The 72,089-nt window shown below is 42.8% G+C and overlaps 2 protein-coding genes across 4 annotated transcripts; both read left to right on the top strand.

Annotated features, from left to right (window-relative positions):
* The first annotated feature begins 42,982 nt into the window (after nt 1–42,982).
* LOC147869057 (uncharacterized) lies at nt 42,983–48,189 on the top strand. Its single transcript, XM_087326186.1, has 2 exons — nt 42,983–47,039; nt 47,134–48,189. The coding sequence occupies exons 1-2, from the start codon at nt 43,491–43,493 to the stop codon at nt 47,860–47,862; spliced, it is 4,278 nt and encodes a 1,425-aa protein (XP_087182312.1). The 5' UTR covers nt 42,983–43,490; the 3' UTR covers nt 47,863–48,189.
* A 1,621-nt stretch (nt 48,190–49,810) lies between these two features.
* Nucleotides 49,811–52,232, top strand: LOC147869056 (ATP-dependent DNA helicase pfh1-like). Of its 3 annotated transcripts, none has more exons than XR_015530385.1 (2): nt 49,811–51,753; nt 51,865–52,232. XR_015530385.1 is itself a non-coding variant. In XM_087326175.1 (2 exons), the coding sequence occupies exons 1-2, from the start codon at nt 49,817–49,819 to the stop codon at nt 51,662–51,664; spliced, it is 1,749 nt and encodes a 582-aa protein (XP_087182301.1). In that variant the 5' UTR covers nt 49,811–49,816; the 3' UTR covers nt 51,665–51,918. The 3 variants fall into 3 exon arrangements, 2 of the variants coding, with proteins under 2 accessions (XP_087182301.1, XP_087182292.1); XM_087326175.1 differs by having other exon boundaries at nt 49,811–50,125; nt 50,225–51,918; XM_087326166.1 differs by having other exon boundaries at nt 49,811–50,125; nt 50,222–51,918.
* The last annotated feature ends 19,857 nt before the right edge of the window (nt 52,233–72,089 follow it).

Below are 72,089 nucleotides of genomic sequence, written 5' to 3'. Positions count from 1 at the left end.
GATATGTAGACTATGTCACATAGAGATAGAGGATGAGTACCACTTTACATGCAAGTGTCCAACATACGCCGAGGTAAGGGAAAAATATTTAGACATACTCGGACCCTCTTGTACCCTCTCTAAAGTATTAGATATTCTAGATATAAAGAAATTAGGCAGATATATCTTAGAGCTAAAACAATATAGACAGTATAAGATACAAAATGTTGACAATAACGTTTCTAATATTCACCAACATGTAACAAATGAGGTTTTTCAAGGACAGGGGGAGACAATGAGTGTGAACACACCTACACCACTTGGCCTCTTCCTTGATGAAGAAAAAAACCAAAGAAGAACCAAACGCCCTCAGATATTGGGTTTCAAAGCAACTTGACGTGGTGTAGAAGTATTTTAAAAAATAAGGGAATGTGAGCTACTTTGCCTAGAAGCCATGGGTTGGGTACCTTCTACACCAGGACCACGGGTCACACCCACACCAAAACCCTTTGACCTCCCACTTCTTTTCGAGAGGTTTGGATGGAAATAATTAGGCCTAACACAAAGTCCTTTCCTTTATCGAATATGTTACACTATAAAATGTTTTGTACAATATTAGAACTGTTTTAGCTTAAGTTTTATTTTTAATTTAATTTATTTTGATGATTAGGTAAATAACCTATTTTGTTGTACACCGATTATCTCATGGGCCAATATTTAGCCTTAGAAGACGTTAATCGCTCTCTCTCTCTCTCTCTACAACGGTCGTGCCTCTCTCTGCAACGGTTGTGCGCCACGCTGTCGTCGCTGCCGTTTGCTACCGAGCTGCACTCCCCCCCCCATCGTGCTGCTGTCGTCTGTTGCCGCGCTGCCGCCTCTGACGTCCGTCGCCGTCTGCTGATGTCCACGTGCTGGACGACCTGCTGCAGTTCGTCATCATCCGTTGTAGTCGCCATTGCCGTTGCCGTGCTCTTCTCCTTGTTTCTTGAGGTTGCCGAGTGTCACGTTTCTTCTCTTGGCGGCGCATCCTTGTTCTTTTAGCATGCTCATCGTGTGCAAAATGCCGATGTGACTACGACATAACACAAACTCGGCTAAGTCTCGAACCCATTTATTTTATCCTTTTTTTTTCTTTTCTTATTGACACTACAATGTCTAAACAAAAGGAACACAAGGATACACAAGACGAGGCTATAAGTAAGGAGGACTTTTTGGATATGTTTAACCGTTTAACAAAAATAGAGACGAATATGAAAAAATGGGTGAAAGACGCCGAAACCCACAAGAAAAAAGATAGAGAAGAAAAAGACACCCTCAAGGCTGAAATAGAAAAACTTAAAGAGGAAAACACAAACCTCAAACAACAACTTAATGACATCAAGGTATCCCGAGAGGACAGTGAAATATCCTCCATAGAGGATATAAAAGATGAGATCAAAAAAGTTAAAGAGGAGGTTAAAAATAACATAGAGTTAGCAAAAACGGGTTGGGTAGATGTGGTTAAAAGAAACATTAAAAAAGAAATAAAGGATGAAAATATTGTTAATACCACCCTCGAAGAGGAGAAAATGCGTCAGGCTCGACACCTAAATGTGCGTGTCACTGGGCTCAAGGAAGGTGCATCCCCGGACGAGGATGCACAAACACTCGGGAAAATGTTAGGGTACACAACAACCCTACCTATCACCAAAGCTTGGAGGGCCGGACACGACACAACTAGGAAGAGAGCCTTAGTTCTTCAATTTAAAGACTTAGACTCTAGAATCACTTTCTTTAAGAAGAGACCAATTCTTCGAGGATTGGGTGGGGACCCTATCTATCTCGATGAAGACCTCACCAAGATGCAAATTGAGCATCGCAAGAGTTGTATGCCAAAGGTTATGCAAGCTCGCAAAGACAGGCATCACGCCTTTTATCGAGATGGGCGAGTGATCATAAATGATCGCACTACTAATTGACGGCGTGTGGCCCATATGACAGAAAACACACTTAGGATGACCTTATGGAATTGTAACGGCGCACTCTGGACACACCCCGGCCGCCTAGAGGGGATATTAAAGGAATCAGATATAGTTTGCCTAGTAGAAACACACCAAAGCCCAAATAGGGGACTCCCACGAGTCGAAGGATTTCGTTGGGAGTCGGCTTTTAGACAAACCTCACGTCGATGCACTACTAGGGGATCTGGAGGTGTTGCAATATTGTTTCGGAGGGAGCAACATAATAGGATAGAAATACTGAGCACAGACCCAGAAGCTCGTTTTATGTGGGTGAAAGTCTCCACAAGCAAGGACAAGGCAGTAATTTTCGCCATTTGTTACTTCCCCCCGAAAGGCTCTCGTTATAATCTGGCTGGCGAGGCGAGATTAGTTGATGACGGAGTGCCACATGGGTCTTCCCCATATGAACCTCTATTGGATGACATAATCCGATATTCTTCCCAAGGCGAAGTATTCCTTGTAGGAGACTTTAATGCGAGAACCCAATCCCGACAATGCACAATATTTCAAATGAATAGAAACCTAGAAATGGTAAATGTCGATCCTTCAGACATAGACACCACACGTAGATCAAAGGATCAAGGTGCAGACGCCACGAGATTTGGCCATCATTTGCTCGAACTCGGTAGTCGGCACCAGATGGTCATATATAATGGTTTAGCCAAGTGGCCAGGTTCGGAAGAGCTCACATGTTTCCCACATGGAGGAGGGGAAAGCACAGTCGATTATCTAATAGGACGCCCTAAAGCTACCCACATGATTAACTCCTTCCGAGTGGCCCCATGTCCTATTGGCGCGGACCATAGTTTCTTATACTTCGAGATAAAATGCGATATCTCTAATGTCACCAACTCTAGTCAACCACGCCATGACATCACAATACATTTCACACATGAGCTCTCTGACATATATGCTCGACATGTTCAAGCCCATCTCTCCTCCCTTGATCCCTCCCTACCTTTAGAGAGCCTTAGTACGAAACTCACACACATCCTTCATTCTGCAGCAGTTAGCAGTTTCCCATACACGAAACACTCCAATCAAGGTAAAGTAGGATCTATGCCACAAAATAGATGGTATGATGAGGATTGTAGGTGCTTACATCGACAACTTACAATATCGCAACTCAGTGGTAGTATTACCTCAGTACAAGCTCGTAAAGAAATGCGCAAGATGACACGTCGTAAGAGACGAGCATGGGAGGCATCCCAATATTGGGAACTCTACCACATGCTCATGAGTAGCGATTGTGCCACTGCATGGAAGAGATTACGGAAACCAAGACCACAAACACCCATCGAAGATCCCGAAACTTGGCACACTTATACAGAGAGACTTTACCACATCCCAAACCAACCACCCATTCCAATGCCTTCTACACCCCGACCTACTGTGGGGACACTCTTCACGACCTCTAGGGTCACGAAGGTCATAAAGAAATTACAACATAGGAAGTCCATGGACCACACAGGATTGCGAGCAGAACACATCATATACGCGAGAGAGTGCCTAGCTCCCTTGCTAACTCTAATCTTCAATCGTGCCCTCACAGAGGGTTTTCCATCACAATGGACCATGAACACAGTGGCCCCAATACATAAAGGGGGGGACCCCATGGACCCAAATACTTATAGGACCATTATGATAGGTCATACCCTTGCTAAATTATATGGTGCAGTAATGGAGGCAGAGCTTAGCGAGTATATGGAGACCTTAAATCTTTGTGCAGCTGAACAGACTGGCTTTAGACGAGCCTTCTCCACTATTGACCATATCTTCACACTTAGATGCTTAATTGACCAGACTACGACTCGCAAGAAGAAACTATATTGTTGTTTTGTGGACTTCCGCAAAGCCTTTGACACGGTCCCTAGAGAGCGGTTGTTTGATAGGCTTAAGAGCTTGAGGATACCAGATGACATGGTTTGGGCCATCTACACACTATATGAACAAGTGTCTGGGTGTGTTCGATGCCCAGGCGGCATATCCGATAGTTTCACTAGCATTATTGGTGTAAAACAAGGTTGCCCCTTATCTCCGACTCTTTTTGGGATCTACATTGATGAGATCACAGATTTTATTGCTCGTAAGGGAGGCAATGGAGTAGTCCTTGGGGATACGCAGGTGCGTATCTTGCTCTATGCAGACGACATAGTTTTGCTCTCTGAATCCGAACACGACCTACAAAGGCACCTTAATGCCTTAGATGACTTTTGCACACAACGAGGATTGGTAGTGAATCTAGGGAAAACTAAAGTCCTTATCTTCCACACGTCGGCCCAAGTTAGAGCTAAGTGTCACCTAACTATCTCCCATAGCCCAGTTGAGGTGGTTGGATCATATGTCTATCTCGGAGTCACTTTCAGTGCCCGCTCAGGTAAATTTTCGATGACACAAGCAACGAAGGATAGACTTACAAGAGGACATGCATCCCTCTCACTCCTCGAGAGACAATGCCACCAAGCATACTTCCAAGAGCCACGAACTAAAGGGTGGCTCTTTAACTCATTAGTGAATCCCTCTCTCATGTATGCATCAGCGGTTTGGGCCCCAGGACTACCATCTTTCATGTGGACGCAATTAGAGAGACCATTGGTGATGATGTTATCACGCCAACTCCGAAGCAAATCGTCGGTCCCACATGTTGGGGACTTGACGTTCCTTATGTCCGATGCTCGGCCACAACCGAGCTTCTTTTCATACACAGAAAAACAGGTAATAAAACGCGACACAAAAGAGGAGAAATGGTGCACAGGAGGTATACGTGGAAAACCCCAAAGTAGGGGAAAAACCACGGCAGCCCACAAGCTGCAAACTGTCACTATGCAGAAATATACAACAGTGAGATCACTGAGGCAACGACCTCGTGCTCTCAGATCTTCGCCACAGGCGGCGGTTACAACAGAGGCTACGACCTCGTCTCTCTCTCTCTCTCTCTATCTCTGTACAGTTACGCGCTCTGATTTCTACTTGCACAAACAAGGAAGAAGAACTACAACTAGAATGACAACAACACATCTAAAAGTTTGCCCTAAGTCATATTTATACTAATATGACTTTTCGGCTATTTACAAATGTAGCCTCGATGGAGCCTACACCATCCGACTCTCCGAAGTCGGGTTCTCCTCATCCGGTTCATACCGGGCCTACACCATCCGACTCTCCGAAGTCGGGTTCTCCCCATCCGGTTCATACCGGGCCTACACCATCCGACTCTCCGAAGTCGGGTTCTCCCCATTCGGTTCATACCGTTTCGGCCTCGGCCGAGTTTGTTCGTCGGCACTGTTCTTCTCCCTTTCCATCCGGAGGGACCTGTTTACCAACACCACATGACATTATTAGAGCTGAGTTCACTCTACCCCCTATGTTAATAGAAGCACTTTTTCAACTAGTAGTCTTTATACACAGGATACATAACCAACCACTTGATAGAATATCCCACCAAGACTTTAAGGCTTCTCGAGCACTGTATGAGTCCGGCTATACTAGCTCATGGTATGGCATGATGGTGAGTTGGCTTCTTGCCAACGGTCTAGACATTACTAACCTCCCCCCCCTTAAGTACGACCACACGACTGATAACACTTTAATCTATCATGAGGACCATAATAAAGTAATACGCCAAGAAATATGGCAAATTTATACTCGGTATAAATGGATCACCCCACTAGAGCCACTCCCATCTAAAATGTCGTACTATAAGGAACACTTTATGCACTTCTCTGAGTTAGGTTTTATCACGCGCCCAAAATATCTAGATGTATTCTTACCACATGCACTAAGGGTTGCCATTGGTCAACTTAGAATATCATCTCACCAACTTGAGATTGAGAATGGACGTACTAATGGAGTCCCTATGGAGGAAAGGATATGTAGGTTATGCCACATAGAGATAGAGGATGAGTACCATTTTACATGCAAATGCCCCACCTATGCCGAGATAAGGGCAAAATACCAAGACATACTTGGTTCCTCTCCCACCCTCCCTAAACTATTAGATACACTAGATATAAAGAAATTAGGTAGATACATCTTAGAATTGAAACAACACAGAGAGAATAAATTACAAAACGTTGATAATAATGTTGCTAATGTTTACCAACATATAACAAATGAAGTTTTTCAGGAATAGGGGGAGACAATGAATGTCGACATACCTGCACCACTCGGACTTCTCCTTGATGAAGCAGAAAATCAAAGAAGAACCAAACGCCCTCGGATGCCAGGTTTCAAAGCAACTCGACGAGATGTAGAAGCAATAAAGAAAATAAGGGAACGTGAACTACACCGCCTAGAAGCCATGGCTAGGGCACTCTATGCATCGGGACCATGGGTCACACCCACACCAAAAACTTTTGACCTCCCACTTCTTTTTGAGAGACTTGGGTGGAAATGAGATTAGGCTTACTGCAAAGTTTTGTACACTACTAGAACTTTCTTAGCTTAAGCTATTTTCTTTTATTTTTAGTTTTGATGATTGGATAAACACTCATTTTTGTTGTAACCTATTTGTCTCATGGGCCAAATTTGGCCTTAGAAGACGTTAATATATCTCTCTTTCTTTCTTTCTTTCTCTCTCTCTCTCTCTCTCTCTCTCTCTCCTTGAGATAGGATTTCTTCCCATTGAGATCGTGGCCATGGAAAGGGCTCAATTAAGTTCCGCACAACAACTTCTTAGAATAGCATGGGAAGCAAGAAAAAAGATCCAAAAGATGAATAAAAGCAAAATTTTGTGTTTTAGTTAGATGCAAGATATGGAAAAATGGTTTGCTAAATGGGATGCAAGACACTTGATTTATGATGTGTGAAAGTGTTTTTAGAATTGAAGCCGTTGAACGTTAGAAGAATATAAGGTATGGAGCATTCACATTTTGAGCCAAAGAACACAAACCAATATCTTAAGAAAAAGTCAAAAGTAAAAGTAAGAGACAAAGAATAAAGTAAAGAGAGAAAAAGCGAGCCACCTAAAAAACAGTCTAAAACGAATGGTCATAACTCTCTCGTTTGGAAACCAAATATCATATGCAAATATGGGTTAGAAAGCTCGCAACAAGAGCTATTTGTAGCTTTTTAAATCTCTAAATTGGGAGCTCGGATGAGGGAGATATGACAATTAGAGGGTCATTGGGTCTTAACTAAAAATTGGAGATAAAAAGCTTCTAAAAATAGTGTGAACAAGGACGAAGAAAAAATTTATAAAAGAGGAAGTGATAATCCTGGAAGGGGGGTCCTAATAGAGGAGGAGGAGGCTTGGGAAGAGGTGTATTAGTGGAAGAGAAAGGGTTTAGTAGTGGGTTTGAGTGATTGTGTCATGACGACATACATTTTGGCCTTACAAGGATTCGAGCCCAAGACATCTTGGACTATACGTTAGACCTTTAACCATTATACTAACATATATGATGTATGGTTATAATAAATGTATTATTAGTTATTACAAGACATTTAGAGTATTCTAGAACATTCTAGAGTATTCCAGAACAATCTAGAGTATCCTAGAACATTCTAGGATATTCCATGATTATATTAAATATCATAAATATCTAAAATATTCTAGAACATTCTAGAATACTCCATAAGGACCTATAAATAGGTGTCTATTCATTCATCACAACTCATTCGGTTCAACACCAGTTTGTAGCCCCTTAGCCTACTCTTTGTAATCCTTGCTCTCTTATAATATAAACTCTCTTTACATTTCTAGTGTTCTTTCTCTCTCTCTCTCTCTCCCTCTACCTTTTACTGTCATCTTATTTTTCTCTCTCCTATTCTCAAGTCATGACAGTTTGAACCAAATCTATCTCTTTTCTTCTTCTCCAACTTCTTCTTCTTATCTTAACCTTATTCAACCAAATCTAGCAAATTTCTATCGTAACTATGGAGTTCGTCAGCAAGCAAGAATATATGCGTGTCCTCTCCGAGCTCAAAATGCTAACAACCAAATTCGTGGCACTAGAGCATGAAAATCAAAGATTGCTGGGAGACCTACAACAAGTAAGTGCTGAGAAAGTACAACAATATGAAGAATTATCTCAACAAGTGCATCAATTGGAGACTACTCTATTGCAACGACAAGCGGCGGAAGTTCAAACCTCGCCGAAGGAACCCAAGATTAGTCTGCCGGCCAAGTTTGATGGTACAAGGTCTCAATTTCGTGGATTTTTAAATCAGGTACAGCTTGTGATTAAATTGCATCCTAGCCGTTACCCAACTGATGTTGCTCGTGTGGGTCTAGTTGGTACCTTGTTAACGGGTACCGCATTAGCGTGGTTTGCACCACTCCTAGAGAAGCACTCACCATTATTAGAAGATTTTGAAGGGTTTATTAATGAGTTCCAAGCCAACTTTGGACACACTGATAGTATGAGGACTGCAGTAAACAAAATTCGGCGATTACGACAAGGAGATCGTCCTGCTTCCGCTTATGCTGCAGATTTTCGCCTTCTAGCATGTGATATTCCATGGGACGAGGCGGCATTAATGGACCAATTTCGTCAAGGTTTGCGCAATGATGTGAAGGATTTACTTCTTACCTTCCATGATGATCCAAAATCTCTTACTGAAGCAGTAAGCCGGGCCGTGCGATGTGACAATCGCTTATTTGAGCGGCGTTCTGAGCGCCAACAAATGTTACGCTTTCGATCAACAGAAACATATGCTTCGGTGGTTGCAACTCCACCCCATGTATCAAAGTCAAGTGTGGTGGAAGGCCCTACTTCAATGGAAATCGAGACAACACGACGTCGAGGACCATTATCGGATGCTGAAAAGCAACGACGGCGAGCGAATCGTCTATGCCTCTATTGTGGTGGTCCAGGGCATATTGCTGTGAATTGTCCACATAAACCACGATGACAAGTTAACCAAGTAAGTGCTCATGACAATCCCATCTCAATTTCTGCCCCGCCTTCTCGTAACCCAGGTAGGCCTAGTAGTCCTTGTCATAAAAATACATTTGATGTCTTGAGCCAATTAGATGATGTGTTAAACGAGTAAGTCCGGCCAAAATCGGAGCCATTTGGTTGGACAACCCTAGGCATGTAACGTCCGTCCCTAGTTGTGGTTCCATTTCATCCGGTCAAGTTAGTCGAGTTTTCTCTGCACAAGTTGAGCTTAAGACATCTAGGTGCCATCGAGTCCCAGCTTTTGCCCTCTTAGACTCTGGAGCCAACTCTTGTTTCATGGATCGTGAGTTTGCTGTAATGCATAATATTCAGTTGCATAAGCTACCAAGCCCAGTGTCAGTTGGAGTCATTGATGGACGCCCCATAGCATCAGGTGATATAGTTGAAGAGTCTAAACCAATTCATGTAGTCCTAGGCAATTTGGCTAGTGTCATCTCATTCAACATCATTAGTAGTCCAGAGCACTCCCTAGTTCTTGGTCTTCCATGGTTTGAGCTACATAACCCAACTATTGATTGGAGAAAAAGAACCATCGAAGAAGTCACAATACAGTCTGAGCCTCTTAAAACTCCAACAAAGGATATGACATTCCAAAAGATTTCGACAATCTCTATACATCAATTACGTGAGGAAGGACGGAAGGAAGACATGTTGGTGTTCGCGGTTTTAGCAACTCCCACATCGAGCTCACAAGAATCAGGGGTCCAACTACCGAAGAAATATATAGAATTCTCCGATGTTTTTGATAAGGTGAAGGCCAATAGACTACTAGAGCATCGACCATATGATTGCCCGATTGATTTGCAGCCTGGAAAAGAGCCTCCATGGGGGCTAATTTATAACCTTTCACCCACAGAGTTAGAGGTTCTTCGGGAATATATCGATGAGAACTTGGCAAATGGGTTTATCCAGCATTCAAGATCTCCTGCCGGCGCACCCATATTTTTCGTTAAGAAGAAAGATGGTTCGCTTTGTTTGGTCGTGGATTATCGAGGATTGAATAAAGTAACTATTTAAAACCGATATGCTCTACCATTGATTTCGAGCCTTCTGGAACGCCTCAATGGAGCTAAGTATTTCACAAAGTTAGATCTTCGAGGTGCTTACAATCTTGTTCGAATTCGTCCTGGGGATGAATGGAAGACTGCTTTTCGTACTCGCTATGGCCATTTTGAGTATACAGTGATGCCATTTGGTCTCACGAATGCACCAACAGTTTTCCAACATATGGCGAATGACATTTTTCGAGATTTCCTCGATATTTTCATCATAATTTACCTAGATGATATCTTGATCTACTCAAAAACTCAAGAGGATCATGATATACATGTTCGACAAGCTTTGCAACGGTTGCGTGAACATGGTCTCTATGCAAAATTGGAGAAGTGTAGCTTTGACCAGCGTCAAGTGGAATTTTTGGGGTACATAGTCTCTTCACATGGCATCTCTATGGATCCAGCAAAGGTTCAAACAGTTTTGGATTGGCAAACACCACAGTCTGTGCGAGATGTACAATGTTTTTTAGGGTTCGCAAACTTTTATCGCAAGTTCATCAAAGATTATTCAAAGATCGTATTGCCCCTCACTCAACTGACACAGAAGAATCAACCATTTGTGTGGAGTATAAATGCAAACTTTGCATTTGAAGGATTAAAGCAAGCATTTACATCCGCACCAATTTTGATTCATGTTGATCCATTGAAGCGCTTTATACTGGAAGCTGATGCATCTGACTTCGCACTAGGAAGCGTATTATCCTAGATTAGCAATGATGGCCAACTGCACCCTGTGGCTTTTCATTCACGGAAATTCGAAGCTGCAGAAATCAACTATGAGATTCACGACAAAGAGCTTCTTGCCATTGTGGATTCTTTTCAACGCGTCATTTTTTGGAGGGTTCGTCTCAACAAATCATTGTCTATAATGATCACAAAAATCTAACGTTTGAGTCGTCGACAAGCTCGTTGGGCGCAATTTTTAACTCGTTTTGATTTCGTAATTCTATATCGCCCTGGGACGCAACAAGGCAAAGCAGATGCTTTATCTCGGCGTTCATATATGGAACTTCAACCAGGAGAGGCCGCATTTGAAAGTTAGAAGCAAATCCTCTTGGGTCCTGACCGTCTACGACTAATGGCTTTTCATGCTATAGACACACCCGAGGATTCAAGTCTTCTAGACTCCATTCGGGAGCATATTGAGACTGATGAATTCGCCCAAGATATTTTGAACCATATTATCCCAGATCGTGCTTCTTGTTCACAATCTCAAAATCCTCGTCAAGACTACAACCAGTTCAATTGGCATGATGGTTTACTTTTTCGACAAAATCTCCTATATGTGCCTGATGGTCCTTCTCGACTCCATGTCTTGCAACAATGTCATGATACACCAATGGCTGGACATTTTGGCATCCACAAGACTTTGGTGTTAATTTCTCGAAGGTATTGGTGGCCACGACTTCGCCATTTTGTTGCGGATTATGTTCGTAGTTGTGATACATGTTGCCGATCCAAAAAACCTCGACATCATCCATATGGCTTATTACAACCAATGCCTATTCCTGAGAGTCCATGGAAATCTATTTCATTGGACTTCATTACGGATCTACCACTTTCTAAGGGTTTTGATTCTATTCTCACGGTAGTAGATCGTTTTACCAAGATGGCACATTTTCTTCCCTGCACAAAGGCCATTACGAGCCAAGAGACAACCGAGTTACTCATGCGAGAGGTGTTTTGGCATCATGGTCTTCCTGATGATATTATCAGTGATCAGGGTCCCCAATTCATCTCAAAATTTTGGCGGCACATGTTCAAACTCTTACATACTTCTTGCAAACTCTCTTCCGGCTACCATCCAGAAACTAACGGACAGAGTGAGCGCACCAACCAAACAGTAGAACAATATCTTCGTTGTTTTGTCAACTATCAACAAGATGATTGGGTTGATCTATTACATTTGGCGGAATTTGCTTACAACAACTCAGAACATTCTTCTACTGGATATTCCCCATTTTTTGCAAACATTGGGTACCATCCTCGTTGGACTATGCTTGAACATCCCGAACTCCCGACAAACCCGACTACTGAAGATCGGCTCACCCGACTCCAAGAAGTTCAAGATATCCTTTTGCATCATTTATGTGATGCTCAAAACACTCAAAAGAAGGTTGCCGACCGTCATCGACGTGATTCATCGACTACGTTTCAAGTGGGGGATCGAGTATGGCTTTTACAAGGTCGCATTAAAACAACCCGACCTTGCTGCAAATTGGATTATCAACGTTTTGGCCCATATATGATATCTGGTAAGATCAATGATGTGGCATTTCACCTTGATCTTCCCCCTCATATGCATCTTCACCCGGTCTTCCATGTTTCACTTTTGGAGCCGTACACAACCAGCTCTATTCTAGGCCGTCTTACATCTCCCCCACCTCCAATCGAAGTTTCGGATGGCTCCGAATATGAAGTTGTTGCCATTCTCGACTCCAAGATCATTCGTAACAAACTGTATTATTTGGTTGACTGCTTAGGTTATACACCTAATGATCGAACATGGGAACCTCTTGAGAATCTTGCTAATGCCTCCGAAATGGTTGCTGCATTTCACAACAAATATCCTCATAAGCCAAGTCCGAAATCTTGTCTTCCGACTCGTGGAACTCGTCGTCGAAAAGCGGGGATAATGTCATGACGACATACATTTTGGCCTTACAAGGATTCGAGCCCAAGACGTCTTGGTCTATATGTTAGACCTTTAACCATTATACTAACATATATGATGTATAGTTATAATAAATGTATTATTAGTTATTACAAGACATTTAGAGTATTCTAGAACATTCTAGAGTATTCCAGAACAATCTAGAGTATCCTAGAACATTCTAGGATATTCCATGATTATATTAAATATCATAAATATCTAAAATATTCTAGAACATTCTAGAATACTCCATAAGGACCTATAAATAGGTGTCTATTCATTCATCACAACTCATTCGGTTCAACACCAGTTTGTAGCCCCTTAGCCTACTCTTTGTAATCCTTGCTCTCTTATAATATAAACTCTCTTTACATTTCTAGTGTTCTTTCTCTCTCTCTCTCTCTCCCTCTACCTTTTACTGTCATCTTATTTTTCTCTCTCCTATTCTCAAGTCACGACAGATTGGAAGTAAGAAGGTCTTTGCTTTTTTAGTTCAATGTGGAGTTTATCTCCTTTGTTTGGTCTTGATAATTGAATATTATAACATTCTTACCCCTTTCTCATCTTCTCTATCTTTTGCGTTAATTTCTTGAGTCTCCCTCTCTAATTCGTAGTTACCTTGGTCGTTATAATCTATTTTAATTCACAACTCTCTCTAATATGCTTGGTCAAGCCCTCATATTGTGTACGACAATCCTTTGTCTTATACACCCTATCATGATGCATCACTAGATTCATTTGTAAATGAGGACTTTTTGCAATGCCAATATATCATGACATGGTACAAGTGTGGAGGCTCATGCTTCACATATTATACTACATATGTTGCACCCAACTACAAAACCATATTATACTACATATGTACGCATCGATACATGTTAGAAGCCATCCCATTATCTACCATTCGAACCATTGCTTCCATGGGATTTAGCTCACATGCATTGCAATGTCAGGGACAATGGTCTGATATGCACACTTTGCCTTGAACAAGTTTGAGAATACGAGTATCACACTTTGATACAATGCCCTAGCTTTAATAATATTCAACCATGCTTTCTACATATCTTTGTTAAGAGTCTATTACTAATCAATAGACCAAAGTAAAGTAAAAGAAGGAAAATAGAATAGATAGAAGAACCCGATCTACCCGACCAACCCTGAGCTATGATCTAGACATAGCCAACCTTCCACCGACGTCCCATACTGCCAGATATTAGGATGACTATTACCTTCGAAGAGATAAACACGATTGTCAAGACGAAAGCCCAGCTTGCACCACCGGTGTCTAAGACAACAACCTTTCGATGTAATGTGCTTATGAGGGTAGCTAAGCCTCATATTTATACCTTTTCCTAGGCCCCTTAAAGATGTACCTTTCTAAAAGGGTCTCCATTCATTGGTTGCCCAAATCATGATAGTGCATGCACCTATCATTCCTTCTATCCAATAACATTAGCCCCCTTTTTAACATTAGTGAACATACCCTTCACTAATGTAAATATTAGTGACCTACCCTCACCAACGTTATGTGTACATCACAATCTTTGACTAAGCCCAATCCTTGCACATTTCTCTCACAACCACAATCTGCACTTTTGATTGCAAGATTCATTGGTAAAGTTCTTGAACATCAAGATTCACAACTCACTTTCACACACATCACGTGAAATGTAGTATTTTTGGTCTTATAGCTATTGGCACAAAAGGCCGTATCCTTCCACTTTGTATCCTAGTGTGAACATGTACAAATAGTTCGGGCTTGGTATATAAGCTCTAACCTAATGTTGTAACAATATCTTCTTGTATCTTGAGTCTCAGAGAGTGTAAGAGTTGCAAAAAAGAGAATAATAGAGAACTTTCATTGAAGCTTAGATATGTGTGTCTACCTTCTTACCTCTTTCTCTTATCACACATTTGTATTGTATGTTGTTCATAGATCAACAGGTCCTCACATGTTCTTCTGCATATATCTGCCAACAACTGGTATGAGAGCGACTTGTCGTTCAGAAATCACAAATAGTAGAAAAGCTAAGAGGAGAAGCTATCTGGCATACCAACAAGCCACCCTCGATGACAATAGAAAAGTGACACTCATTGGACAAAATAGTCAGGTTGACCATTCGTATGCATTTGGCTGAAAATGTCTATTTTAGCATGGCCACAGAGACGATAGCTTTCTCTTTGTGGGAAAAGTTATAGGCGGTGCATGAAAAGAAGTCCTCCTCTGCAAAGTTGATATTGATCCAACAATTATTCAACATGAAGATGAGAGAGACAGACCCACCAACTTCCCACATCAACACCTTCAATTGGGTGTTATCTGAACTCTCCTTCCAAGGGATTAACTTCGAAGAAGAAATGTAAGCCCTTGCCCTCCTATTGAGCTTGACGGCAAGTTGGGAGGTTTTCTACATGATATTCTCCAACAATTGTCTAAATCTCAATTTGGACGAAACAATCGAACAACTCCTCACTAAGGATATTTGGCGAAAATTGATGGAACTCACCATTGATGAGTTGGAGGAAGCCCATCTCAAATTGACCCAGACGATCAGCCAAACTAGTCGATCGAGAGACCAAGCCGACAGAACTTATCGAATCCATAGTCGATCAAGAAAGAGTGGAGACCGACAATGGTCGATTCCGAGAACCAGTCGACTTGGCGAATTTTGCACCTATTGTAGAAAAGCCGGTTACGGTGTTTCTGACTGTTGGTCGATCATGAGGAGAGAGAGTGGTTGGTGATCTGAGCGGAATCGAGGACGATGCAACTTGAACCACTCTCCAATCGGCAACCAAATAAATGTTGTTGACACCCGATTAGGAGAAATCCTCTCTTTAGAGGACTTGATGATCGGAGAAGTCCTCTACAATGCGCAAGATGCACATATGTGGTTGCTGGAATCCAATGCCACATTCCATGTGACCCTGAACATAAAATGGTTTTCGAACTATTCGGCTGACGCTAGTGGCACAGTCCGACTCGGCAACGGGTACGAGTGTATAATTGCAAGAATCAGAGAGGTTCCCATTCGATTGTTGAATGCCAACATGATCACCCTACACCAAGTTCGACACGTACCCAATCTAAAAGGAGTCTGGCCTCCATCGGCATGTTAGCCGAAGATGGGTTTGGAACGACTCTCAATGAGTCGACATGGATGATTAGCCAAGGAAACCTGAAAATCAATAGCAGACACAAGTAAAATAACTTGTATTCTATCATGGCGATCAATCTAGAAGGGGTTGTGAACGTAGTTGAAATGACCGACCCGAACTTATGGCATGGCTAACTCGACTATATCTCTCAAGCTAGACTCGATCAACTGATGGCGGTCAACTACATTCTAGAACTCCTAACAAAGACGGACTACTGCGAGCATTGTTAATAGGGGAAACAAACCCAAAGTCCTTACTCTTTCCACTATGAGACAATACGACATTCCCTAGAACTGATCCACACAGACATATGTGGGCGATACCCGAGAGATCTCTAGGCGGATCCTGGTACTTCATCACATTTAGAGATGTCTGTACACAAAAGGTCTGGGGCTATTCGATTAGGTCCAAAGACGAAGCATTCGAGATCTTTGCTCAATGGTTAGTCGAGGTGGAGAACCAATCGGGATACAGAGTGAAGACACTTGGATCCGACAACGGAGGTGAATACACCTCCCCAGCCTACAAACAGTACCTGTCTAACAAAGGGATTCGGCACCAAAAGACCGTTCTATACACACCCATGTAGAATGGAACGGCCGAACGGATCAACCAAATTATCCACGAGAGGGTGACGACAATGCTCTAGGAAGCCAGACTGAAGCTTGAGTTCTACGTCGATGCATTGCAGACAGGAGTTTATCTGCTCAACCTGTCACCGTCGAAAGCAATAAGGCTCGAAGTGCCGCAAGCAGTATGGTCATGCAAACAACCGACCTATGATAGGCTCCGTATATTCGAATGTGAAGCCTACACATTCATCCCGATGGAGAAAAGGACCAAGTTGGCACCCCATGCAAGGAAATACATATTGCTTGTCTATGGAACCTATGGGAATTTCGGCTATCGACTATGGGAACCGGAGAATCAGAAATTGATGGTCCCAGAGAATCGGAAATTGATTCGAAGTAGCGACATTGTCTTCAATAAAGACTTGATTCTCTCCGAGAGAAATCAACCGAAAAATAGTTAGCGAAAGAGTCTCTTGTGACACTAACAAATTCGTCATAGACGGAAGACTCACTTGGCTGAATCAGAGGTTTGACAAATAGTGGCAACCGACTGAGTAGTCGACAACACACTTGCTGACTACAAATCAACAAGAGGTCCATTAGTCGATATCAAATATGATCCGACTAAGATGTTGATGAAGCTCGCATCAACTAACCAAGATGTTGGGATTACGGTCCCTCCGGATGGGATGGTCAGATGTCCGGGAATCGGGAATGAAGACCCGGTTCCGGATCCGGATGATGAAGACCCCGGCTACGGAGCCGGATGACGAATGTACCCGGAGAGAGATCCAGATGCGGGGACATATTTGTGAATATGTTTGCCAAGGGCCCTTGTGGCTATATTTGTAAATAGCCCGAAAGTCATATGTGTATAAATATGACTTAGGGCAAACAGTTTTGTTGGTTGTTGCTCATTTTTCTGTTTTCACTTAGAGAGAGAGAGTGAGAGAGAGAGAGAGAGTAAGGAAGAGGTCGACGCCTCTGTGTAATACCGCCGCCTGTGGCGAGGACAGCGAGCTCAAGGTCGTCGCCTTGCAGCTCGCCATTGTACATTCCCTGCGTATAGTGATAGTTGGAGTCTTGCACTCCCGTGGTTTTTCCCGTCTAGGGTTTTCCACGTTAAACCCTGTGCATTCGAGTCTCTCTTTGTGTTTTCGATTTACTGCTGCACTGATTCGTGTTTCCTCGGTTGTGGCCGAGAGGTGAAGAAATTGAAAGCGTCAATTTCTAACACAAGAGAGAGTCTACTTAAGAAGAATTGAAAAATGCAAAGTTGAAAAAGTGCGAGTCGTAAACGATAGAGTCGATTCTACTAACACATGCAAATGGGCTAAGGGGCAAGGCCTACTCCAGCCGGCTAAGACCTTGTCTATTGATCCTGAAGAAGGGGAGGATGACTCAACATCGCCAAAGTCCTATTGCAGGGGCGAGTCATCCTGAAGTGAAAAGAAATATGTGTGCGGAAGCGTGTGCGATAGACACCGAGTACACAATTGGTTCGGAAACTCGACAATTAGGTAAACATAGAGAATGGTATGAGAGAGAGAGATAGAGAGATCAGATGACAACTTCTATTATGAATAAGGAATGCTCTGTACATGCATTGTGATTGATGAGCACTTTATATACAAGCATTTCACAAGTGGGCTGACACAAGTACCATCAATACTTGAATGCTCATAAATGAGCTTGACACTAAATCTGTCTACAATATTCCTATTTACTATAATAGGAATATAGACCCTCAACGGCCTTTCGAAATCTTTCCTACTCGGCTCACGACCCTTGGCCCCTATCCCTCGGTTCTCGGCTTCTTCAGTCGAATCCTCAGCTCACAGCCCTCGACCGTTGGTTCTTGTATCTCGGCTTCATTAGCCGAATCAGGCCATTGTTGAGCTTGTCTCTCAACACTCCCCCTCAAGCTCAACTTGAGGTCCCTTCGTGTCAGCTCCCACTGGTTCATCAATCCAACCTCTTTTTTTGGCACCTCGTTGCCTCGCTCGTGCTCCTCATCTAGTTAGGCCTTGTGTCGCACGACCCCTTCGGTCCGGCGCTCCTCGACCCGTCTGGTTCCACACACCTCGACCCTGGCGGTCGGCTTGTCTGATTCCATAGCCCTTGTCAGCTCCCTTGCTCTCGCAGTATTGGTGCCCCTTGACCCATCGGCTCCTCTGTGTCAGCGTTGGCTTCGACTGGCTCCTCATTTGCTTGGCCTCTGTGTAATTCAGCTCGTCCGAATCACCTGGTTCTGATTCGTTCCAATTCTTGTCCGAATTGGCTGTCTCCAATTCGTCCTCCCTTAGGCCTTTGACCACATCTGCCCATGTCTTGGTCTTGGCATTTGCTCGGTTGGCTCTATCCTTTTCCACTCTACCACCTTCCTTGCCCTTCTTGGCTTTACTTCCCTTTTCTGGCTTCGGCTCTCTCTTTCAGCTGCTCCCCCTGCATCTGGCTAGTCTCTCTTTAGCTGATCTTCTCCCATCTGTGCATGCATTCTCAGCTTCTCCAGCCAATCTGAACGTTTCGACTTCTTTAGTCGTGCCAAAATCGAATTCTGCATCTAATTTTGTTCTTCGAACTTCGTCTCTCTCCATTTCAACTTCACTCCTCCCCCTCAAGTTCGGCATATTGAGGTGTTGCGGAACAAGTATGCCCGAGAATTGTAGCAACTTGTCTAGACCAAGAGGTTTGGTGAAGATATTGGCAACCTGCCGATCGGTTGAAACAGGAAGAAGTTCGACTTCTCTGGAAAGGACTCGCTTGCGGACAAAATGGTAGTGCACCTCGGTATGTTGTGTTCGGGTGTGGAAGAAAGGGTTCTTCGCTAATTGGATGCTGCTAAATTTGTCCCAGTATATGACTGTCAGCTCAGACAACTCTACATGCAGATCCTCTAATAGCGTTTTGAGCCAAATGGCTTCACACGTGGTGGCAACCGGCCTGTGCGGAATAGCACTCGGCCATAACCGAGAAGTTTGTGCGGAATAGCGCTCGGCCACAACTAAGACTCAAACACTTTATGAAAGAACAAAAAACAGAAATGGAGGTTCATACACTTACATAGAAGAGACGACATAAGATGTTTACATGGAAAACCCTAATAGGGAGAAACCATGGGAGCCCACAGACTCCAACTATCACTATATGAAAAATGAGGTACAACATGAGACTCAAAGGCAATGACCTCGAGCTCTATATCTTCGCCAATTGGCGGCTTCTCTTCAATCTCTCTCTCTATACAACTAACAACAACAATAGTGGTTGCCCTAAGTCATATTTATACTTATATGACTTTAAGAATAATTACAAATATAGCCTTTACAGCCACACCAAAACCATATTTGCAGATATGTCCCTGGATCCGGTTCAAATCGGATCCATCCGGATACCATCCGGTCTGGTTCAGTTCCTTCCTTCAGCTCGTCCGATCCGGCTTCTTCGGATGTCATTCGGATCCCAGCCAAAGGGACCAAATTCCCAACAAACTCCCCCTTAATTCCGGCATGGGATTTCTCGTTAGTCCGATCCGTCTCCCGCACGTGTCCAATTTTTCGTCTGACAGCACCTTGGTCTGCATCTCCAACCCGTTCTCTTTGAGTGGATCTTCGTCCGCGCGAAGCCTTGATATTCTACCTTCTCCTGGAGCCAGAGATATCTTCTCTGGATGTGCTTGGTCCAGGAATGGTAGGCGGTGTTCTTAGCAAGGTGGATGGCACTTTCGCTGTTGCAATAGAGTCAATATTTCTTTTGTTGAATCTCTAGCTCTCCGATGAAGTCCTTCATCCAAATTAGTTCCTTGCCGGCTTCCACAACTGCCATGTACTCCGCTTCCGTTGTTGGCAGTGCAACGAACTTCTGCAGCCTCGACTGCCACGACACGGCTCCCCCTGCATATGTCATGACGTATCTGGATGTGGATCGGATGGTGTCCGCAACAAGCAACATATCCAAATCTGTAAAGCATTCCAATTGGGGTTTACCTAAGCTGAACCGGAGGCACATACTCGAGGTGCCTTTGAAGTACTGGAGTATCCACTTGACCGTGTTCCAGTGTTTTCTTTCCGGATTGTTCATGAACCAGTTGACCACTCCAATTGCGTATCCGACATATTTGCCTTTGTCTTTGGGCTCTACTTTCCACACAACTTGCACTTTTCCGGAAGTGTCAACGCGACTGGTTTCACAGTGGACATGTTGAACCGTTTAAGCACCTTTATCACGTACTTCACCTGTGACAACCATAGCAATTTCTTTGACCAGTCCCGGATTATGTGCATCCCCAGTATCTATCTCGCCGGACCCAAATCTTTCATTTAGAAGGTCCGGTTCAAAGCCTTCTTCAGATTTCCGATTTTGGTTCGTTCTGGTCTGACGATCAACATGTCATCTACATATAGTAGGAGTATCAGGAAATCACCTCCGTCAAATTTCTTCACGAACACGCAGTGGTCGGCTTGCGTCTTGTGGTACCCTTGGTTGATCATGAAGGAGTCGAACTTCCGGTACCATTTCCGAGGAGCTTGTACACCCACTTGTTCAAGAGTGCCCTCTTTCCTTTCGGCAACTCCGTCAATTCGTATGTGTGGTTCTCATGTAGGGAATCGATCTCGTCCTGCATGGCACTCAACCACTTGCAACTGTGGGTGTCTTTCTTTGCTTCTTCGAAGCTTTCCGGCTCACCCTCATCGGTCAGAAATATGTGCTCTGCATCCGGAAATTTCTGGGGGGCTATTCTCTTTCCGTCATTGGTCTTCCTTCAACTACTAGTTCCTCTGTTTGTTCTTCATCCGAATCTGATAAGGGGTCTTGACGGGTTCTTCTAGTGTTGTCTGGCTTACGTCCTTGTGTCTTTTGACCGATCTCTCTTGGTCAATCTGTAGTCTGCTATCTTCTTCTCCGACTCCTAGTTCGTAATAGTCTTGTGTTCCATGAAGACTATGTCTTGATTCCGGAACACCTTCTGGTCGACTAAGTCCCACACTTAGTAGCCAAACTCATCATCGTTGTATCCAGGGAATATGCATGGCCAGGACTTTGGATCCAACTTTGCTCTCTTATCTTTTGCAACATGCACATAAGTGAGACAGCTGAATACCTTCATATGCCGGTAAGACATGTCTTTACTGGTCCATACTCTCTGTGGTGTGTCTCCTGCCAAGGGTGTTGAGGGTGATCTGTTAATCACATATGGCCTCAGCTCAAAACATCTTGGATAACTTTGCATTTCTAGGATACTTCAGACTCTTTCCATTTTGGTCCGGTTCATTTGTTCAGCCAGACCGTTCAATTCTGGCATCTTCGGCACGGTGAATTCGAGCCGGATTCCCTTTGACCTGTAGTACTCCTCAAACTGCATCCGAATTCGCCTCCGTTATTTGCTCCAACACCTTTAGCTTCCGGCCGGTTTCCTTTTCCACTCTTGCGTGGAGCTCCTTCAAGACGGAGAACACCTGATCCTTCGTCTTCAACAGTGAGACCCACAACTTCCGGTTGTGGTCGTCAATGAACGTCACGAAGTACTCCGATCCGGCATGTGACTTCGTGTCCATTTGACACACATTCGTATGCACTAGCTTCAGTGGTGCATTTCTTCTCATTGGTGGTCTTGACCGGAAGGAGGTTTGGTGGTGCTTGTCAGCCAAGCAATCAGTGCACTTCTCAAGATGCACTTCTTTCACCTCCGGAATGAGGTTATCTTCGGCAAATCTTCTCATCCCCTTTTGGCTCATATGATACAGTCGCTTGTGCCACAACTCATCGACATTGTCGGATGCTACGTTCACTTCTTCCCAGCATATCCGGGCGTGCATCCAGTACAATGTGTTGATGTTCCGGGCTCGAGCCACGATCAGGCTTCCTTTGCTGAATTTCATGACTCCGTTCCGGATGTTACTCGTGTAGCCTTCATCATCTAGCCGACCGACTGATATCATGTTCAACCGAACCTCCGGAATGTGTCAGACATCCTTCAACAGCAACTTGCACCCGGTTAATGTCTTCAAACACGCATCTCCTATGCCGACAATTCGGCATGACCCTTCATTCCCCATCTGGACACAACCAGGATCTCCTGCTTTGTCGGACAAGAAGCATTTCCAGTTCGGTGTCCGGTGGAACAATGATCCGGAATCGACAACCCATGTTGTCTCGTTGCCAACAAGGTTTAACTCATTCTCCTTAGTGATTAGCAATAGTTCTTCTTCACTTGTCGTGATCGCCGACGTTCCTTTCTGATCCGAACCTCTCCAGTTCGAACCATTTCAGTCTAAACTCCTCTTCCAATCGGTGGTGTTGGCCCCTCTTTCTTTTCAGAAATGCCGACAGTTCTTCTGAAAGTGCCTCGGCTTCCCACACTAGAAGCAAGACGACCTCCCCCTTGACTTTGATCTTGTCCCCGATTTGTCCCAGTTTTGGGGACTCCTATTTCGGCCTCTTCCCCGGTTTTTATCATCTTCCGTAACCAAAGCCTTCGGGTCGGTTCTAGATTCCCGATCCTTCCAGCAAGCTTCTTCATCTAGCAAGCTTGACTTTACCCTTGCTAGGGACAACTGCTTTCCTTCCGGCCCGGCGTTGCCCAAAGTGACAACTAGCGTCTCCCAACTATCCGGGAGGGAACCGAGCAAGAGCAATGCAAGTACCTCGTCGGCCAGAGGTACTTCACGCGAAGTTGTTTGATTTATGAGCCCCTGGAATGTACTCATGTGCTCCGCCATGCTGGATCCGTCATGGTACTGGAGTCTCACTAATGTCTGGAATACCGAAACCCGATTTACGACGTTTTTTCTCTCTAGCATGGTGCCGATTTTCTCCTTGAGCACATGAGCCTTACTTTCTTAATTGAAGTTGTTGTATAGGCTCATGTCGATGAATCACTGTATGTATGTCGTCTTCTTCATGTGCATCACCTCCCATGTCATGGCATCGATCCTGTCTGGTTTCTTGTCCCCGAATTGTACCGGTAGCCACAGATCTTTGACCACGAGCATGTCCCTCATCTTCGACTTCCACACTTGGTAGTTGGAGCCGGTGAGCTTGAACATGCTTCCGAATGACTCTTCCATTTTCTTGTTCACTTTGATATTAGTTTGAGCAGAATAGCGCTCGGCCACAACCGAGATTCAAACACTTTATTAAAGAACAAAAACAGAAATGCAAGTTCGTACAGTTACATAGAAGAGATGACACAGGGTGTTTATGTGGAAAACCCTAATAGGGAAAACCACGGGAGCCCACAAACTCCAACTATCACTATATGAGAAAGGAGGTACAATAGGATACTCAGAGGAAACGACCTCGAGCTCTGTATCTTCGCCAACCGGTGGCTTCTCTTCTGTGTGTGTGTGTGTGTGTGTGTGTGTGTGTACAACTATGATACAACTAACAACAACAACAATAGTGATTGCTCTAAGTCATATTTATGCTTATATGACTTTAAGACTATTTACAAATATAGCCTTTATAGGTGTTAGGATTTCGGTCCCTCCAGATGGGATGATGAAGGCCCGGTGAGAACCGGATGATGTGTACCCGACAAGGAAGACCCTGCGAGAACAGGATGATGCAAGCCCGGTTAGAACCTCTCACCGGATGAAGTGACATATATGTAAATATGTCTCTGAGAGCCCATTGGGGCTATATTTGTAAATAATCCTAAAGTCATAGCAGGATAAATATGACCTAGGGCAAACACTTTGTAGCGTGGTTGGTCATTCATTGTGTTGTTGTTGTAACTGTTGTACAGAGCGTAACAGAAAGAGAGAGTGAGAGACACATAGTGATTCTCTACTGTAACAGCCGCCAAGCGAAGAGTGTGAGCACGAGGTTGTTGCCTCTGTGCCCCTTGTTGTATTCTTTGATATAGTGATAGTTCGGAGTCTGTGGGCTCTCGTGGTTTTTCCCTCTCAGGGTTTTCCACGTTAACATCTCGTGTACTCTCTTGTTTACAGTTTCTTTGTGTACACGTGCATCTATCTCCACATTCCTATTTCTATGTTTGTAATTCTCAACGAAGTGATTGAAGACTCGGTTGTGGACGAGCATTATTCCGCATATTCTCTATAATCTGGTATCAGAGCGAAACGACACAAAAAATGGAAGATTCATTTGGCGGCATGTTCAAGCTCACCGGCTCCAACTACTCAGTGTGGAAGTCGAAGATGAGGGATATGCTCGAGGTTAAAGATCTTTGGTTGCCGGTTCAGTTCGGGGGCAAGAGACCAGACAAGATCGATGCCACGATATGGGAGGTGATGCACATGAAGACAACGGCGTACATACGGTACTTCATCGACATGAGCTTGTACAACAACTTCAATGAAGAGAGCAAGGATCATGAGTTGTGGGAGAAGATCAACATTATGTTTCAGAACAAAAATGTTGTTAATCAGGTTTCGGTATTCCAGAAGCTAGTAAGACACTGATACCATGCTGGAGCACATGAATGCCTTCCAAGGGCTGATTCACCAGGAAACCTCGTTGGAAGTACCTCTCGCCGATGAGGTACTTGCTCTACTCCTGCTCAGTTCCCTCTGGATAGCTGGGAGACGTTAGTTGTCACTTTGGGCAACGCCGGGCCGGAAGGAAAACAATTGTCCCCAGCAAGAGTCAAGTCGAGCTTGCTAGATCAAGAGGCATGTAAGAAAGACAAAGAGGTGATCTCTGACTCCAAAGCGCTCCTTACCGAATCGGAACGCGGAAGACAAAGGAATTGGAGTCCCCAGAACCGGGAAAAGTCGGGAACACAGTCAAAGTCAAGGGGGAGGCCCACTTGCTTCTATCGCGGCAAGCCGGGGCACTTCCAGAAGAACTGTCGGCATTTCCAGAAAGACAAGGGAACTGACAGTACCGATTCGAAGAAGTCACCGAACCGAAACGGTTCGGATCGGCGAGGACAGGACCGGAAGGGAACAACGGCAATCGCGGCAAGTGAAGAAGAGTTGATGCTCATCACTGAGGAGAGTGAGTTGAACCTTGCTGGCGACAAGACAACATGGGTAGTCGACTCCGGAGCGTCGTTCCACCTCACCCCAGACTGGAAATTCTTCTCATCCCACACAGTCGGTGAGCACGGCTGTGTCCGGACAGGGAATGAAGGGACATGCTGAATTATCGGCATAGGAGATGTGTTGTTGACGACATCAACCGGATGCAAGTTGCTGCTGAAGGATGTCCGACACATTCCGGAGGTTCGACTGAACCTTATATCAGCCGGTCGGCTAGATGATGAAGGCTACACAGGTAGCATCCGGAACGGTGTCATGAAGTTCTGCAAAGGGAGCCTAATAGTGGCTCGGGCCTGGAAAGTCAACACGTTGTATCTAATGAATGCCCGGTTATGCCAGGAAGACGTGAACGTAGCATCCGACACTGCCGGTGAGCTGTGGCACAAGAGACTGTGTCACATGAGTGAGAAGGGGATGAAGACTCGGCTTGCCGAAGACAACCTCATTCATCGACATGCCAAGTGGACACGAAGTCACATGCCGGATCGCAGTACTTCATGACGTTCATAGACGACCACAACCGAAAGCTGTGGGCCAAACCGCTGAAGACGAAGGATCAAGTGTTATCCATCTTCAAGGAGCTCCATGCAAGGGTGGAAAGAGAAACCGGCTGGAAGCTGAAGGCGGTTTGAGCAAATAATGGAGGAGAATACCGGGGGCAGTTCGAGGAGTATTGCCGCTCGAAGGGAATCCTGTTCGAATTTACCGTGCTGAAGATGCTGGAACTCAATGGGTTGGCCGAGAGGATGAACCAAACCATAATGGAGAGGGTCCGGAGTATGCTAGCACATGCCAAGTTACCCAAGACGTTTTGGGCTGAGGCACTGACAACAACGATGTACGTGATAAATAGATCACCCTCAATAGCCTTGGACAGAGACACGTCGCAGAGAGTGTGGACTGTAAGGAAGTGTCTTACCAGCATCTAAAGGTGTTCGGGTGTCTCGCCTACGTGCATGTTGCAAAGGACCGGAGAGCAAAGTTGGATCCAAAGTCCCAGCCTTGCATATTCCTCGGATACGGAGATGATGAGTTCAGATACCGAGTGTGGGATCCGGTCAACAAGAAGGTTTTCCGGAGTCAAGATATTATCTTCATGGAGGACAAGACCCTTGCCGACTGGGAGTCGAAGAAGAAGATAATGAACTCCAAGTCGACCGGTAAGGATCGGTTTGATGAGATGCAAACCCAACCGGCAAAGAGCCGGTTAACACTTGAAGAACAAGACGATTACGGAGAGGGCACCGAACCGGTAGAAGAAGAAGAGGAAGCAGGAACTGGAACTGGCCAAGATCCCGAATCGGATTCGGATGAAGAACAAATAGAGGAGCCGGTTGTTGGAAACCAAAGACGCAGATATCCTCTCAGAGAGAGAAGGCCCCCCTGGAGATTTCCGGATCCAGAGCATGTATTGATGACCGAAGAAGCTAAGAGAGACACCCACACGCAGAAGTGGTTGAGTGCCATGCAGGACGAGATGGATTCCATGCATGAGAACCGGGTGGAGTTGCCGAAAGGAAGGAGGGCACTCCGAAACAAGTGGGTGTACAAGCTGAAACCGGGAGATGCCGACAATCCCCCAAGATACAAAGCCAGGATCGTGGTGAAGGGGTTCCAGCAAAAGAAGGGCGTGGACTTCGATGAGATATTTACCTCGGTAGTAAAGATGACTTCCATCCGGATGGTGCTGAGCATAGTGGCAAGCATGGACCTCAAGATAGAGCAGTTAGACGTGAAGATGACGTTCCTCCACGAAGACCTCAAAGAGGAGATCTACATGCTGCAACTGGAGGGATTTGTGAAGAAAGGGAAGGAGCACCTGGTTTGCCAGTTGAAGAAGAGTCTCTACGGTTTGAAGCAGGCTCCCTGGCAATGGTATCGAAAGTTTGAATCCTTCATGACCGATCAAGGTACCACAAGACGCAGGCCGATCACTGCGTATTTGTGAAGAAGTTCAAAGGTGGAGACTTCCTGATACTCCTCCTGTACGTGGACGACATGTTGATTGTCGGACGAGACCAAGTCAAGATACAAATGCTAAAGAAGGCTCTGAACCGGACCTTCTCAATGAAAGACTTGGGTCCGGCAAGATAGATACTGGGGATGCGTATCATCTGGGACCGGTCAAAGAAGCAATTGTGGCTGTCACAGGAGAAATACGTGACAAAGGTGCTTCAGCGGTTCAACATGTCAGATGCGAAACCGGTCGGATTGACACTCCCGGCAAACTGCAAGTTATCCGGTAAGCAAAGCCCGAAGACGAAGGTAGAGAAGGCGGATATGACGAAGATACCATATGCCTCTACCGTCGGGAGCTTAATGTATGAAATGGTGTGTACCCAATTGGATATCGGATACGCAGTCGGAGTGGTGAGCCGGTTTATGAGCAATCCCGGCAAGGAGCATTGGAATGCGGTAAAATGGATACTCTGGTATTTGAAGGGCACTTCAAGTATGTGCCTCCAATTCGGCTTAGGTAAACCGCAACTCGATGGTTTCACAGATTTGGCTCTACTGCGACAATCAGAGTGCCATCCACTTTGCAAAGAACATTGCCTATCATTCTAGGACAATGCACATCCAGTATAGGTACCAGTGGATCCGAGAGCGATTAGAAGATTGGGAGTTCATGCTGAGGAAAATCCACACGAAGGAGAACGGGTCAAATATGCTGACCAAAGTGCTAACACCCGACAAGCTGGATGCATGCCGGAAGCGAATTGGACTAACCAAACATCCCATGCCAGAGTGAAGGGGGAGTTTGTTAGGATTTTGGTCTCTCCGAATGGGATGATGAAGGCCCAGTGAGAACCGGATGATGTGTACTTTGCAAGGAAGACCCGGTGAGAACCAGATGATGCAGGCCTAGTTAGAACCTCTCACCGAATATAGTGACATATATGTAAATATGTCTCTGAGAGCCCATTGGTGCTATATTTGTAAATAGTCCTAAAGTCATATCAGTATAAATATGACTTAGGGCAAACACTTTGTAGTGTGGTTGGTCATTCATTGTGTTGTTGTTGTAACTGCTGTACAAAGCGTAACAGAGAGAGAAAGAGTGAGAGACACAAAGTGATTCTCTGCTATAACAACCACTAGGTGAAGTGTGTGAGCACGAGGTCGTTGCCTCTGTGCCCCCTATTGTATTCTTTGATATAGTGATAGTTCAGAGTTTGTGGGCTCTCGTGGTTTTTCCCTCTCAGGGTTTTCCACGTTAACATCTCGTGTACTCTAACCCTATTTACAGTTTCTTTGTGTATACGTGCATCTATCTCCACATTCCTATTTCTGTGTTTGTAATTCTCAATGAAGTGATTGAATACTCGGTTGTGGCCGAGCATTATTCCACATATTGTCTCATGGGCCAAATTTGGCCTTAGAAGACGTTAATATATCTTTCTTTCTTTCTTTCTTTCTATAATAGGCACACCAGAAACATATTTGAAGATATGTCCCTGAATCCGGTTCACACCGGATCCATCTGGATACCTTCCGGTCCGGTTCGGTTCCTTCCTTCGGGTCGTCCGATCCAACTCGTCCGAATCTTATTGGGATCCCATCCAGAGGAACCGAATTCCCAACAGGGCACTCAATACTCGGCCTCATGTTTCGAGGAAGTAATGAAGGTCCCGGAGGTCCTTCATTTCAAATGATTTTGCAAGCTAAGACCTTACTCGGCCGATTTCTCTGAGATCGGCACTGACGATGACTAGATCATCGACATATAGCAGATTACTAATTGGTTCAGTCCAACTCGGCCAAACGAAGAATGAAGAATCCGATTTTGATGGAGCAAAGCCCATCTTAAGCAACCTTTGTGTGATCTTCATGTTTGAGGCATGCGGGGCTTACTTCAGTCCATACAATGACTTCTTCAATTGGCAAACTACTGAGGTGTTTCATTTGGATAGAAAACCGAGAGGTTGTACCATGTACACCTATTCAAGAAGAATCCGATTTTGATGGAGCAAAGCCCATCTTAAGCAACCTTTGTGTGATCTTCATGTTTGAGGCATGCGGGGCTTGCTTCAGTCCATACAACGACTTCTTCAATCGACAAACTACTGAGGTGTTTCGTTTGGATAGAAAACCGGGAGGTTGTACCATGTACACCTATTCAAAAAGATCGCCTTGCAAGAACACATTATTTACATCCATTTGATGCAAGTGCCATCCCTTTGCCACTACTACCGCCAGCAATAAACAATTGTCATCTTTGCATCCATCGCGAAGGTCTCATTGTAGTCAATGTCGTGTTTCTACACCCTTTGCCACTAATCGGGCCTTATAACTGTTGGCCCAGCCGTCAATGTTGTACTTGACCTTGTACACCCACCTGCATCCAATCGTCTTCACACCCTTTGGGGCGTCAGCCAGGTCCCAAGTCTCAATCTACGTTAGGGTGCACATCTCTTCCTCTGTAGCGGCATGCCAGTTCGCTTGTTTCACCACTTCTACATACCTCTCTGGCTCATGCCCACCATCACCATATATGCATAATGATGCGCCATATACTCATTGTATCCGTACCGAATTACGGGATTCTTCTAGTGACTGGATTGGCGCAACTTCTAGTTTGCCGATTTCGTGGCCCTCTCGTCCGACTTCAACCCCGTTTCTGGAGTTTCCTCCTTGCTTCTCGCCATGTCAGAGTCACATGGATCCGACATTTCAGCCTCGATGCCATATTATTGCATCTTCATCTTCCCTGAGATCAGACTCTCTTTTAGAGTTCCTATTTCCTCTTCCACAAGCGGCATTTTGGCCTCATTGGCCTCATCCTCTGAGATTGGAATGGAGTGGATGGGAGTTGGAGGTGAAATTCTCCTGAAGATACACATTCGAGCAGAACGGTGTGGCCGAACATCAAAATCGGATGTTGGTATAAGCAGCAAGGGAGATGCTAGAAGAGAAGTGCATCCCATGGATTTATTGGGCCGAAGCAATTTGGACATTCGTCTACATATAGAATCGAGTATCTGCCTTAGGGGCAAAGGTGTCTCCGCACAAACTATATTTCCAACGGAAGCCAAGCTTGGCACACGTTCGGGTATTTGGCAACATTGCCTATGTGCATGTGCCAGATGAGAGGTGGAAGAAGCTAGATGCCAAGGTTGAGAAGTTTATCTTAGTTGGCTACTCCAACGAGCAGAAGGGGTACAAGTGCTACAACCCCCGATCGAAGCAAGTTCGAGCTAGTCGTGATGTTCTTTTTGATGAATCGGCATCTTGGTACTTCACATCACCCGAACCCAAGCCGATTGCTGAAAATGATGCAATAGATTCTAGAACCGATAGAAATATAGAGGAATTAAAAAAATTGGACTTCTCTCCATTTGAGTGGACTGAATCCGGACTAGTTGAGCCAGAGCAATCGAATGGATGACGAGCCGACGAGTAATGGAGACTCGGTTGTGCTCTCCCCTAGCAAGGAACCGAGGATATGGTTCACACGCAAAGAAAAGGGAAAACAAAAGATGCCGGAATACGCTTCCAACAAAGGAGAGTCGGAATAGAGCGAATCCAACTCTAGGAAGAGGAAGAAAGAACCTCCAAAAACAAGGTCTAAATCGGCCGAGAGGGCCAAGAAATCGGCATACCAAAAATTGTACCGATCTATATATCAGAAGCATCCCGTAGTTCACTATGTTTATAACGCATATATGGCGCATCATTATGTGTACATGGAAAATGTGGCAACCGTATGTGAGCCGGGGAGCTAGGCAGAAACGGCTAAGGATCCGAACTGGTAGAAGGCCATGGAGGAACAGATGCATGCGCTCACGGAGAATGAGACGTGGGACTTGGTGGACGTACTGAAAGGAGTGAAGCTGATCAATTGCCGATGGGTGTATAAATTCAAGTACAATGTTGACGGCTCCGTCGACCGATACAAGGCCCAATTCGTGGCCAAGGGCTACATGCAGCAACACGACATCGATTATGATGAGGCATTCATGCTGGTGGCAAAAATGACGACCGTCCGTGTCTTGCTTGCGGTGGCAGTGGCGAAGGGGTGGTATCTGATGAGGTAGAGATGATAGAAAGGAGAGATAAGGAAGATAAAAAGACCCAAAACCACAAAGATATATTGCTAATGAATAATTATGATGGAAGGAAGAGAGAAAGAAGATACATAAATCCAAGTCTACAAGGATAAATTGATAACAACTCAACCAACACTACGTGAATAGGTAAGAAAACATCACAAGAAAGAGACTCCCCTAATACCTTACTCTTCTTCCTTTATATAAAGTTCTCTTCCCTAGATAAGCTTCCCTTGCTTTCTTTTTTATGTTTTTTTTAGAGTTTTCATCGAGTGCTATTCTTATCTATGACACATCGATCTTTAAATCATCATATCTCCCTCGTCCAAGCTCTAAATTTAGAGATTTAAAAAGCTATGGATAGCTCTCTTCACAAGCTTTCTAATTCATATTTTCACATTATATTTGGCTTCCAAACGAATGAGTTATGAGTGTTCGTTGCAGACTGCATTTTGGTGCCCACTTTTTTCTTCTTTTACTTTTCTCCATCTTTCTTGCTTTTAATTTGACTTATCCTTGAGACGTTGGTTCGTGATCTTGTCCTCCGGATGTGAACACACCATACCTTGTATTCTTCTAATGTCCAATGGCCTAGATTCAAAAAACACTTTCACAGTATCTACATCAGATGGATGTGAAAAATATGTTCCTACAAGCTGACCTTAAGGAACAAAATACATGGTTCAACCCCCCAGATTTCAGTCCGGAATGAACACGTCGGCTATTTGCCGACTGAAGAAGTTCCTCTATGGACTAACACAAGACCCGCATGCTTGGAACGCGAAGATCACGCAACAACGGCGTCAGATGGGGTTTGCTGTGTCGAAATCAGACTCTTCAATTTTCATCTGGTAGGGTCAGAACAAACCAGTTAGTATCTTACTTTATGTTGATGATTTAGTCATCGCTGACGCCAATCTAGAAGAAATTGGCTACGTCAAGTCCCAACTAGCCGCATCATTTGAGATGAAGGATCTCAGTGATCTTCGTTACTTCCTCGGGATCAAAGTGATCCGCACCCCCGAAGTCATACCGATCTTATTTGCTGAGTATGCCCTTCAGTTTCGGTATGACAGAATGCAAGTCCTTATTGACTCCTCTAGACTGAAATGTTAAGCTTCGCCCCAAGTCCAGAATGGCATGCGACCCGAAAAGGTTCTGACAGATAGTCAGAAGCCTTATATATTTGACCATCATCTGGTCGGACCTCAGCTCTCCGATCAGATTGATTAGTCAATTCATGGCACATTCGATCGTGGACCATCTTCAGTGTGTGCACCAAATACTCAGGTATGTTAACGGCACCAAGGATTAGGGGTTGTATCGGGCCTCTATAGCCAAACAACTTGTCGACTACATATATGCCGATTGGGTCAGAAATGCTGGTGACCGTAGGTCTACATCTAATTACGCATTTTCACTTGGAAGCATCGCGATCGCCTACAACAGTAAGTAGCAGCCGGCAATAGCATTGTTGAGCACCGAGGCTGAGTATCGAGGAGCAATTGTCGCAGCATGCGAAGTCATATGGCTCAAGAGGCTACTGAAGGATCTACAAATGGCAGTATCCGATCCGATTGTGATCTACTGCGACAACCATAGCAACATCCACTAAGTGAAGAATCCTGTCTTTCACGCCTGAACTAAGCATATTGAGGTGCATTACCATTTTGTTTGTGAACGTGTACTCTCTGGTGAAGTGGAACTGTTGCATGTTTTGACTACTCAAGAGCTGGCCGACATCTTCACCAAACCCTTAGGTCTCAACGAGTTGCGGAATTTTTCGAGCATGCTTGGTGTGCATCGCCTTGATATGCTGAACTTTAGGGAAGGATTGAAGGGAATGAAAAGGGGAGAGATGGTCAAAACAAACTGCATCGAACCGACAAATAAGATGCCCGAAAAGCCGAATAGGATACCGATTTCGATTTTGGTTCGACTCAAGAAGCTGAGGACGGATGGACATGTGCAGATAGGACGAAGAAGCGGAGACTTGTGAAGCGCAGGTAGAGCGACCATAAAGGAAAGCCAGAGCTAGAGCCAGAGCCAACCAAACCGGTGTCGTGGTTTTCAGCGGGTATGTGTCGAAACGGGCAATACCATGGGGGTTTTGGACCAAGGAGCCGGAGGGACAAGGAAGTCTATATGGATATCCTCACTGGGTCGGTGTCGGGTCACATGTCTGGTTCATATGGGTTCTTTGATGTTAGACAGCGAGCACACAGGCTCGGAACTTGGGCTAATGCTAGCGATAGCAGTCATGCGAAGGAGATGCATAGTCAACACAAAGGGAAATCAGATAGAATGAAAAGCAAGATAGATTAAACAAGAGGGGAATACAACCGGCCTAGGCCGGAAACGGAGTTTCGTACTACAACCACCACGAACACACATAGGATGGGCGACCTTTGGCTGGGAGCTCGTGGGCTTCTTGCGTGAGCAGAGGCTTCACCTTCTTTCCTGGTCGACTCAGAACACAAATAGAGAGAGAAAGAGAGAGCTTGCCCCTCAAACCGACAACACTTCCTCCTCCAAAACATAGATCCCCCTAACCCTCCTCAAACCTCCCCTTTTATAGAACAAGGGGAAGGTCGTTATGTCACTCATAAAGCAGCCATTGGGATAGATCAGATGTTATTCTGTGCACGTGTGGTCATAAAGTACCTGTGAATCACACCCTCCTAGTACTCTTTAATACTTAAACTTATAGTTGACTATTTACATGTTTGTACATAAAGACATGTCTCACGTGCATCAATTCACGCCCTCGTTTCTGTGCATTCGCCCCCTCGTTTCTGTGCATTCGCCCCCTTTCTCCTCGTACCCGGAATTCCACACGACATCCACCCCCACCAAACCGCACATCCTCCAGCATGTGCCAAGTAGCAAAGTAGTGGGGATTCCGGCCAGTTTCTACTCCTCCGATCTTTCGAAAATCCGATCTTTATCTGGCTCCTCGCCTCCGTCGGCCTCTCCGTCTTCGGTTTTCTAGTCCGAAACTTTCGGTCTTCGGGTCCAGTTCCGTTTCATGCCGTTTCTTAAAGGCCTTTATCTACTTCCCTGCAACCGGAATGACGATCCTCATCCCATCAAGCTCGGCAAGATAGTATGTCACATTATTGTTGGCGCCTATCACCGCGTATGGCCCAAACCACCTCCTTGCGAACTTCTAGGTCGACCAATGCTAGTTATCCATTCACACCCAATCGCCCTCCTCGATCTTCTCCGGCTAGAGTCGGTGTGTCTGGTCGAACCAGCCCTTGTTCTTCTTCCGGGCTTCTTCTACCCTTGCATTCACTCGTTTGATGTCCTCCGTTCTTCGCTCGAGCTGTTGGATCCGTGCCACCGAAAGCTCTTTGCAGCTCATCTTCTCTGACCAATCGATCGCTAACCATGACGAAATCGTCCTCTCCACCGTCATGATCGGATTTTGGCCGAACATCAGTTCCTCTAGCATGTACCCGGTTACCGAACTGTGTGTAGTTCGGTCAGCCCATAGCGCATAAGGAAGTAGTCTCGGCCAGTTCCCGACCCATTCGTCGCATGCTTGCACCAATGCTTTCACAATCGACCCATTCATGTCCTCGATTTTCTCATTGGGTTCGAGATTGTAAGTTGTAGTGAGAGAGAGCTTTACCCCTAGCCGATCAAACAACTCCTCGGCTTTTTGCACATCCAGCTCCCCTCGGTCAGCCACAATCTTACCCACACACCTGTACCGGCAAATCGCATCCTCGATCAGGAACCAGCATATAGCTACAGTCTTTATGTTCGTCAACGCTCGGCCTTTCACCTGGTTCGTCAAATCTTCTCTAGCGAGCACCAGGTACCTCATGTCATGAAGACATACATCTTGGCTTATCATGACATTCATCTTGGCGAACCAGGAATCGAACCCATAACCTCTTGGTTTACATATTGTACTTTAACCATTGTAATAACATATGTGAGATGTAATCATAATAATTATATGTTTAGTTATTACGAGATATTTAGAACATTCTAGATTATTCTAGAATGTTCTTGAATATTTCATGATTATATTTATTATTATTATTATTCATAAATATCTAAAATATTCTAGAACATTCTAGAATACTCCATAAGGGCCTATAAATAAGAGTCCATACACTCATCACAACTCATTCGGTTATGCTAATCATAAGCTTAAAACCAACCCTATTACTAACCCTAACAATAACCCTAAAAATAACACCAACCATAAGCCTAACCCTAAAAATAACACCAACCATAAACCCAACCATAAACCTAACCCTAAACCCTTGCAACAAAAGCCTCTCCGACCAACCAATCATCACTCCCTCCCCCGATTTACCTGCAATATAGCCACAAACGAAGTCAGTAAGAACTTCGTCCCCCCCTTTAACCTTAATGGCCCGAGGGTTACATTTATTAACCAAAATAAACTTCCCTCACATCCCTATACCACAATCAACGCCGGACACCATCCACCATATATGTCGGATCCACATACTCCAGTACCGACATTCGACAGGAACCAGCCACCCACTCACAACGAACGCCAACGCGACCGGTACCATTCACAATTACAAGCATGGCCGCCACTCCATCTTCGACCCGGTAACGACCATATCTATGGAGATGGAAACGGAAACCATCATACGTACCCGTTCTCCCCCTCCAATGTAAGGCTCCGGACTGTGTATGACAGCCGGCCTATAGATCTACAACCCCCCCTCCATGGCATGATGCACGGGACTGCACAAGGCAGCCGTCATGGATACATGCCCCCTCTCCTCCCAACCCCACACATGTATTATGAAGAAAACAATGTCTCCCACCCCCTACATAACCCTAATCTTCCCCATTCCTCTCTCCCCCCACGCAACCTCTCTGTACAAACAGCTCCCTCCTCCTCCTCCTCCCCCCCCCCCTCCCTCTTTCTCTCACTCGTTCCCCCATCCTCCTCCTCCTACCCCCTTTTTACTTTCTAAATATTACATGGATACCCCCTCCCCCTTTTTGTCTAATTCTTACTCTACCCACCCCCCTTATGTTGAAGAATTCCATTCAAACCCCCCACAATTTTCTTCCATTTATCACTCTACACCTCCCCCATTATCATCTAATTTTCATAATGCCCTTCCCCACCTTTTTTCAAATCCTTACCCTACCCATACCCCTTTAATTAGCCCACATCACTCTCATTATACTTATCATTCCCCCCCAACACATCCTCCATATTCAACTCATCTCCCCCCTACACATCCTCCATATTACACTAAACCCCCCCCCTTTCTTCCTAATAAAAAAACCCCCAACTTTTATTCTCACAACCCCTTTCTTCCTAACACAAAAACCCCCAACTTTTCTTCTAACACTCCCTCACATAAAAACTATAAACACTATCAAAATACATCAAAACCTTGTCCTCCCCCAAAACCACTAGGAGACCCACAACCTAGTAGACCAAAAAACGGTTAGCTAGGCGTGCTAAACGCGTTAACAAACGGTTTAGACACGTCGTACACCCTAGCAAACGTTTATTCTACCTACTTAATAGATCCCCCTCCACCCAAGACACATATATGTGGTTTGGGGGAAAACAGAAACTATTTCCCTTCCTTTCACACCCCAAATCCCGAAATAAAAAACCTAGAACCAACTTCTGGAAACCTCTTACTAGTACACAAGTAATTCATAGTAAAATCCATAACCTCTCTAAACATAACCTCACTAAAAATGAAACACAATTGCTAAACCTAGGCCTTAAGTATATCCTACCATCCCCACCTCCCTCACCCAACAATATCCTAAAAGAATTCACCCACCTCTCGAGATCCCTCAAGCTAAAACATTTTTTTAGAAATACACCTTCACTTCCTCTCAACCCCTTCAAACTACCTAACCCTAGTTGGATGCCACCCACAGAATATCCACCCCTAGTCTCCATAATAGAAAAACACCAACACATCCTTAACCAAATAGCACACAACACTAAACCCATAAACACTAGAATCCCATACCACCTCTCTAGAGCCTTTAAAAGCCTCCAACACAACAAACACATTATCATCCTCCCAGCCGATAAAAATATGGGAGTATGTGTTCTAGATAAAGACACATACTACACCAAAGCCATAGAACACCTCTCAAATTCTACCACCTATAAGAGAGTCAGCCACTTCCCCTTGGAAGAGTTACTATACCGCCTTAATAACATAATAACAAACCACTTAGGTACACTTTCCCCAATTGAAGCTAATTTCATCCTCCACAAACCCAAAAAAGGATATCAAGTATCCAACCTCTATTTCCTCCCTAAATTACACAAAACACCTATGGGTTTCCGGCCCATTTGTTCATATAATAACTCCTTATTTGAACAAACATCAAAGTGGTTACACCACCAACTTTTACCAATCCTCCTTCTCCAACCACAATATCTAAAAGACTCTCACACACTAATCCAATCACTAGAAAACCTACACCCACCATCTAATAGTTTCTTATTCACGTTTGACGTTGAATCTCTCTATCCTAGTATCCCCCCTAAGTTAGGACTCCAAGCCCTACGTAGTCTAATCACCCCCCACTTTTCCCCTTCGAAAACAAATCTCATCTATACCCTTAGTGCCCTTATTTTAGAATATCACTATCTCACTTTCGATGACGTAGTTTACCAACAAATAAAAGGTACGGCCATGGGTAGCAACTTTTCAGTCGTATATGCATGCCTCTTTTTAGTATATCTCGAAAACTTACAACCATCGCCCCCCCATCTCTTCTACTTCACCCGCTATATTGATGATGCATTTGGGGTCTGGACAGGCACCAAATCTCAACTTTTAGAATATCTCGACTTTTACCCTTCACACACAAATAACTCCATCAAGCTTACCATTCAAACTTCCCCCTTTCGGCTACCTTTTTTAGACATATGGATCAACCTCGAAAATTCATCTTTCTTATTTAATTGTTTTCAAAAACCTCTCAATTCATACCAATACTTGCCTTTTTCATCGGATCATCCTTCCCATACGAAACAACACTTTATCACTAATGAAGTGAAGAGATATCTTATTAGAGAAAGCACCCCATTAGGTTTCTACCAAATGAAAAAACTCTTTTTCAATAGACTAGTTAACCGTGGTTACCCTCCATCCTTTATACTAAAAAGCTATAAGAAAATACCTTTTAGTCTTAGAAAAACACTCCTATATCAACCCAAAACTATTACTTCCCTTAACCCCACAATCTTTAAACTTAGATACACCAAACATACCCCAAAACTAGGCATTCATAGTTTTCTAAAAAATCTCTATAATGACTTAATGTTAGATCCCGAGCTTACAAGCATCTCACGCCCTTTCGTATGTTGGACAAAATCTAAGTCCTTACATGCCCTCCTAGTTAAGACCAAGTTTTCAAAAAATCCACCAAAATCCCCCACTTAAAACTAAGTTTTCAAACAATCCACCAAAATCCCCCACTTAAGACTAAATTTTCAAACAATCCACCCAAATCCCCCACTTAAGACTAAAGTTTCAAACAATCCACCCAAATCCCCCACTTAACACTAAGTTTTCAAATAATTCACCCACATCCCCCACTTAATATTATCCCAAATCCCCCTTTTTCATCACATTAAAAACTCTCCCCTCACCATCATCATTATACTAATTTCCCTTCTCTCATTCCCTATCACTTTCCTACACACATTTCTCTCTCTCTCTCTCTCTCTCTCTCTCTTTCTCTCTCTCTCTCTCTCATCACCACATTCTATTCTCTCTCATCTACTACACAAATCAAATCCTCCCCACTCCTTTTTCTCTCACTCCCTCTTCCTTCCCACCCCTTTATAAATCACATTCTCTTGTTGTAATGGTCTTTGCACTGAAGAGCTCCACTATTGAGCGAAACTAGTTTGCCTAAGACCACCACCCTCTTTGAATTTAAAACATCTCTCCCTCTTTGAATTAAAAACATCTCTCTCTCTCTCTCTCTCTCTCTCTCTCTCTCTCTCATTAGTGTATGTTGCCTACTTTCTCTTGTTTAGCTTAAGCACCCTCTAATCGTCTTGTGCCTATCTCTACGCACTCCTTGTTTCGACCATTTGGTCCTAGTAAGACAACGATGTGGGCTCTAGGAAGTTTAAGAGAAGAGTCTTGACGTCGTTTCGGAGACTGTGACGGAAATGGTCGCATAGGGCTTGGTCATCCCAACTGAAATCCCAGGCAATCTGACAAAACTCTGAGGCGTAGACCGAAGCTGGACCTAAGCCTTGTTGGAAAGAATAAAGCTTTGTGAGTGTCATTCGTCGCCGATCTATCTCGCCAAATGTCACTTCGAGCTCCTCAATGAAATCGGTGAAGTTTTCTAAGAGAGGGGATGAGGTCTCGATCAAGGGTGCAAACCACGCTTGCGCCAACCCAAAGAGAAGTGTGTCGACAAGCCCAACCCGAGAAAAGTCGCTAGCATACCGTCGGGGCTGTAACCGGATTGGTTGATGAAGCCACGAAGATACGCCCTCGTGCCATTGAATTTGTCTGGTAGGTTGATGGTTGGTTCGAGGACATATGGATGGGGGCTAGGTGCCGACGGTGGTTGTGGCTCGGCGGGTGGTGGATTTCTTGAAGTGCCGGATTGCAACTCTCGTAATGATTCCCGAAGGATTTCATTCTCTAGTTGAATTTGTTGCAACGCTGCCATGCCTTGGTTTAGGTTGTCGACGGAGCCGGACATGGTAGCAATAAGAGGAGAAGGTGAACAAACTGTCACAGACAAGTATAATAGAGCAGAGAGAAGACAAGACTAGAAAACAAGAGAGAGGAAAAGAACAAGAACTAAACTTATAGAATTTGTAACTAGTGTTGTTTACCTTGATTAGAATCAAGGTGCACCTGAGTATTTATAGAAGAAGGTAGGGCTATGTAAGGCAGCTAGAAATAGAGTATGCATGAGGATGCATGCAACAGAGAATGCATAATAATGTGTGCAAGCTAGGAACTTTCATTGTTCAATCTACACTACATGAAGTTGGATTTGGTATAAGGATGCATATGTAGCTCAATTGGTAGGGTTGCCTAATGGGACAAAACTTTTGCAATTCATATAACAATTATTTCCATGGTTCTTGATCCTAGTAACAATCCCTAAATAACCAATTTCGTAAGAAAATCTTTAGACTATTGTAATGATCAACAATTCCTAATCCTCCTTGATCCAATGGTTTAACAATCATGGACCAAGAGTCTTTTGCCCTTGCATGACTTCTGTCATTACCAAACCACAAATAATTCCATATCAATATTTGTAACTGTCCCATACATGATCTAGAAAAACTCCAACATGGCATGATATACCAAAGACTAGATAAAAGAGCTTGATTGACTAATATCACTCTGCTTGCAAATGATGGTTTAGCTTTACTCCAAAATAACAGTTTTTTCCTAATTTTAAATAGCCTGAATTTCAGTAGAAATATTCAAGCTTACTTGGCATCCTAAATATCTAACTGAGCTGCCCTCGAGAATCCATCATAAATCTGGATGAGGACACCATTGTGAGTGGAATTCGATGTTACCGAAAAACCCATTGATTTATTCTAGTTAATTGATGCACTAGAAGTTGTATAAAAAGCTTGCAATGTTGTGTACATTTTATGCATATCAGTAATTTGATCATCTAGATACAAACTTGCATCATCAACAAATTCTACATCCACAACATTTGTCCCATCAAGGGGCATAACTTTTCCTTTCAATCCAACATCTTCATCAGCCAAAAACAACCTCATAGATTTAGCAAAGAACAAAAATAGATATGGCGCTAATGGGCAACCTTGTCATACACTTGGGGAAATTTGAAACACATCACCTTTAACCCCTCCTAACAAAACAAAATTGTAGCCCAATTTGTACAAAGAGTACCATGTTTGGGTGACATGAGTCAAATCATGTAACTAAGGTTGCAATCTCAATGATAATGTTTTTGTGAAAATTTATATATTGTGTTACGCAAAGTTATTGGTCTCCATTTTCTTATATCGTCCAATATACCCTCACTCTTAGGTATTAAATCAATCAATCCAACCGCCATACTACGAGGCATACACCCAATATAAAAAATTCATTGATAAGCCTTCGTTAAGTCTTCCCTAATATATTCCTAATATTTAAGGAAAAAATGTGCAGTAATTCCACCCTCCCTAGACAAGGCATAAGACTTAAAGCTTTAAGTGCACTATGTAGTTCTATAATGTCAAAAGGGCTTCAATAATGCAACCTTCATTTCCTTAGCGACATTAGGCTTAATTTTGTCCCACACTCATTTCCTATTTGTGTGAACAGAATGCTAACAACTCCAACATACAACAATCTAGTATAGTAAGTTATAGCAATGTGTACCATTTTCAACTCATCTTTGGTTAAAGAGCCATCTTCTCTCCTTAGTTGTTTAATCCCTATTGTCAACCATTTCGGTGCAACTTGGAAAAAATACATTTTGTGTACTCAGTCACCTACTTGTGTCCATTTTGAAATAGAAGCTTGATATTGAAATTGTAGTGTCATCCTCTGTATTTCTTAATTCCCATTTCACATTATGTAGGGCATTTTCCATCCATTCCCATGATGGATCCCGTTCTTGGAAATGTTGCAACGATGTCAAGGCACGGTACATACTAATATTTTTATGTTTATATCTTTCCCTTTTCCCTTGTTCCAAAGAAATTACGAAACTACTAATATGTCATATTGCCAAAGCCACATTTCTAGTTTGCAATGGAGCTTGCCTTCTTTGATACATAACTTGTTTGATAACTAAGAATTCTATAAACAATGATTAAATATACTTTAAAGTGAAAAGCAACAATGAATAAATGCAATGACATGGTGTGGATGTTTAATATTAATGGAAAGCGAATCACAAACTCAACATATGCCTGCTTGTTTATCTTATATGTGTAGACAAAGTAGATTACATAAATCATGATATGAGATGAGCACAATATTATGGTATGAATATAAACAACATATATGAGCTTAAATAGATATAGTATATTCTGTTGATAATCATTCAAGCTTATTTTTTAGTACTATGGTATAGTTTCCTTCTTGTGCATACAAATAATAGAAATTATGAGAAAATGCCACAAATTGTAACAATTTAGTATGAACATTCTATGATTCTTTGTTCTTTCAAAAATATTTCTAGCCAAAAAGTTAAAAGTTTGATAAACAATCTTGTGATTGAGTGCACCTATTATTTCCAAATACTAGACGTGCAAGATCATGTATGATATCGTGATCCAAGTTACATAATATTAAATGTCTCACAAGCTCTAAACACTAGCATTGATACATGTGCAAAAACAAACATGAATTTGAGACTAATGTAGAATAGGGAACCTTGTTTGAAACAAACGAAACTACAAGCCAAACTAATATTCCGAACTAGTTGACTCATCACAAACAAACACCTTCTTGGGAGAGTCATAACCCTTCTTTTCCGAAAACAAACAAGTCATTGATGTTCCTCGCCCATACTCTAGTCTCTCTTACCTTTGCCTTGAGTCATTTGGAACCCTAGGGTTAGTGATCTGATCGAGCATTTGAAGACTGGGATAAAGGTGGATATCGATGGATGGATTAGCTCCAAGTGTGACGGCATATTTAGAAGAAGGCTACAGTTTGTGGTAGTTAAGTGTGCCCCATTTCCTTATTAAATAAGCACACATAGTTATTTATTTACATCCCCTAATATAAGTAATAATCGTGGTCAGGCTACTAGTTCAAATCCTGATACAACGGTTGAAAACTACTTGTGACAGAGAGAGGGAATGCAGAAGAAGAAGAAGAAGAAGAAGAAGAAGAGAGAAAGATTCAGGGGGATCCCATCTTCATCATCTTCATCTTGCTAATCCTTCTCAGCTCCTTTCAATGGAGAATCTTTTGTCTGTGACGCCTTCTTCGTCCACCCAGCCTTTGTCTAGATCTTGTTATTCTCCTGTATTTGGGGCTGAATTTCTGGTTTTTGAAGAGATAAAGAGAAGCCCCGTTTCAGGTGAAATCTTGAACTTTGTTCTCTACACCTGAGACAAACAAAAATTATGCAGTAGAGGGAATATATGGAAGCATTTGATTCTGTTTGTAAGCTTCCCAGGAAGCCGTGGGAACTATGTTTATCTCAAGGTTTTAAAGAAGGAAGTCTGAAAGAGAATGTCCGACACAGAATTTTGCACTCTACTCGTAGGGCTACTCATCAGTTTATGAGAAGGTATGGTCCAAACGTGTGTGTTTTGTCTCTATCGAGGTTTGAAAATAATGTGAGAAACGGCTTGTATTTTGACCGAAATGTTTCACACCATCCTCAAGAAGATGGTTCGGATGCTTTTAAAGACTTATTTTCTATGGAAAGCATTCCACAAACAGGGAATGCGGAACTCATGTCACCAGCAGGAGGTATGGAAAAGACTTTGGAAAACATTTCACAAATAGGGGATGTGGAAAATGATGTGGAATACAAAGCAGGAAGTATGAGAAAGGCTTTGGAAAACATACCACAAATAGAGGATGTGGAAAATGCTGTGGGAAACATATCAGGAACAGCAAATCTGGAAAATGTGATAAGAAACTTGGCACCAACAGGAGATATGGAATACATATCACACACAGGGGATATGCCAAACGATGTTGAAAACATGCCACAAACTGGGGAGATGGAAAACACAATGGAGAACATATCAGCAATAGAGGATACTGAAGTTTCTGTGGAAAACATATCACAAACAGGAGGTATGGAGAATATTATGGAAAGCGTATCACAAACAGGGGAGTCTATGGGAATATCTGAAAGTTATGCAGTTGATGTCATCAACTACATGTATATGGAAAACATATCAGAAACAAGGAATCTGGAAACTGTGATTGGAAACATGACACCAACAGGAGATATGAAAAGCATATCACAAACAGGGGATATGCCAAATGATGTCGAAAACATACCAAAAGTAGGGAATGTGGAAAGTCCTACGGAAAACATATCACAAATAGAGGATACAGAAAAATCTAAGGAAAACATATTACAAACAGGGGTTATGGAAAATGTTATGGAAAGTACATCACAAACAGAGGATTCTATGAAAATATTTGGAAGCTGTGCAGTTGGTGTTATCAACTATGTGTCTATGGAAAATGGTATGGAAAGCAGTTCACAACAAGAACGTGAGTGTCTTGATATGAACAGCATCAATAGAGGCCTTAATGCTAAGGTAAGCATGTCACAAACAGGGAATTCTACACAAGTACTTGAAAGCTGTGCAGCCACAGTTATAGAGTCTGTGGAAAGTGTTATGGAATACTGTCCACAAACTGATATAGTACCACTAATGGAACCCTTGTCTATGGAAAATCCTACGGAAACCATACCGCAAACCTGCGAATCTCAGAAAGTATCACTTGTGGACTCCTTATCTGTGGAATTTGCTTTGGAAAGCATTACAAGAACGGGAGAGTCACTGAAAATTTCAATCATGGACCCTGTATCAATTGAAAGTGCCACAGAAATCAAAACAGAGGAATCTCAACGAGTATCAGGGGTGGATCTCTTATCAGTGGAAAATGCTATAGAAATCATTGCACAACCAGGGAAATCCCAGGATGTATCAGTTGTGAACCCCTTGTTAATGGAAAATACCACACAAATTACAGGAGAATCACTTATAAAACCTTTTTTTATGGAAAATGGCGTTGAAAACATTCCACAAATAGAGAAACCTCAGAAAACATGCGAGTATCTGCATGAGAGTAAAAGTAACAAGTCCCTTGTGTTGAGAGGATGTCTTCAAGATATGTATATAGCAATGTCAAATGAATCTTCTGTGAAGGAAACCCAGATTAATCTCAAATCTGTTCAGGTGTGCAACATCTATGATGAAGATGTTTTAGCTTCTAATCCTATTCAGGAACCTTTAATCAATGGTGTCAGAGTCTCTCATGAGTTTGAGTCGAGAAGCCATCCTCAGGATGCCTCTCTTTTTCCAAGTCAATCAGCACCTCACAATTGTGAAATTATGCACTTAAATTCTCATGCATTAAATATCCCAGAAGCAATTGCTGATCATGACATCGTTTTTGATGATTTGCCACATTCTGATGATTTCCAATTAAAATCTCCTGAAGCCCCTACAACTCCAGATCTATACCCAGAAGATAGATCTTGGCCTTATTGTAGTGACGTTGACTCTCCTTTTTCTGGAAGAGGAGAAGAAAAGCATGAAAACATTTGTGTAGAAGAATGTGACAAAGAGCAAGGAAGAGAGATCATTGTGGCATGTGTGAACCAGAGTGAAGAGCTAGAAAATGAAGAAATACGTGGAGGAGAAGAAAATGATAAGGAAAGGGAACAAGAGGGAATGCTGATTGATAATGTGATGGGGCAATATATTATGGCTGATTTTCTACATGAGGAAATAGCATCTGAGAAAGAAATAGAAGTAGAGTCAGAAAGAGAAAGAAAGGGAATGTCACATACTCTTATGAAGCAAAGCAAATCTAATGATGCTTGTGATTACCATGCTCACAAGGAGTGCAGTCTTCGACCTAGAAATCAGAGGAGACTCAGGAACCGTATAGTCCAGAAAGTGGTTTATTTCTCAAAACTTATCAGTGTCAACATGTCAACAGCAATTAAGAACAGTAATCTGATCTCTACTGCTAAATATATCCTTAGGTCAAAGTTACTGCTCAAGAAGCTTCTTAGAATTGTAAAAATAGATAGACACAGTGATCTATGGAACCAGTCATGTAGAAAGATACAAACTTATCTGGATAGTAACAGAGAGAAGATTATACTGGATGAAGGGCAAAGAGTCTCAACTGAGGGGCAGATAGTTGACGCTGTATGTGACTTGGAGGCGTTAATGTCTAGAGGGAGCATTTCAGTCAAGAAAGGATGGAGAGATGTCAAACACTTTCCTAAGAAAGTAAACTGGAAGAGGATTATAATCATGGTCTACATTTGCCAACGAGCATACCTTGCAAAGAAAATCTATGTTAACTCCAAAATATGTGGTGATTATGTAGATGATATGGTGGCATCTCTAACTGGAGACAATAAATCACCTGTAAAGCTGTCAGAAACAAATGTAAAGCGAAAGGTAAATGTTAATGATTCATTCTTCAAAATTGAATGTTTTGAGAAGAGTCCAGAGCAATGGAATGACAAGAACCAATCACTTAGCAAAATTGAAAAGGAGGACGACTGGAATAACATACACATTGATGATTTGGAAGAGTGCCTTGATACTTGCCTACAGGACCTGTGTCCTCAGCCATTGTCATTTCCTGCTGCTACTCTCTCGCCCTATCCTAAAGTTTCAAACAGTAGCCTAAACAAAAGAGAACAGACTGAAAACCCTTCAGTACTTTCTGAGTTAGGTGTCAATAATTGTAAACTTCCACATGGTAATCAAATTGATTCAATGCAAAGTTCGGCATCTCAAGAACAGGTCAGAGATCATTGTAGCTCTTCTTCAACTTCATCTTCTCAATCTGAGGACATGGCAGCATCCTTGAGCTCTATACAGATGTTGTTATCGCAAAACCCAGCGCTATCAAGCCATAGCTCACGGGCCTCAACTCCTCGAGCGCCAAACTCTTCAAAACTCGAAGCTGAGGTAAGGCTAGGAACTCTAGTGTTAGATTTTATAATGGAAATGGTGATTGTAAACCTTTTCTGAAAGAAGATTATGTATTTTCATTGCTGTGCAGTTTACAAGGGCTGCTGTAAAATCAGGAAAGAGGATGAATGAAATGAAAAACAAAGAGAAACTAAAACAATGTGCAGAGGTTTTCTTGCTTCGTCGGCACATCATACAGCTGCAACGAAGGGCTCAGCGGGCACCACCGTACCCATTTCAGAGATCTCTTGGAAGTGGTGAAGGTTCAGACAGAAAATTGACTCTTGATGTGGATAATGCATACCACATGGAGCTTACCAATCATCAAGAAAGTTACCTTCAGAGATCAATAGACCCTTTTAGAAGTAACAAAGGTTCAGAGAAAAAATTGATTATTGATGTGGATTGCGAATGCCACATCAACCTTACAAATCATCCAGAGAACTGTCTTCAAAGTCCCGTGGAGCCTTATGGAAGTAGTAAAGGTTCAGACATGAGATTGATGGTTGATGTGGATAATGCATGCCACATCAAGCATGCAGATCATCGAGAAACAAGCTGTTATGGTGATGTGGTAATTGATATTGAAGAATTGCAGAAATATGTAGGTGTGCAGTTCATTAACCAGGTAGGAATATGCATAGAAGAAGCAACAAATGTAGTTGTCTGTTCAGGCACAATAAATTCCTCTAACCAATCATTAGTTATTCCAAATATTGCTGCTGTGGTAGTTACAATTGTTGCAATGGTAGTTTACACAAGAATCCTGTGCAACAAAGCTTTGGCCCGAGTAGGTCTGCGATCACGCAGTAAAGAATAAAATTAATCAATCTTCTCCTGTTTCAAATCTTACATGGTTCAGAGAATCCTCATAAACTATACAGACGAGGGATGAGAATGAAGCAATCTATTCATCATTTTGATCTCTCTTTAGGTATGGGTTTAACTAACTCCATTGATGCTGTAAAAGAAATGGATTTTTTGGGATGGCATTGTTTGTATTTTATTAGGATTCATTACCTGGCCATTCATTTTGGCTTGTCTTGTATGTGGTGGATTTTTACTACATGCGTTACATGTAGCATTGTATCCTAGAGCCTTGTATCTTCACGCTGAAATTGAGCACCAATATCCAGTTGAAGAGTTTTACATGTCTTCATGCATAGATTACGCAAGGAAATTGGAAGTATATGATTCCTAGATGGACACAACATTTTCCCTTCAATGTATCTACAAGTGTCTTTAAGTTGGTCATGAGAACCATGCCACGAGTGATATGGGTATGTATTTTATAGTGTGACACTATTTGTGTAAGAACTCTACTTGTCGTCTCTCTCAAATGCTTTAAAAAGTATATTGTCAATAGTGACATGCGCATCTACACACGAAGTAGAGGCTTGTTTGTGCCCATATGAGGAATATGGTCGTCGCAATGGATGTGCATGAAATCATAATGCATAACTAAATGTGTAAAAACCTTGGAATAAAGCTAGGGCCAAGTGGTAATGGCTATATTTGGATTGGTGGAAGATTCATTAATCTCATATTGTAGTGATAAATGATTATATAGAGGATAACCGAGTAGATGTTGCCTTTGGCAAAAAAAAGTGTCGGCCTATCTCAACATCACCAATCCCGACTTTTCCATTGTAATGGTGTATATTGTATTGTGTTCAATTTATGGGGCCATTTGTAGTAATGTAAAGAATTGTCACTTTTTTAGTTGAGAAGGTCTTTTGAGGAGGACCTTGTGTTTTTTGCATGTTAAGCTTTACTCGCATGAAAGCGTTACCCCAAGCCAATGCTTACTGTGTCTTACTTTTAAAATCGCCCTTAGAATGAAGTGGAACATATTTCATGTAGTGCATATGGAGTTTAGTAGTGGCTCTCGATTTTCAAAATTGTTACTCATGTACATTGCAATTGAAGGTGCATGTGCCATCTAGAAAGGAGAACAATATGTAGGGGTGTCGAAAATGTGGGGAAAGCAAAGCTGAAAATGTCCCTAGGATGAGAGGTAGGAATGAAATATTATATCAACATCTTCAAAAGGCCAAATTAACCTATGAGAGAGATTAATAGGGGAAACCAAAGTTTTGTTGTCTATAAGGTATCTATCATCTTGTCTCTACCTCAATCTATATGGGCATGGTTTGCCAACTTTTTCATTGAAGAGAATATGTTTAAAGAGAACCAAATATTAGAACCGGTGGAACTTACTCTCCATCTTGAACATGTAAGGTGGTGCCAAGTTGTGAGGTTAGTTAAAAATGGAGGTGGCCCCTTACACATTTCTTTGGAGTTGGAATGGCTTGAAAATATTGTGGGAACCTTGCTACATGGTAGACCACAGCTCCTCAAAAGTAGTCGACATAAGCAAAAGACAAATTAGAGGGAAAGGCGAATTGGACCAACCTATTCTCCTCATGCTCGTGGCCCCATCATACTCATGAAAAGGGTCATACAGGTGGTTCTTACATTCTAGCTAGTTCCAACACTCATAAGCTAGTTCCAACATTCATACGCTCGAGCATATCGGATCCAAATTACGGATTACATTGTCCTAAAACAACTTAGATTGGTAGAATCTTATCAAGCACTTAGTGTGTGTGTGTGTCGTTTTAGTTGATTGAAGGAAGGAAAAATGGAGAAGAGAAAATTACTAGCGAGAAAACGGAAAGCGAAAAACAAGAAGCAGCAGAAAACCAGGTCTGAATCCTGATTGAACAACCCACCAAATTTGATTTTTGAAATTTCTGCCACGGAAGGATTTGATGCGCAGGTTGCAGGTTCGAATCCTGCATTCCTCCTGCTCCACTTCCACTTCCCTCCTTATGGACCACCACCACCATCATGCCATCACGTCTGAGCAGCGAGCTCGAGCTGCTCAACAGAAGCAAATCGCCCTGGCCAAGAGGCACAGCAGAGCCTCGACTAACTCCCATTGCTCTCCCACTCCTCAGCTTCCCGCTGTCGGAAGCCGAGCCATCTCAGAGAAAGCTGTTTCTTCTTCTTCTTCTTCTTCTTCCACGCCGGCGGATCTGATCACAAACGTCCAAGATTGTCGTGAAGGTTTACCCCAGGTATTTATCCCCGTTTCTGACACACAATCATGTCTAGATACTAAGAGAACTACCCCTTTTGGCCTCGAGAATCCTCAGTTTAGGATTTCCACGCAGCAGATGAATGTGCTAGGAGATTCGTCGGACGATTTGTCTCATGTATTTATACCTGGTTCCAGCACTGAATCCAACATTGAGCATCAGAAAACCACTTCTTTACGGCTTGATGATGGGCCTGTTAGGTTTTCCAAGCAACAGATGACAGTCTTAGAAGCTGTGGCACGCCGAAAGTCTGTGTTTATGACTGGATCTGCTGGCACTGGGAAAAGCTTTATACTCTCTTACATTATAAGAGTGTTACGACATCTGTGTAAGGAAGGATCGGTGTACGTAACTGCCTCGACGGGGTTAGCAGCTTGTGCCCTTAGCGGTACGACACTGCATTCTTTCGCAGGTATTGGTTTAGGATCTGGTAGCCCTGACAGCCTTGTCAGTAAAGTTCTCCGGAAGAAAGATTTAGTTCAACGATGGAAATCTGTTGAAGCGCTCATCATCGATGAGATAAGCATGATAGATGGAGAGTTGTTTGATAAACTCGATTATGTGGCGAGAAGTGTTAGGATGAATAACGTGTGCTTTGGAGGTATACAATTGATTGTAACAGGAGATTTTTACCAACTTCCTCCTGTTAATCCCCCCAATCCTCGGAAATATTTTGCTTTCGAAGCTGATTGCTGGCATAAATGCTTCGATTTGCAAGTCGAACTTGAGCATGTGTTCAGACAGTCTGATGGAGTTTTTGTTCAAATGCTAAATGAAATAAGGAAAGGGGTAAAAACCCCGAAGACGCTGGAAAGACTTAGGATGTGCTATAGGGCTTTACCTGATGATGGTACTGGGATTACCCCGACAAGGTTGTATCCATTAAAAGTGGATGTAAAACAGGAAAACCTGCAAAAACTGAATGCTTTAGGAGCAAATGTCATCACCTTCACATCTATAGACAAAATAGAAAATCGTGTCCACAGATTTATGCTTGATCACATGAGATTTGAAAAGGATTTACAGCTTTGTGTTGGGGCACAGGTAATGCTAATTAAGAATCTTGATACTAATCGAGGTTTGGTCAATGGTGCAAAAGGAGTGGTTGTGGGTTTTCAGTCAAGATATGATGAGCTGAAAGAGGATGAGAGTAAACTTCTTAGAGGTTTAGAAAAAGCAATCAATCCATCTGGATTGTGGCCTGTTGTAAGATTTGACAGTGGAGCAATCACAATAGGACCTCAGAAGGAGACGGCTGAGGATGGCGGTGTGGAGGTAGTGAGCAGAGTACAGGTGCCATTAATTCTTGCATGGGCATTAAGTGTTCATAAATGCCAGGGTATGACACTTAGCAAGGTTGAGACTGACTTATCAAAAGCTTTTGAATATGGAATGGTGTATGTGGCACTTTCTCGTGTTAAGGACTTGGATGGACTGCAACTCATTGGCTTTGATCCCGATCGTATCAAGGTGCATTCTCACGTGGCAACATTCTTTGAGAAGCTGTCAGCAAAATGATTGTCTGCAAATAATTTATGCCAGACTATTTATGCTTTTCAGCATGCTAGACTGTGCAATGTATTCCAAAAGGCCATTTTGTCAAACAGGTATGTTTCCCTGGACTTGCTCTGTGTCAGCGAAATATGTGTACTTCTTATGTTAATATGCTCTAAAGTTTAGGTGGTAATAGTTTAGTTATTGTCGATTTACATTTTCAGACAGGCTTTTATGAATGTGGAACTAAGAAGTAAAGTTCCAGTTTTTATTAGTCTGGATGGTAAGATCAGGAAGAGATCTTTCTTCTTATTTGCTGCTAAGATTCTGGACACGTATTTTATTATAGTGCTATACTTAAATTAAGGTTGACTATACCTCCATGTTTCTTAACTATTCCAAACTAGCTTGAAATCTCATACCTGGACATTGAAAAAAGTTGGTATAATGAGATTATAAAGCTGAAGTTGGAGAGGAAACATACAAATTATAGAGTGAGCTATTGCGTCAAATGTACTCCTAAAGTTGGAAATTCCAATCCAGTGCAAATTTATTCATTTTTCATGTGAAAAATACATGGTATTATTCAATAGTTTTGTTCATTTGCCACAGCATCGGGTTCCACTATAAAACAATGATTATTTTTATCAAGATCATTTCGCCTATCACAATTGGAGAAATTGAGTCCCAATGAAGACTCACTACTGGACATGTCACAAAGTAGATATTTATCAAGATCATTTCACCTATCACAATTGGAGAAACTATTGTACATGTCAAAAAGTAGTCAGTGATAAACCTACAGTTGATGGTTGAACCCCTGAAAAGTCATGTTTCCATGAATATCAAATCCATTGGAACCACGGTGCTAATTAGACCAATCCTAATGTTGTTGCACTTATGATGAAAGGTCGATCCAAGAATCACATCTTACCATCTTCTGTCTACTTTGTGACATGTCTCAATCCTCAATGCAATTCTTGAAGTAGCTCCATTGCTTTAGTTGTTCCACTATTTCTTTAAAAGGTGGCATGTTACGGGCATGACCATAAATTATCCTGTGGTAAGTTTGTATCGTGTATAGAATACTACGGAAGTTTGTATTGTAGTATTCTATACACGGGAATAAAGTGTGAGGGTTAAACGAGAGTGTAAAGAAGGGAGGATTACTTTTAATCCTAGGAATTGAGACAACATGTAAGGGCCAAGTGTGAACTTACCACAGGATAATTTATGGTCATGCCCGTAACATGGCAGTTCACATATTATTTTAAACCTCTTCATTATCGTTGGAATTTCTAGAAACATCTTCTCTTTAATGTTGGTTCAACTTCTTGTTTGCCCACTTACTAAGCTCATCCACTGCTGATGGTTTCAATGTAAGATTTCCAGTTAGAGTTTAGATCAGTGTGATTTTGGCGTCTAAAAGCTTATGATTTTCTCTTGCATTCTTGTATTTATTTCATCATGCAATTTCATTCGCTAGGACACTCTTCTGGAATCTCCTCTTTACTGTTCAAATTTACATAAAAAGGTAGTGGTAAGAGTGGCAAATGCATGGAAACTTGAAAGAAGTGCCAAACCATCTTCTGGACCTTCAGAAACGTTCTTGAATTGATTCTGTAATTATGCTCTTTGCTTAACTCTGGTTCCTTATATCCATGATCCCATATTCTTCTTGAAGCTGTGACCTCTTCATCTTCAGTATTTCATGCATCATCCATTTCTTTCTATGCAGCCTGAGATATGGAATCTAACTTAGAACCAAAGCTTCCAAGATTACCTCAGGTGATCAGAGATTTCCCGTCTCATGCAAGCCCAACGCAATGTTGACTGTATTAAACGACTGCAGTAGGAATTGATCTAAAATTACAAAGCCACTTCACCACTAAGCTTTTTCAATTTTTTCTTTCTTGCATTCTTGCATCTGTTCTCTTTTGTAAAAAGAAATGGAATTAAAACTGCCAGCTGAAAATAAATTAGGGGAAATTTCAGATGCAAGTAATTATGGTATACCTATAAGAACTATATATATATATATAGTACCTATGACATATAAGGTGAAAAGCTCTGAAATAGTTTATACTTGCCATCAGGACTGTTTGTCTCAGTGCTTATATACTCAATACTCTTCTCATGGTAAATGACCACTGCACATTTGACATAACTATAGATATATCCATCTTAGATTATAATATATCTATCTATCTCTCTATGTAGATAGTTTAGTCTTCGAGTCAGATAATACAATGAGTCCATTCAGAGATTCACGTGCCTATCTATTCAGATAATACAATGAGTCCATTCAGAGATTCACGTGCCTATCTATTCTCTAAGCCAGCCACAAGAACCTCAAATCATGTATATAAATGAATCTCAACAATGCATAATAGTAACAGGGGAATCCAGGTATTACAACATAAAAGCCTCATCTGCATGACCCAAATACCTAGATGTTCTCTAGACCAGCCACAAGAACCAGAATCATGTTTGTATATGTGAGTCTTACCAATATGTGATACTAATGTGTACAATGAAATCCAAATATTAGAACATAACGTCAGCATTTGTACTAAACAATGAGTCATAGTTAGAATCCTAGATATAACCGTCTTATACTACATATATCCATCTAGTATGTATAGATAGTTTAGTCTCCAAGTCAGATAATACAACCAGTGCATTCAGAGACCAAAGTACCTGTATATACATTTGAAAAAAACATGTGATGCCATATATGAATACAACAATATATAATAGTAATTTGTACAACAAATGGTGGAATCCTATGGAAGAAATTACAACATAACATCATTTCATCATTAGTGCTTGAGGCTATATAGAACAGACATACTTATGATGGAAGCAAAAAAGAAACTATGGTGAAATGAGCCTGATTTGTTCATTGCGACAGCAAGTTATAGTACTAAACAATGAGCCAAGCTTGATCCATTGTGTCATCCCCACCTTCCCCTTCTGCTATGAAGATTGCATCTTCATCCCACCATGTTGCAGATGCATTGTGATGATTTGCATTACCATCAAACTTGTCATTCCAGGGATTGTAGTGAAGAATGTCACCATCATGGAAAGATACATCGTTATCATTGTGAGGTTCTTCAGCATAAGAGGCATTACCATCAGCAACATATTCATCATCTTGGCTACTATGAGAAGAATCAGCACCATCATTAAAGTCAGTGCCATTAGGCGTGTTATATGATACACCACCTCCAACATAAGCAGTATAGAACTCATTAAAAGCAACGTACAAGCCATTGTCTTCGTTGGTAAAATGACCACCATTCAAAACATTGACTTCTTCTTTAGCAGCAGCAACATCACGATTGATGATCTGATCAGCTTGTGAGAGTGAGAATGATTCAAGTTCTCCACCATTTAAATAACTAGTGCTAGTTGATGCATCCTCGTCTTCATCTCTTACATTATACATGTGCGAAGAAACCTTTTTAGGTGGGAGGTTTACTTCTAGCCCTAAACTTAGGTCATGTTCGAAAACAGGAAAATGAACTAAATCTGTACAATTAACAGCAATGTTGTTTACTATGGATAGCCATGATTTTGCTTCATCCAGATATATAGGTCTAAATTTCATGGTTGATTTGGCAGCCGGAAAAGAAAATTGTTTGTTATGCACACATGTGAGAGTTTGATCATTCAATATCTCAATCACTTGGCTGGATTCTTTTACATAACATAATCGAGGTAAGAACTTGCTGTGCACACGCCAGAGGTTATACCCAACAGTAGGTCTAGAGTTATTATAACGAAGCAAAGGTCTTTCTATTTGTAATCTTGAATTCTGGCCGGCGTTGCCCTTAGTAAGGGCATGATCTTCATTACAGAAATCAGGAGGAATAGGTGCAGTGGTTTCTTGTACACAAACTGCTGAACCAGAAGAAGACAAATAAGAAGCCTGTGCTTTGTTCTGCAGAGAAAGGTAAGAAAGCTTTGTGCATGAAAGTATTGATGGTAGAAGGCATGATATTTCGGTTGACGTTGTATAACTGGATTTTCCCTCAGAGGTGGAGACACAGAGAGAGGAAAGCATATTTCTAGTGTTGTTTGACTCTGATCTGATAGAGAACCCATCTCCGTTCAAGTTAACAGAAGGTCTAAAGTTCTCTTCTATCTTCAAATTTGCTGCAAGACTTTGGGAAGTGGAAGCTTCACTGCAAGTTCGCAATGGCTTCTCATCCTCGTCCTCGTCCTCATCCTCATCACTATATTTTCCCTGCGTCGAAGAAGAATTGACTTCAGAAACAGAAAGGCTTGAGTCTTCACCATATAATTGATGGCTATGACAGTATAGCCAACCTAACTTCGTTATTATGGCTTCACCATCACCATCATCATCATGATTATCAACAACATCATCTACAGAGTCATCAGAATAAGAAAAAGATGGATTGGTAGATATGTCACCCTGACGTTGGCTGTCTGCAACGATCTGATCAGAAACAGAATAACAGGGAGGAGGTGAATTGGCGAAGCAAAGGCCATGGGAGGAAGAAGGGGATACGTGGATCATTCTGCGCCATGAATAGTACTTAGCGCAGGTAGCAGAGAGCATGATGTTCCACCAGAGGAGAGCAAAAGGTAGAAGGGCATCCCAGAGGGAGGAAAGAGCTCGCCAAATATGTTGGGTTGAAAGGTTGGAGTCGATGTTGCAGGGGTAGGGGAGCAGGTATGGGTTCTGAAGGTCCGCCATAGCTGGGTGAGACAAGAAGAAAGAAAGAAAGAAAGAAAGAAAGAGGGAGAAAGAAAGCAAAGGAGAGAAGGAAGCAACCAAAGGAGAAGAAGAAAACAAAGAGAGAGGAAGAGAGAGAGAGAGAGAGAGAGAGAGAGAGAGAGAGAGAGAGAACTGAGGCCATGGGATGGGGGCCCATATAACCACATATGGCTAATGTCACCATTGTGGAGACCAAGGGACTAAAGGCGGGTGGGCGGGAGGAACATCCCGCCCGCCCAATGCATCATGTAGATCTTACTAGAAAATCTATATACGAAGATTTATACAAGTCTTTGTCCCATTGCCTTATTGCAAGAACTCGCAATCACCTCCATGATGAAGGTTTTGGAGTCCAATGGACTTCATACACACACTTGGATGGCTTGTGTTGTTTTTATGACAAAATGTTGTGTGCTGCAACAGAGATGCTGTAACATATGTATATAAAGATTGAAACTCATGGCCGTCTAGGGTGTATGTGTGTGTGTGTGTGTGTGTGTGTGTGTGTGTGTGTGTGTGTATTCGGTAGCTCGATATACATGTATGTAGATAGGTTATCTCTCTTTTACGAAACATAGTGTATGTATGGTGTAACAAAGATGTGTGAAAACATTGACGAGGAGTGCTAGCTAGTTCATTAACCAAAATTGTTTGCCATGTGGATAGCGAATTCCATTTTGGCTATTTGCAAAAGTGTCCCCCTACCCCACATCCCTTTTTGCTTGACACAATAATGCTATCTATAGATAATATAAAAACACGTAAGCCAATGCGCTTTTTGTGGACACACATACCAAAAGTACGCCTTTTGTGGATAAAAACACTTTCAACCGCTCACATTACAAAAAATATGTATGTATATTATACAGAATAGTAGTAACCCTCTTGATTCCCTTCATCTTCATCTTCATCTTCTTCTTATTACTCTTCTACATTTTCCTTGGACGTGGTGAAAAATTGTTTTGTTCATATGGATGACACAGTCTCTCTCTACCATTATTAGTGAAATTTGCTCAAATTTATGTTATGCACTCTTTGTGTGTGCTTGACTCTACAATCTGTCCTATGTTTGCAAGTCTCCAACCCCTCCTTTGTACCATGTTTGCACTAATCGTCGAATAGGTTGCATCCATTTAACAATGTGTGCTCAAGGTATCACCCATCATTCTTCATAATTGCAGAGGGATTGGCATGCATGTTAATGAAACGTTGGACTTTATTTTGTTTATTAGCTATTTTGAATTAACGGCCTCTTGCAACTATTTTTCTTGTCTTCATAAGCCCATTTTGATTGTAGTATTTGCTTGCCTATTTGTACGTGTGTGGATTACAATATTACGAAAGGTTCCGCCTATAGCGTAACCTCTGCAAACATCTTTAATTTATGGGTGTCACATCAAAGACAAGGAACTTGTCGTGCACAATTAAATACATATGATGGAACTGTATAATATTCTACACGCTTTTGTTTATGTGCAATATTGAAACCAATGTGCAAAAGAATCACACAACTTACATGAGATATCAATCTAAGGACAAACATTGAAGAGTAAAGGACGGATGCAATTCTTTTTTCCTATTGTCTTGTGATATTTCATTATTGATCACTTCATGTTTGCCTAATACTTTCTTGTTATTAATATGGTTATACCTCACATAGATACATACATTATCGATAGTTCGGAGACAACAAATGTAACTATAACATAACTTATTTAATTTCACTTGTATGCACATGTTTGACCTAACATCATATTTCAATTATAGAGATTCAACATAATAATATACATATAATCCACATTTATGAATAAGGAAGCCCATTGTTTAATTTGGAGAAGGAAACTATTTCAAGAATCCAATTGCACAATAATGAAGGGAGATTGCAGACAAATAATTTCTTCTTATGTGTCAAACGATATTTATAATGTATCATCGACATGTGAGAAATGGTAAAATGTGAGAAATGATGTATGGGCATTAAACGTGAATGTCAAATAAAATGATGTTAAATTAGTGTTGGTTATTAAATTTGATGGTGCACATGGTATACACATTAAACTAGCACACATGGTATACGCTTCCCAACACCATTTTAATTTTTGTATTCTATGCCACAATGTCAATATAGTCTTGGTGCATGGAAGATAATGTGTCGTCTTGGTTAGTTGATCTACCATCGCAAGGATAATATCAAAACCCTTGAAAGATGATAGATTTATAATTAACCCAAACATATGGGTGTGCATGGGCCATCAAAAATTGTAATGGCTACAATAACCCATATAGACGATGTTAAGGAATCTTAGATCAACAATATACATCACAAAATCAAACATAGTCTTCAATGAAATTATGAAGCTTGGGAGACCAATACATTTGGTTAACTAATTGTAAAGACTTGTAGACCCTAAAATGCTTAAATGTTAGTGTATCATGACAATACTTAAAAAAAACCATATAGATGACTAAACTAATCAAGAATTGTCATAAGACATACTGTGATGACTATTTCAAAGGATTAAAGCCATCGTGTTGAGTGAATTGTTTTAGCTATTTGAGGCTACCTAAAACTCAATAAAAAAGCACATTTTAGAACAATATGATCTAAGACACATTGGGGTTTATTCTCTATACAAATATCTATATAAATGGAATCAAGAATGCTTGAGGCCATAAGTACTTCAAAGACATTAGCTACCATAAGTCATAGCAAACTAGAACCCAAGAACACAATGATCTAGTGATGAGAATCTTCCTCAAAGTGGCTCCACTACTCAAAAGAATCCATAATCACTAGCAACTCTTGGACATGAATATCCTATTTTTATTTTTCCAAAAAATACACTACTTCGCATTAGTCAGCAAACTAAATACAACAACATTCAACTCGAATCCACAATGGGATCAATATATACAACACAAAGGAACAACTCCAAAACCAACAAAAAAACCCCAACAAAACTCATGCGGCCCTTATCCCCACCAAAACTGAAACAAATCCCATTTTACACCATCTCTACTCATCCAAACATACTCTTTTATCAGCTATACCGACATATTTACATCCCATGTACAATATTGGGAACCATTGGTGGAAACAACCACATAGGCGCCTAGTGGTTCCACTTAGGCCTCGTTGAAGATTTGACCATCATGGGAGAACCACCCCATTTCAGCAAGAACTTAAACCTTGTCCTTTCTGCTTAATCCAATTCCTCCTGAATCGAGTCATACCGTCCACGTAGCCAGGCCACTAGCTCATGAATCTCGTATTTTAATTATGCAACTTCAAACTTTCGTAAATGAAGTGGAACTATATTTAACTACCCATTTCTTCTAATCTATGGCAACTCATTTAGTGGGTAAGGTTGCCAAATGGAGACCAGGAGGTCATAGGTTCAACCCCTACATTCCATAATGGCATCTAGTGAATTATGAGATATGTATGAAGTAACAGGGAGGTGAGAAATTTGGGTTTTGAACCCAAAAAGACATAGGGCTTGTAGTGTAACATACCACTAGGGTAAGCTAATTACAATAATAATAATAATAGACAAGTTTGAATAATAAAAATAACAATGTTTGAAGATTACTTGCGTTCATCAACCTGGGGGGATATGTTATCACTCCTTTAAGCTTTTAGAGAACTTGATTGTACTAATACATATGCTAAGTATTTATCAAGCACTTTCCTTCCTAACTATTGGGAAAGTAGCTTCATTTTGGAAAAAAAGAAGTATTTATCAAGCACTTTACATGTTTTTGTGAGTACTTGGAATATATATTTTAAAGATTATGATGTGTTAAATACATATAATACCTCCTTTAAGCTTTTCGAGAACTTGATTGTACCAATACATATGCTAAGTATTTATCAAGCACTCTACATGTTTTTGCAAGTACTTGGAATATATATTTTAAAGATTATGATGTGTTAAATACATAGAATACCTCTAATATCAATAGCAACAAGTTGGATCTTGACATGTATTTGCACACTTTTATAAGATCTTGGCAACAATATGCATATTCAATTGAGAGGTCATTAGTAAAATTATCAAAATACTTTTCTTAGATCATAGTGACAATGTGAAGACTTGATGATGACAACAAATTAGAGTTGTGTTGTCAAAATACTCCCAATTCTCTCTTTTTTTACTCTTTTTAGAAAATTGGCAATTATAAATGGTAGAATATGTGAAAGTATTCGAAAATGAATTCAATTAATGGAATATGGTTTTTATAGAATTATGGTTTAACATGAAATTTGAGTAAATTAGTTGTTTCTCTTTATGTAAGTTGCATGAGAGGCAATTGGATCTTTCATTAATTATAATGAACTTGTAGCAGAAATTTGACAATAATAAGGCAAATTGTGGACAACATGCTCCTCTTGAGTCATTGAGTAGATCAAGATAAACTATAGTGAAGATATCAAAGAAATACTAGAAAAGGTTGTTTTTTTAAAACTTTATTACCCCATATAAAATAAACAAAAGATGTATACCAAGTATGAAAAGCAATCTTCCTTTCAACCTCCTTTAGAAAAATCCAAAGAAGGTTGTATCCATCTTGAAAATCTAGCTTTCTAAAGTATTTGGCCATACTCAAACATTCTAAAAGATATGACATCAATGATAAACCATATCTATTTTGAATGATGAACCTTTTCATTCTCAATAATCCATGAAGGAACGTGAACTCTAATGTCGAGAGACAATAAGTTACCTAATACCTACCATGGTGTTGAAGATTGATAGAGTAATGACGCAAGCCGATGCTCCAAGAGTGTGCTAATTTTCATGGGAGACATGTGAAACTTTAATGGTTGGCTCTCAGAATTTTATGGGGAGAATGAAAAGAGAATTTTTTTGTTTGGCTCAAACCTTCGATTGTATCTCCTTGTGCAATAGGACATCCATCAATGGCACCTAGACACCCTAGACTTGGGAGCTTGTTTTGAGAGGATTTTGTCTTAGGCCAACTCTTGATCCATGAAAGAAGAGTAGAGGCAAGAACTCAACGATACAAAAAATATTATGTGCATTAGTCTCCATGATGTCTTGCTTTAGGTGGACAACTCAACCATTGATTGACATTAGCATTGGAATGGCCCTTGACAATGTGTCGTCTTGATCTCCATCAAAGTGGAACCGTTGATTGAAATGTGTTTCGATGCTTGCATAGGGCCCAAGATTGGTGCGGCTACAACCAGAGCATACATCTACTCACTCCAATCTAGGATATCACATCTATTGGCATTAGGAACACTATTGAAATAAGCAATTCTGATATTGCATGTCTTGGTTAATTGCTTATGTAAAAGCTTATGACTTGTAAGTTAAATCGTGGAAATAGAGCGTGGTTGGTGTTGCTCAAGATGTGTAGAAGATCTTTGCTAAGAAGAATGTTTTAATAATATCAAATATTATGTGTACATTCTAACTTGACCATAAATTCTAACCTGGTTGCGATCTGTGCGATCTACATCTAACCCGTTTACAATTATCTAACCTTGTTAAACCTTGAAACCAACTTCGAATATTCAAAGGCAAAACTTGCAAGGTAATCACGAAAATTGGATCTTACCAAATAACTACTTGCAAGGTATTTTTGTACACTTTTTATTGTTTTTTCTTTTGTTCTTCCATTGCATGCATGGAGCCAAACTTCTTCTCTTCTAAATGTTTGCATGCATTTTGCAAGAGGGAGTTTTAGAAGTAAATGGACAAGAAAGATGGAAGATGGACATATCACGCTTAACGGGGATCATTACTAGCATGTCTTTGCCAAATACGTCGCGCTCTAAGGAAGACAATGGGCATCAAGATGGTGGCAAACACTAGAAAAAAGAGGACAATACATCCAACGAATGTACTCATCAATCATAAGTTTCATCTAATCCAACAAGAAGTTTTTGTTTGATTCTCGTATTTCAGCAATTTTTATTTACCCTTGTTTTATCCTTACAATTTTGATATTGTGAAATGCTCTCAAGAATAGCCCTCTTTTCATTATGTCTCAAGTTACATTTTATAGACTCTCTCTTAGCGTGGAGGGTGTTCTCCCGCTCCAATTAGCTCTACTAATTATGGGGCTTGGTGGGGGCCTAGTTTGGGTGTGGTGCATAAGGCTTGGTAGGGGCCTAATTTGGGTGTGGTCTATGTGTGGTGCATGAGGCTTGGTAGGGGCCTAATCTAGGTGTGGTCCATGTGACCACCACAATTCCCCCTTGTAAAAAAAAAGTTACTGTGCAGTCGAAGCGCGACGAGGCGTGGACGACGGTTCCAGACGGGGGGATGACACGGGCGTGGGCGTAGGCATGAGTGTGGGCGGGGGCGGTGGTAGTTGATGGAAGGGCTTCATGCGAGACTGGTGAGCAAAGGTAGAGCGGTTGTTGGAGGCGCGGCGGAGCAGGTATGTAGTGTCGCGTATCTGCTTTTGAACTTCGAAGGGACCGATCCATCGGTGCATGAGCGATTCGCTGAGACCGCGACGACGGATGGGGAAGTAGACGAGGACTTTGTCATCGACGTGGTATTGATGGTCGACACGGCCTATATCGTGTTGTCGTTTTTGGCGTAGTTGTGCCTGGTGCAGGTTGCTCGTGATGGCTTTGCGGAGGAGGGGCTGGAGTTGTTGTAGGTGGGACCACCAAGACACTGCGTCAGCGTGGAGTCGTGTGGTTGGTTGCGGGACTGCCACTTCTGGGGGTAAGCGCGGGTCCCTTCCGTAAAGGGCCCGAAATGGGCTAATGCGGGTAGAGGCTTGCACAGTTGTGTTGTAGGCATGCGTAACGAAGGGCAAGATTCGGTCCCAGGTTGAGTGCAGCGGATCGATGTAGGCTGAGATTTGTTGTTTTAAGGTTTGATTGAGGTGCTCCGTCAACCCATTCGTTTGCGGATGGTAGGGTGACGTGAATAACTGTTGGATTCCTAGTTGTGTTGAAACGAGGCGTAGGAGCTCACCGTTGAACTGGGGTCCTCAATCGGACAAGATTTGGAGTGGGCAACCGTGGGGGAAGATGATTTTCTCCAATAGTTTGGAGGCGATGGTCATAGCCTTTGCATCTGGGATAGTGGCCGTCTCAGCCCAACGCGTCAAGTACTCGGTGATGACGAGGATGAATTTGTTCCCTCCTTGTGACTCGGGAAAGGGGCCCATAATGTCCCATCCGACGATTTCAAATGGAGCTTGAACTTGTATCGGATGTAAGAGGCCTTGAGCCACTTGAGGTGATTTGATGGCCTGACATAAGTTGCATGCTTTGATGTAGGAGGCGACCTCGTGGCGTAGCCCAGGCCAATAGAATTTGCGACGAATTTTGTCGAGCACCTTATGAAAACCCAAGTGGCCGGACAACGGGTGATCGTGGAAGAAACGAAGGTAAGACTGGCGTAGTTGCTCAGGCACGTAGACTCGGGGTTCTTTGCCTACTTGACAAAAAAGTAGGACATTATCCTGGATCATGAATTGCTTGGTGAGGGATGATGTCGGTTCAGCTCGTAGGCGGTGGCAGATATCTTGGATTTGTTTGTCGTGTTGTTGCATGTTGGCCATTTGGGACGAGAATATGGGGAAATCGATTGTGTTGGAGGTGATCTGGTTCGCCTGAAAGGATATGCGGGATAATCCATCGGCGACGATGTTTTGTGGACCATGGCGATAGCGCAGAGTGAATGTGTAATCCTGTAGCGCCAAAACCCAACGAAGTAAGCGACCGAGTGGATGAGCCTTCTTTATGAGGGAGAGCAATGGCTGATGGTCGGTTTCGACTGATGTATTTGATCCGTGAAGGTATGGGTGGAAACGATGGAATGCCCAGACGATGGCGAGGAACTCTTTTTCAGTTGTCGAGTAATTTTGTTCGGCTTTGGTAAGTGACCGACTGATGTAGGCAATCGGGCGGAGTTGGTCGTTGTCGTCGGATTGGAGCAGGACCGCACCAAGGCCGACATTGGAGGCATCCGTCTGCAGATGGAAAGGCTTCGTGAAATCAGGGTGGGCCAGGAGGTCAGAGGCTTGGAGTGTTCTCTTGAGCTGTAGGAAGCTGGATTCGCAGGCTTCGGTCCACAGGAAGGGTGCGTCTTTTTGTAGGAGCGCGCGTAGTGGGGCTGACAGGTCGGCTAGCCGTGGGATGAAACGAAGAGAGAACGTGAGGAGGTCGAGGAAGCGTTGAAGCTGCTTGACTGTGGTGGGGCGTGGGAATTTTTGGACTGCTTCTGTCTTCTCCGGGTCCATTTGTATTCCGTCGGAGGAGATGACGTACCCAAGGAAGCGGAGGCACGTACTACCCCATCGGCACTTCTTCCATTGCAGCTGCAATCGATAGCGTTGAACACAAGTTAGGACCTCCCGAAGGACTTGAAGGTGTTCTGCCCAAGTGCTTGTATGTACCAGAATATCGTCTAGATAGACGATGACGAGACGACGGGTGATGAGATCATCGAAGATGGCATTAGCCATTCGTTGGAATGTGCTCCCCGCATCAGATAGGCCAAAGGGCATCCGTGTGAACTGAAAAATGCCTTTCCTAGTGCGGAATGCAGTTTTGTGGGCATCGTGAGGATTCATCGGGATCTGCCAATATCCCGAGGCTAGATCGAGGGAGGTGAAGTACTTTGATTTGCCAAGCTGGTCGAGGAGGTCATCGATACGAGGGAGAGGGTATCGGTCATGGGTGGTGACATGGTTCAGTTGTCGGAAGTCGACACAAAAGCGGTAAGAACCATCCCCTTTCTTTACCATGTGTGGCTCCGAGATCCACTCGCTCTTGGAAGGTGTGATAATCCCTTGTTGGAGCATAGTTTTGACGGCGTTGTCGATGCGCTCGTGGTCGAGAGGCAAGCGACGTCGGGGAGCTGCGTTGATGGGGCGGGCGTTGCCTGTAGGAATCGTGTGGTGAATCGGAAAACGGACCGAGGGAGGTTTTACAGGTGGTGTAGACAACGAGGGAAAGGTGGCGAGGAGCCGTCCGATGTCGTTGATGCGCTCCGCCGGTGATATCAGGTACTGTGTGTTGCTGATGTGGGTGGTATCCCGCGGACTAGTGAAGAGCGCGATCGGAATGTGATTTGGGAGGATGAGCTGTTGTGCGGAGAAATCGAGACAGGCTCGACTATGGAGGACCAATCACATCCCAAGGTGATTGGGAACAACTGGCGCGGGAGGACGTAGAAACGATGGTGGATCTGGGCGGAACTAATGGTGAGCATGCACCTGACTTGCGTATGTGAGTGGTACACCCGTTGTTGGTCGCGGAAGAGGATTTTAATGGGCGGTGCGTGGCTCGTGGGAAGTTGTAATTGGGTGACTAAATCTGCGCTGATGGAAGAGATGCTGCTGCCAGAGTCGAGGAGAACTTCTTGGGTCGTGTGCTGGAGGTGGGCGATTGTGGTACAAACGGGCGAAGTTGATGAAGTGGAGGCGTGGACGTGCGGGGGCAGCTCGATCGTGGGAGAAACGGGAGAAGTTGAGGACGTGGAGACGTGGACGTGCGGGGGCGGCTCTCCCTGCGGCACCCCGCGCATTAGTTTTCCGGGAGCTCAGAGAGGGAGGCAGCGTCAGCCAATTGGACGTTCTGCTTCTGTTGGTGATTCTGCCACTTTCGGCAGTGACGCCGAATGTGGCCATAGTTGTTGCAGTAGAAACATTTGGGGCGTCCCTGGCTGTCTCGTTCGGGCAATGCACGCTTGGCACGTAATTGCGCGTTCTGGATGTTGATGTCCATGGGAGTGACGGCTGGTATAGTGTTTGTATGATCATGACTGAGATTACCTGGTGTGTGCATGTCGTGCGCGTCTGCAGCTTCGATGCGTTGGGCAGTGAGGATGGCTTCGTGTAGTGTCGTCGGGCCTTGATCGCGTACACGGCGGCGGAGGTCATGTCGTATACGCGGCCAGAAAAAAAACAACTTCATGTCCTCCGACATGTTGGCGTCAGCTCGGCGTAGGATCTGCACAAAACGAACCGCGAACTGGGTGATGGGTTCGCGTGGTTGTTGGGTAATTGACTCAAGTTGTTGTAGGGCCGTCTGGCGGGAGTCTTGATGAGCAAAATTCTGAATCATGGCTGCCCGTAACAGATCCTAGTCGTTGCGTGTCTCTTCGGGTTGTTGTACAAGCCATGTTGCCGCGATATTCTCGAGGAGTGTCTTCATCTCCATTGCCTTCCGAGGGTGTGGCCACTGGTGGTAACTGGCCACCATTTCGAAATGATCCAGCCAAGAGAGGACGTCTTCCGATGGTAGGCCGGAGAACGGTTTTGGGCGAACTCGAGAGTCCGGGAGATTTTGTTGTGGCTTGGATCGTGCTGAAAGAAAGGACAACATGGCTTGGTTAGTATGGTTAACTTGTAAAATGATGTTGGACAGAGCTTGAACCAGTTGGTCGATTGGCGATGTGGGCTGGTGTCCTTGATTGTGTTGTAGGAATTCCGGATTCATCAAGTTTGCGTTGCCGTCGTTGTTGTTGTGTTGCATCGTGGCGGGCGTTGTTGGGGTCGTGAGTTGGGGTGGCTAGGCCCGTCTTCTCCACCAAGATGTGAAATGCTCAAGATGTGAAATGCTCTCAAGAATAGCCCTCTTTTCATTATGTCTCAAGTTACATTTTATAGACTCTCTCTTAGCGTGGAGGGTGTTCTCCCGCTCCAATTAGCTCTACTAATTATGGGGCTTGGTGGGGGCCTAGTTTGGGTGTGGTGCATGAGGCTTGGTAGGGGCCTAATCTAGGTGTGGTCCATGTGACCACCACAATATTACACTCTACTTAAAAAAAGAGGGAGCTAATGTATTTGAAACAAATAAATCGGCTGATGTATCATGATAATTGTTTAACCGAGTTCAAGATCCGATGAATGAAAAAGCTTGAGTCTGTATAATGTTAGAGACTTGTTTGCAAAAGCCATGGTGGTATCATAAATATGCTAAAATAAAGAGATATATATTAAAGAATCATGACATAAAGATTAGGGATCGACAACGCCTCGGCCCAAGCCTTAACTGTTTAGCTAAACCGGTTTAGCGGCTCGCTCGGCTCAGTTTAGGCTTGAGCCACCCTAAACAGTTTGAACTCGGCTTGGTTCGGCTTGAAACTTACCAAACCGGCTCAAACCATTTAAGCCATCTAAACCATCTAAACCGTTTAATAATTAGGGTTTAGAAAGTTAGAAATTAGACAGTGAGAAGTTAGAATTTGAAAGTTGATAGAGAGGCTGACAGCAAGCCATAGGCAAAGACTGTTGAGTGACGAGAGAGGGAGGGACAGATAAGGAGAGGGAGCCTACATAGTGGACAGAGAGAACACTGGGTCATTTGAAATAGGTAATATGTCGCAATTTAAGAACAATCCTTCCAAAAAAGGCACAAAGTAGGTCATTTCACAAAAAGGACCACCACATGCTTAAAGGGTTTTGGAAATTGAATCAAAATATATTGATTTATACCATGTCCAAAAATTTAGGGCTTTCAAAAAATGCCCCTAATAATCAACACGTGAAATTTACAAGAGAACATACAAAAATTACAAACTGACTAACATGTATATTTATACATATTTGTGAATCGCCATATTGATGTAACATACAATATTTACATTTCATATATGGCATCCACCACTTCCCAGAGATACGCGTTCCCCTTCAGACCCACTCGATGTCCTAGAAGAGCTTTGTGAGATCGCTATATCAAGTGCTAGGGTAGACGTGCTTGGTAGATTCTTTCTTCTTCGCTTTTTGCTTGTGCCTTCGACATCCTTAACCATCTCTAAAGAGTACTTCCCAGTAAATGTATCTTTGGAAGAGGTATGATACCAATGAACCATAATAGACTTTACTTGATTACCTTCATCATCCTTAATAATTTCAATGATTTTGGCAATCCAGAAGGGATGGCCCAACTTATCACCCCCAGCTAATGTTGCAACCAACATACCAACTTATAGCTCATGTAGATTGACTTGCCACCTTGCCTCTACAACATGTGATAATCTTGGTCCCACGTAAATATCTCTTTGTTGTGGACAAACTAGATTATTCAATTCAAGATTATCTAGTGGTTGTAAAGGAGTCGTGCTTGCCATTGATGGGCCACCGAGCGCCCATTCGAATTGATTTTGTAGTGGCCAGTACCCTGTAAAGTGGTTATCTAATATTGTATGTTGATGATTAAAGAAAACATCCCACCAATCCACATCCTGATCACCAACGTACTTTTTGGTTCGCTCAATATTTCTTTGTTTTTCCTCAAGGTACCGCGTCCAATATATCTTTTGCTCTTGAATTGAACTACCAACAACCAATCTTTTATGGTCGTCATAGTGCATTTGCTCGACACCATAGATTATTGAATGTGGGAAATGCGATAAGAGCCTACATCCGTCTTGTGGCTCCCATTGCGAACTAGATGAGTATTGTTTGGCATACAACATGGTCTGGTTGTGACCGACCACACTTTTTTGGATGAGGAAGACGTGGTTAAAACTTATATTATTAAGTGGAGCAAGAACCCTACATCCAGTCCCATCACCATCCAAACAGAAGCACATGAAATCATATACTTCATCTAAATGTTGCACATCTCGCTTGGGGGTATAAGCTTCAACGATCAACCTTGATAGCACAGGAAGTGTGAAAGCATTGCACCTCGCTAATTTCTTGGAGAATCTACTAAACATTTGATCTATGTGATCATGTGTATGACAAACTAGCAAGAAGTTGACCTTAATCTTTTTGAAAATACCTTTGTCTACTAACATGCTTAGGTAACCAAACACAGTTGAGTTCTTGTTTTCTCTCGCCGTGTTGTCAAGTTGCACATATAGTACTGGTGGGAGTAAACCTTGCCAACTCTGCAGAACTCTTTGCATGACTGTAACTGTAAGTTTAGGGTTGTTGTGGATATTTGGATAAGTTAAGAATCATTTTTTATTAAGTACTTGTTTAATAATCATTTTTATTAAGTACTTGTTTAACCCCTTTTTTTAAGTACTTGTTTAATCATTTTTTGATCTAACTTTTTTAAACATTTGTTTAAGTATTCTCCTCTCTTAACCATAATCATCCTTTTCTTAGCCATGACCCCTTTTCTCTAATCATAATCCCTCTCTTGTCTTTTAATCATAACCTTGCTTTAAGTGTTTACCCAAGAGTTTCCTTATCTAAGTATTTGTTTAAACATTCGTTTAAGGACTTTGTTTAAGCAACCGCTTCCCCCTTAATCATAATCCCTTAATCATTTTTTAATCTCAATCTCTCTTTTTTTTAATAATAATCTTTCTTTTAAGTGTTTGTTTAAGCGTGTGTTTAAACAACTCCCTTTCATCTAAGTGTGTGGTCCCGTTTTAATAATACTCTATATTGGTGTTTTAATAATACTCTATTGGTGTCTAATAACTTAAGTTATCCCAATAATCTTTAATATGTTCTAGAAACTTTGATTAGCTTTAAATACTTTTGATATCTTCAACAAGCTACACTCCCCTAGCCCCACCCATGCCCTTACTTTTCTATTCCCCTAAAACTATATCACTACTTAGGTTTAGACATACAAATAAGATCTAAACTTGAGTCCACCCCAAACAACCCCTGATGAAGTGCCACACACTTTAAGCAATCTTAAAAAAACGAAGATTACGCAATGGTTGCGTAAAATAGGGTTTACGACGTCCAAATCAGACTCTTCGTTATTTGTTTTGCAAGGTCGACATGGACCGGTTAGCCTTCTACTTTATGTAGATGATTTAGTCATCACCGATGCCGACTTGGAAGAAATCGGTCGTGTCAAGTCTCAGCTCACGGCATCTTTCGAAATGAAGGATCTTGGAGATCTTCATTACTTCCTCGGGATCGAAGTGATTCGTTCCCCCGAAGGCATATTGATCAACCAACGTCATTACACACTGAATATGCTCTTCAAGTTCGGGATGGTAGAGTGTAAGCCCATCTCAACCCCTCTAGATAGAAACGTAAAGCTTTGCCGAGATTCGGGAAAGGTGCGTGACCCGACACGGTGTCGCGTTATTACGCGCGTGTGTGTAGAAGGGCGGGACCACGGGGGTCTCGGACGAGGGAAGAAGGGAAGCCGAGAAGACGATTCCGGACAAGTTCCGGAAGCAACCAAACGGGAGAGAGAAAGAGAGAGAGCGTGCTCTTGACACCGACTCACACCCACACACACACACCACGCCGACCCAACTCACGCCCTTATATACAGAAACGGGGAGGTAAGAGAACACCAAAACACCCACACAAACACCGATACGCAGAACCCTCCATGCATATATTACAAGACTAAGATACAATACTGGTATCGAGCCCGACCTAAGTAGCTCAGGTTACAACAGTCATCTACTGCCAAGCCGCCGGTCGAGGAGCTCTCGGGCTTGTCGTGCCGAGCGGGGTCTTGCACAGAAAACGGGCAGAAAACAGGAACACGAGATGCCAAGGCTCGATACTCAGAACGACGAAGAGGAAGAAGTAGAGGCAAGAAGAAGAAAAATGAAACCCTAAACACGAGGAAGGGAAAGAGAAAGAGATGACGTCTCTTAATCTAACGGTATACCCTACTTATACAAAATGCGCAACCCCTTCACCAAGGGCGCTCCCTTCCTTTTATAGAACAAGGAGAGGGATCCGTAGCATCGTGGGATAAATCCCTTATTACATGGGATTCTTGTCCCGACTTGATTACTCTTCGGCGCCATAAAGGCGCCCTTGTTATTCACACTAAATGTACAAGGGTGAGCGCACATGCTGCACCCCGTCGATGTAGCCAATATTTCCCGGTTTCTGCCTCTGGCCGAAATTCTTCACGACATCCGCCCCCACCAAACCGCACGTCCACCGGTACATGCCAAATCCGGTGAAGGGTGAGGGATTTCCGTCGGTGAGAAACCGGTTTTCCGTAATCCGCATCCCGGCTCGCTGCTAGTTTGAATCGTCGGCTTCGGTTCTTCCTTCGCGCTTACCTCCCTGTAGGCTCGTTCGACCCGTCGATGGGTCCTTCGCCGCGATCTCCGTAGTACGTGTACTTCCGCTGGCCCTTGTTCGGCCGTATGCACGCTCCGCTCTCCGCCGCATGCCCGATGTCCTCCGCTTGAGGAACGCCCGTAGTGGCCAGCCTGGCCTCCGTCGACCATTCGCGTGATCCTGATTGTCGTCCCGCGTTGTTTCCCACTGCCTTCGTCCCCTCGCCGCCACCTTCCTTCTCCTTGGTCTTACGTCGCCACGTCGCCACGTCGGCTCGGACCGCCAAGGTCTTTGGAATGGTGTGGAGGATCCTTCTCCGGTCTTCTACGCGCGACCTCGGAACCGTGCAACCCATTCTTCGAGCTCGCCTTTCTGCTTCGACACCTCCGTGTGCCGCGTTCCGCTTCCTTTGTTTGGCACCGCCCGTGCCGAACACCGTCCCGTAGTCACGCTTTGATCCGGCCCGCGATGGCCACTTGCGAGACTCTTGTTCCATCCCAGGTGTGCCTTTCTGGCCTGACACACCTCCCCATATTTGCCCCTACTGGCTCCTTCCGAAACCATAACTGGCCGGTAAGGGTTTCGCACTTTGTCCGCCCCCGTCTTACCGACTCCCGATCCGCTATCTCGTGTCGCCGGGTCTCGTTTCCCGCCGCCACCAACCTTCTCTCTCGGTCTCATGTTGCCACGTTGGCCGAACTGCCGGAGACTCTGGATCGGTGTGAGGGTTCC

This window comes from Azolla caroliniana, unplaced genomic scaffold (genome assembly GCF_043228905.1).
Source record: "Azolla caroliniana isolate FFs.n. ecotype wild unplaced genomic scaffold, voAzoCaro1.0.p SCAF_1, whole genome shotgun sequence".
NCBI classification, from domain to species: Eukaryota; Viridiplantae; Streptophyta; class Polypodiopsida; order Salviniales; family Salviniaceae; genus Azolla; species Azolla caroliniana.
This window is presented reverse-complemented; position numbering and strand designations above follow the sequence as displayed.

Coding starts and splice junctions, on each gene's coding strand:
- LOC147869057 (XM_087326186.1), top strand. CDS start 43,491: ATGGAAGCATTTGATTCTGTTTGTAAGCTTCCCAGGAAGCCGTGGGAA. Junction 47,040..47,133: donor CTTCAAAACTCGAAGCTGAG/GTAAGGCTAGGA, acceptor ATTGCTGTGCAG/TTTACAAGGGCTGCTGTAAA.
- LOC147869056 (XM_087326166.1), top strand. CDS start 49,817: ATGCGCAGGTTGCAGGTTCGAATCCTGCATTCCTCCTGCTCCACTTCC. Junction 50,126..50,221: donor GTCGTGAAGGTTTACCCCAG/GTATTTATCCCC, acceptor ATTTCCACGCAG/CAGATGAATGTGCTAGGAGA.